The sequence below is a fragment of the Equus caballus genome, chromosome 7 (assembly GCF_041296265.1).
Source record: "Equus caballus isolate H_3958 breed thoroughbred chromosome 7, TB-T2T, whole genome shotgun sequence".
Taxonomy (NCBI): domain Eukaryota; kingdom Metazoa; phylum Chordata; class Mammalia; order Perissodactyla; family Equidae; genus Equus; species Equus caballus.
Window position 1 is genome coordinate 33,768,947 of NC_091690.1, and position 72,089 is coordinate 33,841,035.

The 72,089-nt window shown below is 40.0% G+C and overlaps 3 protein-coding genes across 3 annotated transcripts in view; 2 read left to right on the plus strand and 1 right to left on the minus strand.

Annotated features, from left to right (window-relative positions):
- The window catches only part of TBRG1 (transforming growth factor beta regulator 1), a 10,656-nt gene extending 6,950 nt beyond the window's left edge, over positions 1-3,706 (plus strand). The window contains exons 6-9 of the mRNA XM_001505067.6: positions 1,632-1,729; positions 1,989-2,099; positions 2,530-2,672; positions 3,360-3,706. Of these exons, the coding sequence (XP_001505117.1) occupies positions 1,632-1,729; positions 1,989-2,099; positions 2,530-2,672; positions 3,360-3,505 (498 nt within the window). The 3' untranslated portion in view covers positions 3,506-3,706. The remainder of the gene's footprint in view (positions 1-1,631; positions 1,730-1,988; positions 2,100-2,529; positions 2,673-3,359) is intronic.
- Positions 3,707-6,604: 2,898 nt separating this feature from the next.
- SIAE (sialic acid acetylesterase) lies at positions 6,605-43,676 on the minus strand. Its single transcript, XM_014741201.3, has 10 exons — positions 43,450-43,676; positions 39,334-39,495; positions 31,877-32,052; positions 22,441-22,579; positions 18,918-19,089; positions 17,399-17,508; positions 16,693-16,826; positions 10,478-10,635; positions 9,268-9,460; positions 6,605-7,895 (listed from the first exon to the last, which is right to left on the minus strand). The coding sequence occupies exons 1-10, from the start codon at positions 43,514-43,516 to the stop codon at positions 7,644-7,646; spliced, it is 1,563 nt and encodes a 520-aa protein (XP_014596687.1). The 5' UTR covers positions 43,517-43,676; the 3' UTR covers positions 6,605-7,643.
- SPA17 (sperm autoantigenic protein 17) lies at positions 43,633-54,642 on the plus strand. Its single transcript, XM_001505069.5, has 5 exons — positions 43,633-43,770; positions 44,854-45,034; positions 50,224-50,294; positions 52,073-52,156; positions 54,333-54,642. Exons 2-5 carry the CDS (start codon positions 44,881-44,883, stop codon positions 54,471-54,473), a joined length of 450 nt encoding a protein of 149 aa, XP_001505119.1. The 5' UTR covers positions 43,633-43,770; positions 44,854-44,880; the 3' UTR covers positions 54,474-54,642.
- The last annotated feature ends 17,447 nt before the right edge of the window (positions 54,643-72,089 follow it).

Consider the following 72,089-nt stretch of genomic DNA (forward strand, 5'->3'; position numbering starts at 1 on the left):
ATCCAAATAAAGTGTTCCTATCATCCAAAATAAAAAGCACTCAGATAAAATAGGCATTTCACAGAAATAGCGTAAATGGTTGATAAGAACAGACCTCACTAGTATTTAGGAAAATGCAAATAAAACAAAAAGATCTTATTTTGCTAATAGGCAAATACCAGATTGATAACAGCAAATGTTGGCCAGGGTATAGGGAAAACAAGTATGCATTAGTACAATGAAAATTGTAAAGTCTTTTTGGAAAGCAACTTGGCAATATCAATTTTAGCATGTGTATCCTTTGACCCAGAATACTTCTAGGTATTCTAGTATTTCCCAGAGAAGTGTGCAAATGTAAACAAAAGAATTGAATGTAACAGTGTACTTGCAGCGTGGTTTACAACAGCAAGAAATCAGAAATAGCCTAAATACTCATCAGTAGGAGAATGGTTAAAAATTAAGATAGATCCACTTCCTGTAGTATTACACAGCAGTTAAAAGAATGAAGTAGATTTATACATACTAACAGAGAAAGAACTCCAAGACCAAAATATGACATTTTGTCCTTTTAATTGCTCCTTGCTCAAATAGGATACTGTGCACACAATATAAAAGATTGGAATTGGCATGACCAATACCAAATGGTAGAGCAATCCTGGAATATTTGAAGATAATTGCTCACAGGTTTTTCATGAATTAGCTGAGAAGTAAATATAAACCATCAGTATTTTAAACTTGCACCATATGTCATTGATTGAAGTAATAAAACCACCACTGACTAAAACGTCTCACAAGATAAGTCATTATTGACAAACTGAAAGATCTCTGCAATTTGACACAGTAAAATTTGAATCAAGTGAAATAATAACTGCAGAAGAAAACTAACAATAATAGAAACTGTACTCTGTTTTGGATTCTGTAAAAATGATCAGTAACGCATATACAGAAAATAATCCTGTTTGGAATAATTTGATTAAAGTAAACATTGAAAAAATGGAAACTGTTTAACTGAACTTTACAGAATACTAGTGAAGAAATTTAATTGGCTGAATAGAACTTGTTACAGAAATATTTTCTTTGCAAAAATTCATTAAACTTTAAGGAAAACTGGTCAAGGAATTAAGTTGGTTAGATAGTGCTTGCTACAAAAATACTTTCTTGCCAAAATTCCTCGGTATTAGTATGATTTTGACTTAAAAGTTTCTTTTTATAAATAGTAAAGATATTTTGCAATTCAAAAACTAAAGTGAATTGGGAGTTTGTAGTCAAAATAACCTGTACCCCACCCAGATATTATAAAGTAAACTTAAGATTACATGGAGAATGATGTCATTTGTTTTTAAAATACCATATGTATTTGTACTTGTAGATATAAGTAAGTAGATAGGAAAGGGTCTGGAAAGGTGACAAATTAAGTGTTGACTTCTGGTGAGCAGTCAACCAAAAAATACAGAACTGAAACAAAGGACTTTCTCTGTTTTCTTGGATTTGTTTGAAGTTTTAACAGTACTCTAAGGAAATTGCGCCCACCTCCTAGTATGGTATACATCAGCTTCAAGTGCCAGTGAAGAAATAGTTAAAGGAGTAGTATGACTTTCTCCCTACTACTTCCTCCTTGAAGACTGAGCTAATTGCACCTTTATCTTTCTCAGTTTGAAATTGTTCCTGAAGATGACCCCCAGAATGCCATTATCAGCTCTTCTGCAGATGCCTGTCATGCAGAACTGCTCAAGACCATAAGTGCTACTATGTAAGTTGACCAATAGCTTGAAGACAGGCTAAAAAGATCACTTCTTGCACAGTGAGACCTTTTCTCTTGCTTTTAATGAGTGGAGATCCTTTATTTTATAGATGACTATCCTGCATCCTTCAAATGTCTTAGCAACTAGATTCTCCAGAGTATCTAAGTCAAGAAATCTTACTATGTTTGTTCACACCGCGTTCCATTCCTAAACCCATTCTTATCTCCCTCTAGCTTCTCAAAGTAAAATTCTCCCTCTCATATTTAGGGGGAAACTCAGGCCCAACCTGCTTCCATCTGGAGCTGACTTTTTTGGGTTTTCTCATCCAACCATCCACAACCTGATCCAGAGTTGTCCAGGAGCTCGAAAATGCATCAAGTAAGTAAGGTCAGATCCCTTGAGAGAAGCTCCATGATCTGCAGGCCAGGGACCTAAATTGTTTTGCTTATTCATACATTAAGCTGCTTCTGTATGCAAGGTATGCTTACTCCTTGACCAGTGTGCCTCAGTACTGGTCCTCTTAGCCCTCTGGACAGGTGAGCAGGAGCCAGTATCCCACTGTACCATAATTATCATCCTTTTCCGTGTGTTCCATGACAGCAAAAGGGCTGGGAAGTTCTATAGAATATTGTATCACAGACTAAGATAGTCCTATCTGTCTACTTTTGGGTTTTTTATTAGTTAATATGTTTTTTAGATATATATGGGAGAGATCTACGGAAAATAAATGCATAATCCCTTTGGAGGTAAAAATGGGTTATTATGGCTAACAGACAGCTCTCAATAATGAGTCCCTTTAATCCTGCAGTTACCAGTGGGTGAAATTTGATGTGTGCAAACCTGGAGATGGGCAGCTACCCCAAGGACTGCCAGAGAATGATGCAACTATAAGCTTTGAAGCCTTTCAAAGACAGACCTTTGATGAAGATCATAATGATCCCATTCTACAAGGTATCTTTTAATTTTACCTTTCTGGTTTGAAAATTGACCATTTTAGGCTCTCCTCCCCTTAGGTCATAGCTGAGTACCCTAAATATCTGAGCAGTAAGTGGTATAAGCTTTCAGTGCTCCAACCTTGGAGAGTACTGAGTTGGGAGGATCTGTCACCCTATGTAGCTCTCCAGCTGTCCTCACAGCCACAAGGGGCATCTGTGATCATAGTAAGGCAGGGCCCACCAAGAAACTAGGGTTTCTCATTTTCTACCTAAGTAAGACCTAAGCAGAACTCTAGGGGAAAGTTTACTGTATAGGACTAAAATTTCAAATGAGATAAAAGGGATCAGGTCATGGCCTTGGTCCTGCCTATGTTCCATGGATTCCCTCCCACAAGTGGGTAGAGCCATCAGGGATCCGGCATTGGGGTCACACAGGGAGAGTTCTGGGCTGTAAATAAGAAAAGAGAATTAAAATTCTCACTGTTTACCTAATATACTATATAACCCTGGGCAAGTCACTTAATCTATTTCAGCCACAGTTTTCTTCATTGTAAAAGTAAGTATCTGTCCTGTCTTAGCAAACAAAAGCAAAATTGGGTTGACAGAGGCAAGGATGTTAAAGAGTTCAAAGAACATATATGTGTCTGATCAGTCTCCTGAGATTCCCAGGCAACACTGGAACTCAAGGAATTCTTTCCCCCAGGATCCTTGGACCTCCCGGAGCTTCAGCCTACAGTCTTTGTGTCTTCTTACCAACCCATGTTCCTGACACACGAACCTTTGGTAGATACTCACCTACAGCACTTGAAGTCTCCGTCACCGTGTAGCCCAACTCAGTCTTCAGACTGAACAAGAAGGGATCAGATCCACATCATTTTCATCGTGATGAATTTTTTAACTTAAATTAAAACTTAGAATATATGGAAGAAGGCAGCAATTCAGGAGTGAAGAAGATATTAACACCTTTTGTCTTGGAGGTTCCTGTGGTGACAATTTTCCCTGAGAAAAACTTCAGCTGCTTTATTTTTAGTAATAAATTTCTCTTGACAATCCTGCTTATTTTCATCTTGTTGTAATCAGAACATAATGTTTTGTACTTAGTTCTGCCTGAGGTAAACTTAAGTCCTTTATAAGCCAGAGTGAGAAATGGCTGCTGCTCATGAAGGATGGATGTACTAAGATTCTAACAACCTTCTACCCTTGGTTCTGATTCTAATTCAAGGAATATTAAGTCCTAGCTCCTGCAACCCAAGCTGCTGCTTTATTTTCATGTCAGTATCATCAAAATCAAATCCTGTTTATTCCTAAGCTTGAGTCCAGTCCAAAGCACGCTGTTCATCTTCTTTGCATTTCACACATCCTTCAAGGAAATCAACAAGTCCGCTTTTACCCTTTCTGTATTTGTGGTTCCTTATTGGAGAATGTGCTTTCAGCTAAATAGATTGAAACCACGTGATAACACAGATTTAGATAAGATTGGGGATTGGTTCCCATCCTCCATAACAGGCTCACCCCATCATTTCATTAACCATGTAATAACTCCACATTCAGTGCAGCTAAATTTTTTGGAGCCTGCTTATGGCATTAAGGTGGAATTTTACTGCATCACCTAACCTGACCACTCCACAGCACCTGGTTGGATGGGCAGCAAGGACATGGTACCAGGTACCAGGACTGGCTGGAATGGGAAGGAACAAATGGACCCCAGAGTAGAAGAAAGGGGAAAGAGTGGTGAGAACTGGATTGTTACTGTGCTACAGTTCATAACTGCCAACTGGGGACAACACCAATAGGATTAACATTTTACAGGAATAAATCTGAGCAGCTAAGGGAGGGCATCAGACAATAGCATTTAGAGCACGCCAAAGTGGCCAATACAAAGTATCAGAAACTAAACGGTATTAATTTTATGATTCTTAATTACAGTCTTTTTATAAGTTGGTATAACTTTACATTGCAAAAAAATAATCTATTAAAATTGGATAATAGCAAATCAGGGGTGGAAAGGGGATTACTCAAAGTTGTTAATTTTTTTTTTTTTAAAGATTTTATTTTTTACTTTTTCTCCCCAAAGCCCCCCAGTACATAGTTGTATATTCTTTGTTGTGGGTCGTTCTAGTTGTGGCATATGGGACGCTGCCTCAGCGTGGCTTGATGAGCAGCGCCATGTCCGCACCCAGGATTCGAACCAACGAAACACTGGGCCGCCTGCAGCGGAGCGCGCGAACCCAACCACTCGGCCACGGGGCCAGCCCCCTCAAAGTTGTTAATTTTTTAATGTTTTTCGTTAGTCTTTTTTCTCTGCGTAAGTTGCCTGAACATATTTGCACTTATACAGAAATGATATATGCTGCTTTTCTCATATAGCAAATATCTTTCCATTCTGTTACAGCCTGAGTAAAATACATATTAAAAGAGAGTCTCATTTTAAGAAAGACATTTAACATTTTTTTAGTAAGTTACTGTGCTCTTTAATAAGAGTATTCACTTTGTAGCTTTCCTAGAACAGTGTTTTTCAGACTGCAGATCTCAACCCATTAGTTATTCTTAAACTTAGGGAGTCAAGACCTGCATCTTTTAAAATTAAATAAAGAACATACTGGAATGCATTGCATGTCAAAAGGTTGAAACTTTGGTTTCAACTATAGTGTGTTTATGTATTTATATAAATACTGGGGATACATGGAACAATAAAAATGCTTTTACTATGGATCATCATTTTAAAAAACTTGAAAAACACTGCCGTCATATACCTAAAATATCTTTTCATCTACTGGATTGTAAAAGGTTTTTTTAAATTTGACATCCAACGTCAATGAGAATGAGGGGAAAAAATGGGACTATACCTTGGTGGGAATGTAAACTGTTGAACACTTTGGGAGGGTTAAGCTGTAGGTAATCAAAATTTTAAACATATTTATCGTTAAACATGTCATTCGACATTAATTACCCTAAGGAAATAAGAGTGGTATGATGTTTGCAGGTAACAATTATCATGGTATTAGTTTAATAGAGGAAAAATTAGAAAAAACCTGTATGTCTACTAATGTGAAACTGGTTAAATAAAGCCTGGGGCTCCCACAAACTGAAACACTAAATCTATATTCAATTTACATAGTAAAATTATTTTGCTAGAATAAGTCAGAAACACAAATTACAAGATAATATACCATGTAATATGTAAAATACAACCCAAACAAATCAAGTGACCATTGACCAAAATATTGTGTTTCTCTCCAAATTATGAATTTTGGGGTGAGTTTTACTTAGGCTTTTTCTTAGCATCTAAATGTTCTACAATGATATAACTTTCATTTTTCAAACCATAAAAAGTTATTTTAATTTGAGAAATAAACTGAATTATCACAGAATGCTTTAAATTATTCAACCATTAAAAATAAATTCACATGCCTCCATTAATATATCCACTACCTAAGCCTAATTTTTTACACTGTGTGCACTAGGTTGTTGCGGGTGAAAGGAACCTGAGCTGAGCTATCTCCAGCTGCTTCCAAACTAGAAGAACCCCTGAGTGTACGTGTATTGGGGGTGGGGAGGGGTGGCTGGATAGATTTACTTTTTCTCAGGAGTCTGTTACTACATTCATGGTTCCCATTAGGCCAGATGTATATGGCTGTTAGGAGTTAATGGTACTAGGAAGTCCTCAGGGGAACCAAAGTTCCTTGCAGACTACATAGTTGTTTTGGGTTTTTACTAAAATAAAATCCTGACACTGACAAAGCTATTCCTGATGTTCAGAGCTACACCAGGATGACTTGGGGGACAGGTGTGGGGAGAGATGCTTACTGCTTTAGTTCTCATTTTTCACATTAAGGGAATCGAAGCTACTCATAGGTAACAGTCTTACTCCTTTCTCATGCTTCAAAGGACAATTTACAAGCCCGTTCCTAACCCAGTTTTGACTGGATATAAATGTATACATGCCACTAATGATTATACTTTTATTTCCAACTTTTAGTAGATAACCACAATTATCAAGTGCCATTAGCTGTTTTTAATCAACCAATCAACAGCATTATGATTCCTCAGAGTACACACATAAGCCCTCTTTCATATTTGCCCCACCTGGATTATTTTTCTAAACGCTTATCATGTAGCTTTACTTTCAGCCTGACTTTTTTCTTCCATCTGGATCATCCTTTTTATAGTTAAACCTCTTACCTTTAAAGAGCCTGAGATTCATATTTAACTCTAACGACCTGTTTGCCTCTCAGTGACCTCCACTCCTATTTTTCAAAGCTTGTGATTCCCCCACTCCTGCTCCGGGCAGCCTGAGGGCCATCCTGGGCTCCCACCACCTCACCCTTTCTCTTTGTTCCTTAAAGCAATCCCTCAGCACCTCCCCGAAATGCCTGCACAGGGTCCTGGTTTGTTGGTTTTCAACATTCACATTTTCATTATTTAGATTGAAGGAACAGAATTGTTTGGGGCTTAGAACACAAATAGGGCTATCTTCAGTTATCTGATAGATGGTTGGGTAGTGGAAGAAAGATTTCAGTTCCACATAAGGAAAAACTTGGGAAGTTTAGAATGGAAACTTTATACAGAAATTCAATAACCACTTGTCAAATTTTGTAAAGTACATATAAATACTACCTGGCCTACATGGCCTTGAAATCTCTGCCAATCCTGAGTTTCCACAACTCTGAATGTAAGGGGACAAAAGTGTTAGACACTGCACTCCCAATAATGAAGGAAGTGAATGACAATGAGGTTCAATTTGTAGTTTGGAATTAGTCCAATACAGACACCTAGACCAACCGGGGGAGAAAGTAATCATTTCATTTGCCTATGAGCCCTGGATCATCTCAGAATACAGAAAACAGCCATGTGCTAGCTGGGGCTGTCCAATGAGACCTTGTATTAATTTCCTTTAAAAGCAATGGTTGTCATCATTTAAACTCCTAAATGCCAAAATCTAAAGGATCCACACTTCCATCTAAGATATGATCATATTGCAGCTAAATTATTTCATGTCCTTGCTGTGATATCCAGGAGTCTGGTTTGTAATGAAAGCAATGAAGGGAGGAGCTGGCAGGGTACTGGTGGGGTGGTATAGGGGACACTGTTTATATTCACAGGGCCATGTGGCCCAGGCATAGCGAACAGCAACCACAGTATCATGACAAGAACTGATATTCAGGTCCAGGGTCTGGGTGGAGAAAGTGTTCATAGGAGCTGGAAGCCACTTGCATTGCTGGTCCCTGCAACATGAGATCTAATAAGAGAGCATAAAACAGGAACAGTTAGGTGTGTTAGTAGGTTATTCCAAGAGACTGGGAACTGCTCTTTCAGCCAGACTAGAACCGGGAAGAGGAGCCACCCATTTCCTACAGCAATCAAAGGTCAGCACAGCCACAGGTTGATAAATGTTCATGTGATAAAATAAATAACAAATCAATAAATAAAACATTAAATTACTGAGGAAGACAAGGAAGCATAACCACACAAAGCATAGAGAGAAGGCCTCCCTGAACATTCCTGCTATGACCACTCCCACCAAGCAGCAAAGCAGGCAGGGACTGTGTGAGGAAGCAATCTAGGAGCTGCCACTACTCTTTGGCACTCCCAAAGGAGCTGAGGAATGAAGAAGGAGCACAGAGGAACTTTAGGTAATAAGCCTTTCTCAATTCAGAAAGCAATTCAGGGAGGGGAACATAAATTATCCAGGACTCAAGGGTTAAATTCTGTCTTGACCCCAACTATGATTCCCAGTCCCGATGATGGGAAGACTGCCAGCAACTGACTGAAGAGGAAAACTCAGAATACAGAGACTTCTTGGGAGCTAGAATTCATCTAAAACCCAGTGTCTAAAGAAGCCAAGTAGAGTAAGCACTGACCAAGCACCTGAGGCAAGTGGATATGATAGTCAGGATACCAGAGGAGGAGTAGCCCTAGATGAACTCCTGTGTAACTAAAGTTTGCCTTTCGTAATCTTTCACCTCCTCCAATGACCTCTTTTCGTACAAACCCCCCCACACACACTCATGGCCTTATGATTCCCAAAGACACTCATTTAAATGTTCCATCTAGGAATGCCTCTGTCCCCTCACCCCCAACTACAGAGACTCCTATAACCTCTAATCAATAGCCCAGTTCCACTGTAGCATGATCCTTGCTAGGTTTTAGAACAAAGTAGTTTCATTACATTAATTCACACTAAGTGACAAATCACCAAGATTAAGCCACTGAAAGGAAACATTAAACTCAAAAGAATATCAGAATTTAGGATAGTGTGACAAAAGAGACATCCAAGGATGAGGGAAATGTTCTACAACAAGGATCCTTTCAATAGGTAACCTACAAATAAAGCTGCAGGCCGTTCCCAGAGCCAAGATGGTGGTTCTGGAAGGGAAAATCTAAAAGGAGTATCATTTCAATATGGACTCATTTTGACTGTCCTGTCTATCAAAATTGCCTCTAAGTGAATGAATGAATAGGTGCTTATTGCCCCTCTAAGATAAACTCAGACTCCACCATCCAAGACCTCCCCCACAGTAAAGTGATAATTAAAAAGATGGGCCTCAGTGTGGAGAAAATCTGACTCCCAACACAGGATGAAGCGCTATTGTTCCTGCTCTTCTTCTCACCTCAAATATCTTGTCCTGCCTCTGCACGTGGATTTGCTGAGAATACGTGAGGTTGAGCAGCCCCTTGTCAGTCAAGAGCTCTATCTTCTCAGGCAGTGGTCCTTGAAAGATCAAATTCTTCTCACCATAAGCCACAGCACGGGCCCCCAAATGCAGCCTATATGCCACAGTCTGTTTATCTCGAGGGTGGATGCTACAGGACAAAGAACAAGTAGAGAACTTTGGGTTTGAGCTCAATAATAACCATATTTTTTTAAAAAAGGAAATATTATATAAAGCACGCTTTAAGAAGATGAAAATAAAGTTGACTGACCCTAATAGCCAATGATCGGGGCTAGTTAAAGAGAAATAGTGAATGGCAACCATAGATGGAGCTCTGGGCCTTCTATGGGTTGGAAACCGTGAGAAAAAGATGACTTGGATGGAAGGAACATACGGAGGGAGGGAGGGAGGGAGAAGGTAAGGCATTCTACCTACCTAGGAGAGCTAACTCATAAGACTATTCCAACCTCTAAAAGCCCTGTGTTTCATTCGAATCAGCTGTTCATTATTTGGTCCCCTCCAGCTGTTATTTGTCTCTTCAATAAATATTCATTCATTCAAAAATAAAGAAATATTTGTTTATTCAATAGCCTACTATAATCCAGACACTATGTGTTGGGCTCCATTTCACATTTGAAATCCCCTCATATCCTATAGCTAATATGTGGTAGTCGTCAGGGCTGTTCACAAATATTCCATTACTCCTCCCCTGAGTCCATGGGAGAATTCCATTTCCTGCTCTTGCTGAAGGTGGGCATGGCCATATGACTTGCTTTGGCTAATGCAACGTGAGCAGAAGTGTCTCACGTTGCTTCCAGGTGGAAGCCTTTAACTGCCAGTGTGAGACTTTAAGGTCACCACAGAAGCACAGACCATGGAGCCTCTGTCACTCTGGATCTGTGAATGGCTATGATGAGCAGAGCCTCTCTGTTGACCTTCTTTGGACATGTAGTATGAACAAGAAATAAATTTTTGTTGCATGAAGGCACTGAAATGTTAAGAGGTGTTTTTTGTTACTGCAGCACATCCCAGCATGAATGCTTGATAGATAATGCTTCTAAGGTCCAATCCTTAGACCACCTACTCTCCGTTCCCTCACAAGTGAACATCAGAGTGAAGCCTACAAAGAACAAATATTGTTCAAGCAAAGTACAAGAAGCAACCATACCTGCCAAAAGATGAGTTCCGATCACCGAGATCCATAGCTACAGCCATGAAAGTGTTGGGCATCCTTAGGTTGGGAACATAGCCAAAGTCTGCTGTTTGATGCCAACGGATCTCAGGAAATTCATCATCTGAGGTTGCAGCAGACCAATAAGAAGATAACTGCAAAGTAAAGAGATTGTTATATCAGAATTTTATTGTGTCAGAATCCTACACTGGAGTCCTTTTCACAAGCAGACCCTGCTTCTGCTTCATTCATTTGTTTAAATGTTCATTCAACAAGTATTCACTAAGCTTCTTACTGTTGTGGCTGAATCCCTCTCATCCCACATGGCACAAAGTAACCTTGCGATGCCTAACATCAAGAGGTAGAGTCTACTTCTTCTCCCATTGAATCTGGGCTAAGCCTGGATGTTCTCTGACCAATGGAATGCAGCAGAAGTGATGCTGTGCAGCTTCTGAGTCTTTGCCTCAAAAGCCCTTGCCTTATGATTTCTTTCTCTTGGAAGCCTGAGATGGCCACACACACAAAAAAAACCCAGCTACCCTGCTGGAGAAATTATGTGGAGAGAGGGGCCTTAGAAATTGGAAGATCATGAGGAGACAGAGGTGCCAATGTCCAATTTCAAATTGCAGCCACATGAGCAAGCCCAGCTGATATCACACTGAGCAGAGATAAGCCATCCCAGTTAAGCCCTGCCTGGCCAACCCATGGAATCATAAGCAAATAAAATGGCTGCTGTATTAAGCCACTGAGTTTGATACAAAGCCATAGGTAGCTGATACATCTGTATACAACACAGGGCCAGGTACTGTAAGGAAGCAGAGAGGAATCTGCCCTTGAGCTCGTGGTAAATTGCATCAAAGACCCCAATTCTTCACACCTTCCTATATCCCCACCTTCCAGCCATATAGCCTTGCTTGTTTCTCCCACTAAGAGAAAGAGTATATTTCCCCACCACTTGATTCTGAGTTTCGCTATGTGGTTTGCTTTGGTCAACAGACTGAAACAGAAGTCACAGTCAATTCCTAGCCTAGGTCTCTAGACACCTTGTGTGATTTCACTTGCTCTTTTGCATTTCTGCCATCACCACGAGAACGACATGCCTGGGCTAGCCCACTACTCGCTGAAGAAAAATGAGAGCTGTGGAACAGAGCTGCCTCATCTAATCTACTCCAGCCAAGCCTGGACCAGAACACAGCCCCCCAGCTGACCCACAGAGATTTGGAAGAGCCCAGTGGAGCTCAGCCAAGGTCAACCAACCCAGCTACCCAGACATGTGAGCTATAAAAATAAATATTATTTTAAGTCATGGAGTTTTGAGGTGGTTTGTTACACAGCAGTAGCTAACTGGTACAAGTACTTCACAATTTGTTGAGGGGACAGACTGGCACATAAGAAATGTTAATAAATACAGTATAAAATAGTATGGATTTCATGCTTTACTGGTGGCACAGACAGCAAATGCACTAAGTTTAGAAGATACAAAGTTTATTATAATAAGAAAACATGGCCTTAGAATATGTAAAAAAATTTGGATGGGCACAGAAAATATGAGAAGTCACTACAAATAGGATGCTCATAGTTCACATGTTAGAACCTCGTAAGATGCAAAGATGGGAAGCAGAAAGGCAGCTTGGAGAGACCAATCTAGCTGGACTAGAGGATTTACATAGGAAAGACAAAGGTGGAAAAACAGTGAGGCAAGTGTTTGATAGAGTTTATACTTTATTCTATAAACAATAGGGAACCACTGTGAATGTACTAAATGCCACTGAATTGACTAATAATAAAATGGCTAATTTTACATTATGTGAATTTCACCTCAATTTAAAAATTAGAGAGCCACTGAAATTACTGACATGACTAAAGGACTATTTCAAAAGATTAATCTAGTGATCATGTAAATAGTTCTGTGAAGAAAAAAGACTGAAAGCAGAGAGATTGATTAGTTAAGAAGCTACTATAATATTCTAGACACAAAAGAGAAAGGTCTAACCTAGAAGTTTTGTAGTGGGAATGGGATAGTTAGAAATAAGATAATCTAAAAAACCAACTGACAGAACCAGGCAAGCCACTGGATATGGGACACAAGAGAAAGGATAACATCCAACACTCAAAATCTATAACATCTGAATTATGTGCTTGGTTTTGCAGATGTAAGTAAGATCCTTTATCAGTTGACTTCAAGGTAACCAAAAGGAAGAGTATGATACTGAGCCTGATCCAGTCAGGTAAGTCCTTTAAAAGAGGGCGTAGAAGTCAGAGGCCTCTCACCCGCTGGCCTTCAAGAAGTTAGTGCCATGAGTTCTACAGCTTCGAAGAAATAAATTCTGCCAACAGCCACATGACCTTGGAGAAAACCCAAAGCCTCAGATGAGACCCCAGCTCTGTCCAACACCTTCACCACAGCCCTGAGCCGAGGACTGAGCTAAGCCATGCATGCCCAGACTCCTCACCCATAGAAACTGTGAGGTAAAAAATGTGTGTGGTATTGTTTGAAGCTGCTAAATATGCAGTAACTTGTTATGTAGCAATAGAAAACTAATATACTGGGGAAAGAATTTTCCAGGCAGAAGGAAAAGAAAACGGCAGGCCCTAGGGCAGGAATATGCCTAGTGCGCTTAAAGAAAGTAAGGCAGACAGTGTGGCTGAAATGGGGTAAGCAAGGCAAAGAAAATTAGGAGATGAGGTCAGAGGGGTAATGGAGGCAGGGGGACCATGTATGGCCTTGTTGACCTCAGTCATATGGAGGAAACACTGGAGCCTTCTGATATGACATAGTAATATTAAAAACACTTAATATTACTACAATGCACGTGGTCCCACTAGTTCTTCCTTCCTTACTTCTTCGATGTCTATATCACCCTCTTCTCTGACTTAGCTAGCACCTATTCTTAGCCCTAGTTCCAGCCAATGAGAGGCATCAACCTATTACCTCTCTTTTACAAACTATGATCTTAAAGTAAGTCAAGTCGCAAACTGGGAAACAGCCTGGGCAAGCAACCACATTGTCTTTGAACTCCATTTCAGAATTTCTGCATCAGAGGAGCTGCATTCTCAATAGACTGTTCCTTCTAGTCTTATTACTCTCATAGCCCAGGAAAGACCTGAGATCATCCCTCCAAATGTGGCCAAGTGAAGCTTTGGATAGAAGAAGTTTTCTGCTTCTTGAGTTGTTCCAGAAAGACTAGAAAATCATCAGGAAAACACTGGAGAAGTCGCAATAGTAGCAGAAAGGATAAGGAACAAAGGATATGAGATGGAACTAAGAGGACACTTCCAATTCTCTTATTAAAATCTCTTAAGTAAATCGGTTTTAATGTATGAAATGATAAAAGGTGCTGACACTTCACAATGGAATCTCAAGAAAACTACAAAACAGGACTAGAAAGATCCAGTGATCTTCTTCCCACACTACACCCAGAAGAATGAAAGTGGAACCATGTTCATCAGCCAGTGGCATAATAAGGATCGTAGCAACAAAGTTACCAGAAAGAGTCTAGAGTAAGTTTCAGCTTCAAGCACAACAGGAAGGAATGCTAATAATAGCCACTCAAGCCAAGGAAGTTTTCTCAAAATGGCAGTTTGCTGAAAATTCCTGTAGCAATTCTCCACTTATTTCATTGATTGCACTACTACATACTGGCCACATGGGGACACCAGCATACTCCACAACCAAAAGAAATTCCTGTGTTTTTCCTAATCTGAGATATTAGTAGGGCACTGTGCGGTCTCCCACAGTGTTTGGTAGAAATACTGTTGCTAATGAAGGCATATATTAGGCAAAAAATGTAAAAGTGGCCAAATTTAGAGGATTTTACAAACACACAGTTTGCAGTCTGTTCCACTGGTCCTCCTAACCCCTTTAAAAAAGATACGCCTAGGACTTCAGTCCCTAGCCACATGCTCTTCTTTCCCCCTCATGCTGCAGGACACCTCTCTACTAATCACTCTCGGGTACATGTCTCTAGTCCTGGTCTCTCCACTGAGCTCAGTCCCACATCTCTAACTATGCTCTAGTTACCGCAACCATCATTTCAGACCCAGCACTTCTATAAAGCCAATTCACCTTTCCTTACAGACCAACTGTCCCTCCAGATTTTCTGACTTCTCTCATTAATAATAATAAACATTATTATCTGGCATGTGCCACACTTTACAGGATTAACTCATTTAATACTTAAAATAATAAAGAGGTTTGATATCTTGTTCAAAATCATATACCTAAAGAAGTGTCAGAGCTGGGATTTGAATCCAGGCAGACTAGCTCCAGGATCCATGCCTGATCCATTACATTCTCATAGCTGATACTTCCCTTTGAAGATGTACATTTATACTCCCAGTTTTCCACAAGTAACCAGCATATTTTCATTGACAAAGTTAGAGCCCAAAGGCTAAAGAACTAATAAACTGAAAGACATAAACATAAGTGCAAGGACCAGGCCTCTGACTCATGCTACATTGCCAGCCCTTCACACAGTTCATGGCATCTAATAAGCATTCAACACACACTTTAGGTTTGAAGTGACTGAAGTCACATTCAAATCACCATGTACACAGGCTAAGAGATAAAAAAAATGTACCTCAAAAGTCCAAATGTAGCTTCCACCAAGAGTAGTTCAGAACTGGTGCCAAGAGTTGCTATTTTGAAAATAATGAGCAAAAAAATCTTTTTTCAAAGTCAAAACAAATGTAAGAAAGAAGGAAGAAAATGATTGTAAAGTAATTATAAGTGGAAAGAAGGTCTATAAAAGTCTTCATCCAAAAAAAGGTATAGTGAAATAGGACAAGGTAGAGGAGATAGGGAGGATGGTGAGAAGAAGGTTATGCGTGGGACGTGCAGAGGCAGCTGTCTGGAAGTATGTATGTCCAATTCAAACATTAAAGCCCATTCCATTATTATGTTGACTTGAGCCTTGTTTTTATAATACCTTACTTGTTTGATTTGCTATGTTTGAGAAAAGTCAGAACTACCACTCTGCTAAAAACTCTAGGTCTTGGAGGGGTCATATGAACAGGTAAGGCAAGGCAATTATGAATTTGGTTAAATACGTTTATTCCTTTTAGGCAAGGCTGAAAGCAGAAACTGACTAGTTACTGCTAATTAAAAGTATGGTTTCTCTTGATCTATTTTTTCATTTGTATGTTAGGCCATGTTTAGTAAGTGTCGACCAATTAGGTACTGGGGATATAAATGTGATCCAGGGAAATACAGCCATGTGTGCAACCTCCATGCAGGTAAAAAGGGGAAGCAGAGGGTGCTAAGAATCACCCATCTGGAGAGAGAGGGTGTCTAACCCAGACTTTGGATAGTCACAGAAGGCTTTCTGACTGATATGCAGACTGAGACCTAAAGGAAGATGAAAAGTTAGCTGGGAAAGTATGAGACAGAAAGACCACCCCAGACAAAGAGCATGTGAGATGGGCTAGGAGTGCGAAAGCAAGGTTCATTCTAAGGAGTGCCAGGGATAACACCAAGTTGGGAGGGTGTGGGGAAGTGGACATTCTCACACACAGGTGCTAAGAGAATCATTTTATACAAATTTATAAATTTCTACAGAGAAATTTGTGGACATCTTCAATGCCTTAAAAAGTGTTCAATTTAATCCAGCAATTTCATTTATCTTATGGAAATAACTAAGCACATATGTAATGATTTAGCTACAAAAAAAATAAACATGCCATTGCTTAAAAAAGCAAAATGTTTAAAGCTACCTAAGTGCCCATCTAATGAGGACTAGTTAAATAAATTACAATACAGCCACATTTCTGAACACTCTACAATCATTATAAATTGTGCTAAAGATTAATATTTATTGTCATGAAAATTGTTCAGAATATGAAATTATGAGAAAAAGCAAGATAAGATACAGTATTGTGGTATGGATCCTATTTTAAAAATACATGAGCAGAAAAGGTCTGGTTATGTCTGGATTGTGGAATTATAAATGTTTTTAGCTTCTTTTTTTGCTTATCTTTTTAATATTTCTTTAATGAACATGTAATGCTTTTTTAATAAGAAGAAATATTAGTTACTAATTAACTTTTTCTAAAGATTTAATTGTCCCACCAATGAACTGAGATGAATTGTCTTACATTCAGGTCTTGACCAGCAGGCTACGAGGACATAAAAAGGAACATGGATTCCAGGAAAGAGATCTAGACAGCACATCCGCACCTCAGTGCCCAAAAACCCTCTTCCTCTCAACACATACCTGAACAAATCCAAATGGGAAGAAACGCTCTGTCTGCCCCTGGGAGCCACGGTGGAAGGTTTGGCGCCAGTCTTCAATGAGTGCAGGGAATGTGCAGTTGTACAGGTCTCTGTTAATATTTATATTGGACTCCCCTAAAAACAGTCCAAATTGTGAGAGGAGTTTGGGGTAGATGCAGAAACAGCCACACGTTACTCCCCAACTTCTATCTGCCCTTAGGAAGTGGGCCTTCCTGCAGGATCTTTGGACTGGACTTGTGAGTTGCTCTGGCCAAAGGGGCATCAGTAAACATGAGGCAAGCAGAGGCTTGAAAAGCACTTCAGCTTTGCAGTTTGCTCTCCTTTGATACACTTGAACCCAGAAACTGCTATGTAAATGATAAATAAGTCTGAGCTGGCTTGCTAAAGGATGAGAGGCCACATGAGAACCATGGTACTCCAGCACATGGACAGCTCCCAGTCAACAGACATGAGGGAGAGGCCATCGTGAGTCATCCAGCCACCAAACAACCTGCCAGGTGGCCACAGACACATAAGAGATCCCAGCAGAAATTAGCCAAAGCAGCCCAGACAGAAAAACTACCTGCCGACCCCCAGAACAGAGCTAAATAAAATTATTACTGTTTTAAGTCACTAAGTTCTGGGGTGGTTTGTTATACAGGAAAAGCTAACTGATACAATGGAGAAATAGTAAATGGAACACTCACCCTGATACCATATCACCCCTTTCAGAGTCATATTATGTAGCGGATGGATCATGGCATTCCAGAGAACAGAGTGCTGACTGGGACCGGCTACAAAATCAGATGCAGTGAACCTGAAATCAGTAAGATGCATAGTGTCAGGAGAGAGCTAGTGATCGATCACATGATGATCCCTAAGCTGGGAGTGTATCCACCTTTCATTTGGGTCAAACTTCTGAGATAAGCAATAGAGAATTAAATTGAACCTCTCTGTTTCACATGAAAACAAGTGAACAGTCTCCAAATTTCACCTCCAGGTTCTTCCCAGGATAAGTGTATCAGTCAGCTTTCTGTGAGTTCAAAGTGGGCCATCCCAGTTTGCAGATAAGGTCATCAAAACCAAAGAGGAAGAGTGTTTCATTATGAGTCTCTCATAGAGGCAATAAATGTATTTAACTACTGCTCAATGGATAGACACTTAGATTTTTTTAAGCTTTTTGCTTTTATATAAGCAATGCCAAGATTATCTTCCTTACAGCTAAATCATTTCATACAGGCTTAATTATTTCCTTAAGATAAATTCCCAGAAAGGAAATTGCTGGGTCAAAAGGCACATTTTTGTAATGCTCTAAACATGTTCCTAAATTTCTCTGTGAAATACTTATATATGAATTTATACTCGTGGCAGTCATGTAAGAGAATGCCCACTTCCCTACACCCTTGGTATTGTCCCTTCCATGTCCCCAGAGATCTGGGAGGCCCAGCTTTAGATCCCTCCTATTCTTCCACAGGCCATTCTTTCTGTTCCCAAGTTGAATGTCTTCACTTCCCCACAGACAAGCCTTTACCACACTATTCAAGAGCCCAAGTCCATCCTCTTCCCAGAGGCCTTCCCAGAATTGATGAGACAATGTCTGTGAAAGCAGGTCACAGACTGTTAATCTCTATGTTAATACTAATACCAGGATTTTAGTAACTAGCCCTTTCTCTCCCACCCCAAATATTCTTCCTGGTCTAGCTTTTCCTAAGTGTGCTTTCATAATCAGTAGACTAAGATATTTCTTTGATTACAGGTACATTTTTTCTTCCTATTAGACTATTTATTCTTATATAGCACAGTAGTTAAGAACACAGACATTGAAGCAGCCTTTGTCACTCACAAGTCGTGTCCATGAGCAAGTTACTAAACCTCTCCCAGAATTGGTATCTTTATCCATAGAATATTCATAGGTTCTACACTTCAAGAGGTTGTTGTATTAAGTGAATTAATATATATACAGTTCTGACAGCAATATGTGGCATACAGAAAGCTTTCAGTAAGTATTAGCTATTACTTATTGAGGAAAGGAATCATAATTGCTTCTTGACATATTCTCTGAGGATTGCAATAGTGACTTCTGTGCATGGAATAAGTTACATACATTCAGTACATATTTGGACATTCAACACACACTTGACTCCCCAGAGGAGACCGTGATCCTTCTCTCTTCCATAATTTCCTGGGAAGCTTTCTCCCAGACTGAGGATGCTTTCTTACCCTTACCTAGGGACCCCACAGGCTTTCAGTGACCTTCCAGATGACCAGGCTTCAATGGGTGTCCCACCCCACGAGGAGGCAAGCAGCCCAATGGGATACTGCAGAGTGTCATACAGGTAACGCCCAAAGAGCCAGCACACTGCTGACATGTACTGGAAACTTCCATGGCCCAAGTTTTCTGTTCACAGAAATAGTTAAAGAAAGAGTCAGGGAAAAAGTATATGGATACAAACTGTAGCTACTAGATGAGTCTAGGTGAGAAGAATGGGTATGGGTCATTCCTTGTATTCTTTTCTAAGACTTTCAAAAAGTAGGATAAGATTGAGAGGCAATTGTCTCATTAGCAGAGAGCCAAAGCTCTCTGGCCAGGCAAGACGGCTTCCCCCCACCGCATGCTACCCCATCACTTACAGGTTCCTGAGAACCTAGGAATATTAATATTCCTCTTTAACAGGTGAGGGGCGGAAAGGCCATTGGGCCTCTATACTACTATCATCTACACCTCTCCTCTCACCTCATCATTCATCCCCACTTAGCTCTGTGGAGGGGAATAAGCAAGCAGGGAGCATGTTGAAAAGAAATGTATATTTTTTCTGGGTAGTTTTATACCCAATTTTATAGCTATGGTAATGAAAACATGGACAAGTAAGTCACAGGAAGTTTGGCCAAAAAGGAAAGCAACAGAAACCAAAACCAGTGTTTACATGTTCAGTATAGTCTAGCTCATGTGTCCATACAGCCCAGTAACCAACACAGACCAGAACGGGCAATTTCCATGTCAGAAGAAAGCTGATGAACAAGGGAACATGCACACACATAGAACTGACGGGATCAATTCAACCCAGTATTTATTAAAGAGCTACTATGTATAAGTCACTCGCTCGGCACTATAAAAGATTCAAACTCAATATAGGCCCAGTGCCCAAAAAGCTGATAGTGTAATAATGAGAATTCAACATAATTACAATTGACTGAGCAACTACTAGGCGCCAGGCACTTCTAGATGGTTGAGATACAGTAATTAAAGAAATATGGAGAGACACGGAACCTCTCCGCATAGGTCTTATATTGTACAGAATACAACAAATATTCAGCTGAACAAAATAAAAGAAAAAAACATGGTTAAGAGCCTTAAGAGGTACAAACAAGTGTTAAGGGGTTTTAACAGCAAAAAGGAAGAATATCAAATGAAAGGCAGATCATAAAAAGCCTAACAAAGCCTGACCTCCTCCCCTGTGCTCCATAACACTCTGTGCATAGTGTTTCCCTTTCCCCATCAAACTATTAGGTCCTTGAAGGCAGGAACTTCATCTTATTTACTTCAGTATCCCCAGTGTCTAGTACCTACCAGAGAGTCAGTAAACGTCTGTTGACTGGTGAGGGTGCCTGTGGGTAGCCAGTATCAAGGTGGATTCGTTGACATGTAGACAGGGGGAAAGGTACATAAGAGGGAAGGGGAGAAAGGTAGGGAAGCGTTGAAGGGTAGACAGGAGTTTAACAAGCAGAGCTGGCATTCTAGGCAGATGAAACAATACATAAAAAGGCACAAAGAATAGGAAAATTTTGAAAGTATTTGACTGGAGCACAGATTATAAAAGGAGAATATTAGGAGATAAGACAGGAGGGGAGGTTAGAGTCACATCTTAGAGTCAAGAAAACAGAAAGCCACTTGAAAATGCTTGAGAGTGAGAATGTGTGGTAAGCAAAAGTACCTCCAAAGACATCCACACCCCATGCCCAGAACCTGTGAATATGACCTTCTGTGGCTAAAGGGCCTTTATAGATGTGATTGGGGTTAAGGACCTTGAGACAGGGAGAATGTCCTGATTATCCAGATGGATCCAATCCAATTACATGAGTCCTTAAACTCAGAGAACCTTCCCAGCTGCAGTCAAAGAGACATGACAACAGTCGAAGAGGCAGGCGAGATCTGAAATATGACAGGGACTTGGCCTCCTATGCTCTTCCCCAGACATCTGCATTGCCTCACCTCCTTCAGGTTATTACTGAAATGTCACCTTTTTCAGTTGGGAGTACCACAGCCACTCTCAACGGGGAACCACAACCCCATCCCAGCCCCACTGGTCTGTACTGCCCCCTTCCCTGGTATATTTCATTGATTTATTTTTGTCTCATCAGCATGCATCACCATCTAACCTATCCCTTAATATTCAAAGATTTATTCAGTCTCTGAGTTCAGAGAGTGAAAGGGAGCTGACAGCAAGGTATAATAAATTATCCAAATATAATTGATTCTTGCGTTTTGGATAACATGTAGGAGGAGGTCATAGACCAAAAGATTCATCCAAAAATTTACCCGAATCTATTCAATTCCTAAGTTGTTACAGGGAGAGTTCAGATAGTGTGATACTAAATAGTATCAAACACTTCATATATAATTTACTAGTTTTATTATTCATTTCCGTATCCCACGCACTAGGATATAAACTCCATAAGATTAGACGGTCTTGCCTGTTGTATTCACTGCTACACTCCCTGCACAGAGAACAGTACCTAACACACAGTCGGCACTCAAATTTGCTGAATGAATTAATACTTGAAAATATAGGAGCAATTGAGGTTACCAAGACAAAGCACATACAGACAAGAGAAAAAGGACTAGGAAGAGCAGAAGGGACTACTTTTGGAGGAAGAGATTGAAGAAAGCGAAGAAACAGGGAGGAAGAAGACAGAGGAAGAGACCCAGGGAAAGGAAGCACCATGCAAGCTAAGAGGAATACGTGGTTTCTCAAAGCGGTGGTCAGCAGTGTCAAATGCTACAGAAGTGTCCAGAGTGTATAATTAGAAGAATAGTAACACCCTTGAGGGGAACAAGTTGTTGAGGTAGAAGCAGAAGCCAGATTACAAAGGGTCAGAGTGAAGACATGGAAAGACAATGAAAAGGATGAAAACCAAAGATGTTCTAGAAAAGTTTAACAAAGCAAAGGGGAGAGGTGAGGAGGGTGTTTGTTATATTTAGTTTTGCTTTGCTTTGTTAGAATAAAAGAAAAGCTCTGAGAGTCTGTCTTGCTCACAACTATATCCTTGGGGCATAGCACAGAGTGGGCATGAAATAAAGGTTTCTTGCCAAATGGACAGGGGGTAAAAGAACAGAGCCTGAGGGATAAAAGAAGACCCTGAAGGAGGTACGAGACAAAATCAAAGGTGGCCCTGAAAAGACACCAGTCAGTTGTGTTCAGACACAGAACCAAAGGAAGATAGCGAAGAGGAGAATAGAGCATTGAGGTGTTGAAGAGACATGCTGGCAGAGCTCATGCTGAATGGCCTCAGGGTGTTCAGTGAAGGTGAAGGAAGAGTCATCTGCTCATAGCAAAGGGCAAGATTCATTGTTAGACTCTTGGGAAGAAACATATGAATTGGCCACCAACAGGAATGGGGTGGAGAGTCAATAAATGAATGAAAGGATGGTTGAATAATAATAAATAGATCAGAACAAAATTCAGGATTACAGATTCCATAGGGCACTAGCCCAGTCTAAGAGATGGTGCATGCTCTAGCAATCACTTACCTGCGGTAGGCTTAGACCATTGCAAGTCAACCTCAGGAAGGTCCTCCAGCTCCTGCTCTGCCTCAACAAGAGACACAGAGAGAATGCGGACAGACTGATAGGCAGCAGTGTTAGACAGCTCACTTGTAGCATTAAATATCTAGAAAAGAAATAGGAATGTCATTTCTTAGACCAACCTAGTGGGTGTCAACTATCCTACTCCCTCTTTGTAAACACTACCAACCCTCTGAGCTCTTTCTGAGCCTTCCATATACCAAGATCAACTGAATGACCAAAACCGATGATGGGCTGGTCTGAGTCACCTTGATCCACCTTGACCAACAGAGATCCTGATGAATCATGTCCCCAAAGAAGGCAGGAGTACAATGAAATCTGAGATCTCAAGGAGCAAGTCTGTATTAGAAGAGAGGAGCTATGGAGTAGTTTAGGCTAAAGAAGATCAACTATCAATTAGACCACTGTGATATCTTGAAACTAAAATATTTCTATTCAAAAAAAGTATCTGATAACATAAAGCCACAGTATTAGCTTCTTTCAAAAATGGAGCCAAAAAGGCCATGAGGAGGTAGGTTTGTGTAATCTTTACTACATAGGAGAAGTATATTCAAAGGAAACATACCTGAGAAATGATTGTTGAACTACTAAAACACCTTGAAGTCAGTCTCAAAAATGCTTCTACTCTCATGTCAGTCCCGGCAAATCACCAAAGGAAAGCATTGAAACATGGCAATTTGAAAAGTGGTGTTCAGGGTGACTGCTGAGGACAGTCCCAGGAAACCAGACAAAGAAAAGGGGCCATCCAAAGACACATCCCTTTTTCCAAAATCATTTCATGAAACCTCATCAGTTGCCAAGAGTACGACAGGAATGGCTTACAGTTTTGCTGGACAAAAATGTGTGTGCTACACTGAGTAGTTTCTTTGTTAGTCCTATGAAACATCATTCCTCTCTGAGCTTACACATAAGTGCTATTTCCTTCAATCTTGATTTTTTAGTTATGGTTTTCCTTTATTTTAAAAAGAATGTATCATAAACATATTTTGCTTTCTTATTTGTGTTTGTTTTTTCTTGTCTTCTCTCTATCTCCCTGGACTAGTCCAGTTTTCCCAAAACAAAGGGCTAACAGGAGCATCAGGAAACCCAGTTATCATGGGCCTCAGGGAAAAGAGCTCCAGCTGAGACAGGACGGCCACAGTGAGATGCACAGGAGGCTGGGATACTTTCCATTGGCCGCTAGCCACAGAGTGTGCAGCTGGTTTGCTTTCCCTCCCACTCACCACAGAGAATACAGCTGGCCCTCCAGCCCACAGTGTAAGAGAAATGATGGAGCAGCCAGAGTGCCCCCACAGAGCATTTCACTGAAATATGCAGCCCCTTGAATCGCCTTTTGACTTGCCACTGAGCCTGCTGTGGCCAGTAAGATAGCCAGATGCAAATGACATGGCTCTTTTGGTCACAATGGGAGCCACAGCCTGAAATGCTCCCTGGGTAGCAGAAGCTCTAGCCAGTCAGGGTTACTGGTCTTCCCACTATCGGGACAAAGATTACACATGGCCTCAGGAAAATTCCATGGGAAATCCAGACCTGTTAGTTCAGGATCTTGCCTGGCAAGTTTAATGTAAAATAAACATTAAAGAGTAAGAACAGGCTAATGCACTCACAGTATACTCTGGCAGGGAAATTATTTTTCAGCAGCAAGTACCTGTAAAAAGTCACCTCCCTTGAAATTCAGTTCTGCACTAAGCGCTAAGGATCGTATGTTGCTTCCATGGAAACAGTGGATAAAACTGCTTTCATTCTTTCCACCCACACCAGCTTCCGTGCTGACTTGGGACTCAAGTGCCTCGTCGCAATGAGATGCCAGCTTGGGAGGCAGTATGAGGGAACATGCTACTTGTCTTTCAGACCCACTTCTAACACTGCAGAGTATTCAAGGCCAACAGAGTTGGGCTGGTTGGCATTCTCCTATATTGTTACCAGCACAAAGAACTGGAGCCAAAACATTGGCTGGAGAACTTCCATGTTCAAACTCACATTTGTGTATTATTTCAAGCCAAAACTTGAAAGCCACAGAAAGCGTTAACAAAAATGGTGGTGGGGGAAAATTCTTGCTATACCTGATGACAATTAATTCTGAAATTGGTAGCCTGTCCCAATATCACCAAGCCTTTTTTGATGGAAGCATTTCCTCAGGGATATTGGCAGCAAATTTAGGAATAAAGAGATTTCAGGAAGATTTTCATTTAAATGACACTTGGTTTCCCTGCTGATGAAAGGGGAAGCCTTACTCCATCTGCTGAGATCAAATTTCATCTCATCAAACACCTCAGTGTAATTATTTTGCTACCGAGTATTTAAATGAGGATGTAAATGAATACCAAAGTATTTGAAGTCATTAAGACTGCTGCGGCTGAGAGAGACCACCGCTGCCTCTCCAGGGACCGGCGGTTCACCATCAAAGCAGCTGCTCGCCGGTGTTCATTTTGTAACCTTTATACCACATTCTTGAATTAATGAAGAAACATCAAGAATCTATTTCCTCAGAGAATCCTGGCTTGGGGTCTGCATGGGGGAGCAAGGCATAGGTGTAAGCGTATGTATGTGTGTGTGTGCGTGCATGCACATGCATGGCACGCACACATGCTAAAGGACACAGGGAAACTTTACTTAAAAGAATTTGGACCCTAGAAGTCATTTTACCTTCTACTACATGCAATACAGCAGTTCTAAAGTTGAGGGTAGCAACTATAAATAAGCCAGCCAACATAACTCCTGTGATTCTTTTTTTTTTTTTTTGAGGAAGATTAGCCATGAGGTAACATCTGCCAACCCTCCTCTTTTTTCCAAGGAAGACTGGCCCTGAGCTAACATCCGTGCCCATCCTCCTCCCCTTTACATGTGGGACGCCTGCCACAGCATAACTTGCCATGCGGTGCCATGTCCGCACCTGGGATCCAAACTGGCGAACCCTAGGCCACCCAAGCAGATAGTGTGCACTTAACCGCTGCGCCAGCAGGCTGGCCCCATCCTGTGATTCTTTTATTGTAATGTGATACCAGCCCTTCTCTTCTGGATTTTAATTTTTCTACGTGTAAAGCAGGAATGGGGGGATTGCTAAAACAGTGAAAAATGGGTGTACTGTCTAACATTGGCCATCTTCTTCTGAGCCTAACTAGAAATATCCAATAAGACCAAGCCCTGGGGCCAGCCCCAGTGGTCTAGTGGTTAAGTTTGGCCCACTCTACTTCGGTGGCCTGGGTTCAGTTCCCAGGTGTGGACCTACACCACTCGTCTCTCAGTGGCCATGCTGTGGTGGTGGCTCACATACAAAAAAGAGGAAATCTGGTAGCGGATGTTAGCTCAGGGTGAATCTTCCTCAGGAAAAAGAAAAAAAGACCTACCCTGACTTAGGAGGCAACAGATGAACATTTAGACTTTTCTCCATTTATAAACATCTCACTCCATGTTATAAATAACACTTGATTTTAAAATTCCACTTTACCCTGACAACAAGATGGGCACGCAATCTGCCATTTCATTTAAATGTGAAGAGTGGTAGGTTATAGTGGAAATCTTACCTCCTCAGAAAAATCACATGGGGGGTAGGGAAGGAGAAAGAAAGAGACAAACACTGTGTTTGCCTGTGTGTGTGCGTGTGTGTGTGCACACATATGCCTGCACATGTGTGCTGGGAGTTGTGTAGAACATCCTTTTGATCATGAAATAAAGTTCTACAGAGTGTTAGGAGACTAGAAAGCTCGGCTTTTGATACTGTCAGCACCTAAAATGCTGTGTTGCAAAGCAAGTGCATGAATTAAAACAAAAAAACAAAAAATCAACAAATGGGATGTTTCAAATGGACTCTTTTTTCTATTTCTCTATCTCAGAGTTTGTAGCCTTAGCTTAAGAAGTAAGATGCTTAAATGCTTAAGAGTAAATTCTAGGCAGAAAGAATGTGTTCACTCTTAACAATCAAAATCTGATTTAGCTTGACAGAAGATGGGATGGAATCCCCTGACAGACTGCAACTGAGAACCTGACTGTATGGATACAAACAGATCTGGTCCACGCCTTTCTGTGCAAACACGGAACTGCAATCAAAACATTAAGGAAAGGACTTAACAGCAACCCCACTTCTATACAGAACCACGCTTCTATCAAGAGATAAAACTTCATTTTTGCCTCCCTTCACTTACGCTAAAAAAAAGCCCAGAAAAGCTCAGTTTAATAAACATTTAAATTTAAAAGGATTCTGTATATTTAAGTAGGACAGGAAGCAAGAAAAAACAAAATATTGGTTAGGAAGACATAAATAAGAGAATTTAAACTTTGAATTAGAAAACTAATGATGAAATGAAATGGATATGTCCAGGAGATATTTTTAGTAGCATTATTTAGTAAACAGTGAGAAAAAGAAGAAACTATAAGGGGTAGAAGCCACAGAAGCAAAACAAGAAATCATAAAGCATATTAAAGGGCTGTTTTATAAATCTTTTAAAAAAAGAAATAAACTGAGACCATGCTCTAGTTGGAGAGACTTTTAAATCTCAAATTTAAATATTTCTCGAAGATGAAGAAGTAGATAGATAAATAGTAGATAGATAGAGAGAAGTAGATAGAAAAATAACTTGAGAAGAAACTGAGTTTTAGAGAAAGAGCTAGAGAAGACAATCATCTTTCAAAGTTCTCAACCTATGAAAGGAAACAAATCAAAGTATACAGAACATATTAGTGCTAATCAATAATTCAAATTCAAGAATTTATTCCTAAAATTCTTATTTACATAATCTGCCTCTTTATTGTAAACTGAGCCTTTGATAAATATTTAAGAGGTGAAATCAATATCAATTTCTTGTTTTAGTAACTTTCTTTTAAAAACTATAGTTACTTCATGTTCATTATGGAAAAATCACATGATTCGGATAAGCAGAGAAAACCAATCCCAATTTCAAACGTGCCAAAGAACTTAACTCATTTTAATTTCTCTGGAGTTCTGATACTGAGTAAAAAATATCTATTAATATTTCAGCAATATTTTAAGCCTATATAGTTTAAAAATGTCTCTGAACTTGCTATTACACTGTCTTGCCTTGACCTTAATTTAAATGAAACGACAATGGTCACTCATACCTTTAAGTCAGATAGCTTCCACTAAACAAATAAAATGACAATTCTGAGGCCCAGAGCACTAACTCCTATCATGCTGTACCCAGAAATCCATGCTCTTTATTCTAGATTGTTTTTGTGTTTAATTAGAAAGTAGAGTTGATCCCAAAAATAAATGAATGCTAAAGACATATAGCTCCAAGGCGTTTGTTCTACCACTGCTGCCTTGCTAGAATACCAATCAAACTATCAAGAGACTGGCTTCCCTTGATAACCTTTTCAATGTCCTTTTTATCCAGCTTTACATAAAAGACTCACTCATAGTCTATCAAATGGGCCCTATGCTCTAACACGGGAGACAGGAACACCTCAAGGTGAGTTTCATCGCAGACCAACATGTCAGCAAGTCAGCATTTCCTTGTTCTGTCCCTCTTGATTCTCCATGTATGGCATGTGCCCCATCCCTACTTGGGAGCCTACATAGTGCTCTTCCTCCCGACACTCTAGCAGAGTAAGTAGAGCCCAGTGAAGCCTCTGTATAGTTATAACAAAGGAGAAAAAAATGCTAGGTCTCAAATTTAAGAATAATTAATCTTTGGGGCCAGCCCCATGGCCAACTGGTTAAGTTCACGCGCTCTGTTTTGGCGGCCTGGGGTTTCGCTGGTCCGGATCGTGGGCACAGACACAGCCCCACTTGTCAGGCCATGCTGAGGCGGCATCCCATATAGCACAACCAGAAGGACCTACAGCTAGAATATACAACTAGGTACTGGGGGTCTTTAAGGAGATGAAGAAGAAGAAGAAAAAGACTGGCAACAGATGTTAGCTCAGGTGCCAATCTTTAAAAAAAAAAGTCACTTCCTCCCCGACAGGTCCTACTCTCCCCACCTACCCTAAAAAAAATTTTTTTAATAAAAAAAAAGAATAATTAATCTTCAAAGGTCATGACTGAAATAGAGAAGAAAAGTGACACTAACAAAAGAAATTCCAGGCTATGAAAAAGTTGAGCCAAAAAATTAATCACTGGTCTATTATTATTTCTTCTTCCCATGAAAAGAAAAAAGAAATATATATATACACGTCAATTTGATATACATATTAATATATATCAATATAATATAAGACAGCTAACTGAAGTATCAAGATGTCTGAAGCTTACCTTGAAATGGTTCACACACACAGAAAAAAAAGATAAGCTAAATATGGCAAAATGTTAACGTGTCAATCTAGGTGATGAGTGTATAGGTGTTTATAAGTCTCTTACCTTTTGTGTGTGTTTGAAATTTTTTATGATAAAAAGTTGAAAAAATAATGACATCTTATATTTAGACAGCAGTTTTCAATTTATAAGGGCCTTTAGAGACAAACAAAATAATTTAATCTTCATAATGGCCCTGTAAATTAGTTGGGTCAGATATAATGACAGGTATAGTATAGTCATAAAAACTAAGCCTCAGACATTTAACAAAACTCAATACTTTTCCGGGATAAAAACTCTCAAGCAACTAGGAATAGAGGGAAAATTCCTCAACATGATGAAAGGTATTTACGGAAACCCCACAGGTAACATCAAATTCAGTGGTGAAAGACTGAAAGCTTTCCCCCTAAGACCAGGAGCAAGACAAGGATGTCTACTTTTCACTACTGCTATTCAACACTGTACTGAAAGTTCTAGCCAGAACTATTAGACAAGAAAAAAAATAATAAAAGGCATCCAAATTGGAAAGAAAGAGGTAAAACTATCTCGGTCTGCAGATGGTACGCTCCTATACATAGAAAATCCCAAAGAATCTACAAGAAAGCTACTAAAGCTAATTCAGCAATGTTCCAGGGGGCAAGATCAATATGAAAAATCATATGTTTCTATACATCAGCAATCAACAATCCTAAGAGAAAATTAAGAAAGAAATTCCATTTACAATAGCATCTAAAAGAATTAAATACTTAGGAATAAATCTAGTCAAGGAGATAAAAGACTTGTACATTGAAAACTATAAAACATTGCTGAAAAAGATTAAAGACCTAAATTAATGGAAAGACATCCCATGCTCATGAATAAGAAGACTTAAGATTGTTAAAATGTCAACACACCCAAAGCAATCTACAGATTTAATGTAATATCTATCAAAAGTTCAACACCTTTTTTTGCAGAAATGGAAAAGCAATTCTTCATATTCATATGGAATTGTAAGGGACCCTGAATAGTCAACACAATCTAGAAAATGAAGAATAAAGTTGGAAGACACACTTCCCAACTTTGAAACTTACTACAAAGCTACAATAATTAAAACAATACTGGCATAAGGAGAGACATATAGACCAATGGAATAGAACAGAAAGCCCAGAAATGAGCCCTCATAAATATGGTCAATGGATTTTTGACAAGAACATCAAGATCATTCAGTGGGGAAAAGACAGTCTTTTCAACAAATGGTGCTGGATAAACTGGATATCTACTTGGAACAGAATGAAGTTTAGACCCTCACCTCACAATGCATAAAGAATACACTATACACTTCAAAAAGAATCAAAGGCCTAAACTTAAGAGCTAAAACTATAAAATTCTTAGAAGAGAACATTGGGGAAAATCTTTATGACACTGATTTGGCAGCAATTTCATGACTATGAAACCAAAAGCACAGATAAAAGAAAAAATAGATAAACTGTACTTCATCAAAATTAAGAACTTTTGTGTATCAAAGTATACTATCAAGAAAGTGAAAAAACAGCCTAGAGAATAGGAGAAAATATTTGCAAATCATATATCTGACAAGCAATTAATATCTAGAATATATAAAGAATTCCTACAATTCAACAACAAACAATTCAATTCAAAAATGGGCAAAGAACTTGGACAGACATTTCCCCAAAGAAGATATACAAATGGCCAATAAGCACACAAAATAATACCTAACATCATTAGTCATTAGGGAAATGCAAATCAAGACCACAATGAGATACCACTTCACACCTACTAGGATGGCTTTAACAAAAAGAAAAAAATAAGTAACACACGTTAGTGAGTATGTAGAGAAACTGGAACCTTTGCACATTACTGGGAGAAATATAAATTGGTACAGCCACTGTGGAAAATGGTTTGGTGGTTACTCAAAAGTTAAAAATAGAATTCACAGATGACCCAGAAAGTCTACTCATAGGTATATACCCAAAAGAATTGAAAGCAAGGACTAGAACAGTTATCTGTACACCAATGTCCATAGAAGCATTATTCATAATAGCTAAAAGTTAGAAACAACCCAGGTGTCCACCAACAGATAAATGGATAAACAAAATGTGGTATATGCAATAGAATACAATTCAGCCATTAAAAGGAATACAATTTTGATATATGCTACAATAGAAAGCAGAACAGGGGTTACCAGAGGCTGGAAGAAGGGGAAAAGGGGGAGTTACTGTCTAATGCGTACAATTTATGTTGGGGATGATGAAAAACTTCTGAGTATAGTTAGTGGTGATGAGTACACAGGGCATTGCAAATATATTTAATGCCACTGAACTGCACACTTACCAATGGATAAAATGATAAATATTTTGTTATATTCATTTTAACCATAATTTTTTTAAAGCATGTTTTAATAACAAAGTCTCAGGAATACCAAGTGATTTGCTAGAAGTCATACTAGTTGGATGACTAACACTCAGTCTCAATTTTTTAATCTCCATGACAACAAAAGACACATAGTATATTAGCTGCTCAGCATTAAAACAAAAGTAAGAAAAAAAGTGAGAAAACAGTGCCTGGCACACTTAAGTACACTAGCCGTGATCGGGAAAGCAGGCTCTGGAGTCACATTAGCTCCACTATTAACTGCATAACCTTAGGTGGGTAATCTAACGTCATGGGCCAGTTTCCTCATCTGTGAGATGTGAGTAACAGTTCTTACCTCATAAAGCTGTTAAATCAAATTAATACATGCAAAGTACTTAGAAGAGATCTTGGCACATGGTAAAAAAGAAGATTTCTACCTCCTTCTCCTCTTTACCCGGCTTCTTCTTCCTGTTTGTTTTTTTTTTTTTTTTTGAGGAAGATTAGCCCTGAGATAACATCTGCTGCCAATCCTCCTCTTTTTGCCAAGGAAGACTGGCCCTGAGCTAACATCCATGCCCATCTTTCTCTACTTTATATGTGGGACGCCTACCACAGCACGGCTTGCCAAGCAGTGCCATGTCCACACCCAGGATCCGCACCGGTGAACCCCAGGCTGCCGAAGCAGAACGTGCACACTTAACCACTGCGCCACCAGGCTGGCCCCCTTTTTCCTCTTTATCATCATCATCATTACGTATTGGCTGACACTCTCCAAATTACCTGGGAAACCGTCATCTGCATGTTACTTTGCCCACTGCAAAGCCAGACATCTCCAAATAAGACATCATGAACTCTCAGGGTGAAGTTCATTGTCCCAAAAGTCTGCTGTGCCATCATTTTATAAGGTCCACCAGGCTTCATCGGATCCAGTACCACCATCCAGCTATTAGAGTGTGCTGAAATAACAACAAGGCTCCATGGAATTAATCAATCAATTAATTAAAATGAAATTAAAGCCCAATCCTGTCATGTATCATACTCACTTGTGGCTATTCCAAGCCTCTGTGATAAACTGAATTCAAAGCTATAAAGATTGGCCAAATCTCAGACAAGTGAATAGAAATAATAAAAGCAGCACCATTTCTATCCTTAATCTGTACCAATCCCTCCTTACTTTTAACTGAAGCATTTACAGGAATAATAAGTTACCAGTTATAATCCTAAAAGAGGACAGACAAAAATACATGGAGATTAAAATTCAGGAGAGTTTAATAAAAAACATAAAATAGAAATTCTTATTATACTCTCGAACAGTCACTGTTAACATAATCATAATCTAATAGATTTACATAGTGCCCCAAACTAACTTGTGATTATCTGATCAAATGTGAGCACAGGTTAGAGATAATCATCCACGATCTGAAACTTCGCCTCACTGATGGTATCATCCTTGTTATCAATCCCCCCACCTCCTCCCCATAGTGCTACCAAGATTAATACTACTAGTGGTTCTGGGTTCTATCAACAGTTAACCAGGTGAGTGGAAAGGGACACATAAAGAAGGAGTGGGAGGTATATAAATTAACCTCTACAAAGAAGACATTTAGGCTTGCCCAATTAATTATTTTCACAGAGTTATTCACCAGACTTAAGGTTTTCGAACTCAATTAGGGAGATGAAAAGTTATCCAAGACCCTATTTCAGAAATTCATAGCATATTCCTTAGGAACCACCTCCCTACCACCTTCCTACCTCTCACCCACTCACCCCACCACCGCTGCCAACATCACACTTGGAAACTTAAGAAAGATATCTTGAAAATGGCAAAATTATGCATAGGAAAACCAAACAACATGAACAAAGTTGAAGAAACAAGAGTGAGAAAAGAGACTAAACAGATAAACGATCACTTTAAAATAAATATTCTTGGTATAATGCTGAAGAATACGAACTGATTTATAATTTGTGCCCACCAGATCAATGTAAGTTCAAAGGGAAAGAGTGGTAAGAACTGGAAATGGAGCATCCTAAAGTTATTATACCAACCTGTAAAGAATAATTATAAAAATACTGTCCAAGTGCCTACTATGTGGCAGACACTGTGCTAAGTTCTTTCTACTCAGCAAGAGCTAAGCAAAAGCATGAAAAGTCTCAATGCACGATTGGAGATTAGTAAAAGCTCAAACCATAAAGGACTGCTCAGAGTCTTGGGGGAAATGTCCAAAACCCTCCAGGCATCAGTGAAAGGGTGCATGTTTGCTCCTCTCAAAAGCACAACTGACTAAGCTTGCTACTCCCATGCCTAAGAGGTCAATTAAGCCCAGGACCAAATGCTCACTAGTGTTTTTATACCACTAATAGCCAGACATCGACATATTAAATGTATAATTCACCTAAAGCAGAAAAACCACTGTTTTGGAAACAGTGGGCAGCTAGTACAGATTGTGTCGGACAGGTGTGATGTGCTCCGTATGGCTCACTTCTGAGCAGGCAGACACTCCAATCTGTCCCCACTACACTCTTGCCAAGGTCTTTCCAGGCTTCTTGCACTGACATATCTTACTGGAGCTCTGTCCTCCTGCCACCAACATTACTCATTATTAGTGATGAGGTCAACCTACAGAAAACCTAGGACAGAACCATTTTTTAACCTTCGACTACTGTACAATCTATTCCTGGTGACTGCTATTAATTAGATATTTACACTTAGTCTCAATCCAGGCAACAAGGCTGGTGAAGAAACCTACCTTCACCAGAGCTTCAAAAAATTTTGCTGCCCAGCAATAGAAAGACAACAAGGGAAGGGGGAGACATTTGGGCAAACCATGGCAAAACCATCCTACTGTAGCCAGACAATGAGCAACCTCTAGGGCCTAAAGCATCTGAAGATAACCAGGCATCAAACCTGAGCCTTATTTCGAAGAACTGGTCTCACAAGGAAATCTCTCAACTTCCACAAAGACCTTGGAGAACTTCCTTCTGTGATAGTCCTCAAGCTGTTTCAGTTTCTAGCTTTTTTCCTCTCCCACTTGATAAAAGAAGAATAAACTCCAACACAATAATGGTTACTAAGTGAAGTGAACTGCCAGGCAAGGCAGGGGAAACAAGATCCACTACAGAGAAGTCACTAATGGTCAAACTAACTCGGAAACAACTCATTTAAAAGAATGAGGATTTACTCCCTTGTAAATACATACAAAGTAGAGCAGCCCCTGTGAAGACTGTTTCTTAGACTAAAGGCAAGGACAGGATTATAAAGGCAATGGCCACCACATCTCACAAGTCCTTGGCCTGTCAGATTAGGATTAACTGGTTAAAGTGGAGCTCACCACAGGCCAGTGAAGACCATTATAGTTTTTAGAAACTGTGTTGACTCACCAAATAATAAAATTGAGTCACCAACCACAAAGAGTTGAAGTTCACCATCCAGCTGGCTTTCTACTGATGATGGGCTTTCCAAGCAACAGTTGCTCTGGTTCCTCCTTCTAGGCCCTAGTCACTTGCTATTTTGTAACCTCTCTTACCAATCCAGGCCCAGGTTTCTGTAAATTCTCATTTTTCTTGCATTCAAATCTCTGCTTCCTCACATTCCTTCTCCTCCCATCTAGGAAGATTCATTTCTCTCCTTCATTATACAGCTACTTAGAGTGCCTACTGTGTGCCAAGCACTCCATCAAGCAGACAGAAGCCCTGGGTTACACTGACAAGAAAGCCATGCAAACTGACTGGGGCTCTGTGTTTTCGTGTCTAATGCTTAGCATATCTGGTGGCCTATTTCTTACTGTCTCTCTTCTCTTCATATTCCAGCCAAGGGCATAAATAAAGAACTCTCACCATTTTCTCTCCACCTCCCTGACCAACCTCCATCTCAAAATGGGAAGAACAATCAAAGGGAAAAAATTAAGATAATTTGTCTAGAGACAGGATTGGTCGTAAAGAGCTTTCTTGCTTTTTTCCTATTGCTATTCACATCAGATGTTAACTATTTTTCAGGTTATTGTGCCAAATCTCAGATGCCAAGAAGAGAAAAAGGAAAATTATCCATGACCTTTCCCTTCCCAAGAGGAAAAACCTAAAACTAAAAGAAGCAGCCCTGTTCACTTCTTCCCCTGCAGAACCCTGGCACTTCACAGCTGCGAACTGGTTCAGTAATTTGTGGAAGTGACTTGGAGGTAAAGAAGTTCTTACTGCCTAAACTGCCCCTCCCCAATGTGCATTTATTCTGTATAAAGTTCATCTCTACCACCACCAAATATGAAGGTAAAACCAAGAAAACCTAAAATACTTTTCTATCAATAAAACTGTTTGTGCAAGTTTCTTAAACTATAGCATTCTGTGGCAGACATACGCCAAGGGGACCCCCAATAAGTCACACCCTTGTGTAATGCCCACCCCTCAAGTGCAGGCAGAATCTGTGATTTGCTTCCAACCAAGAGAAACTGACAAAGAGGATGAGACCTCATTCTTGTCATTGGGTTACATTATACAAAAAAGATGAAGGGGTTTTGCAGATGGAATTAAAGTCCCTAATCAGTTATCTTTAAGTTCATAAAAAGGGAGATTATCCTGGGTGGGCCTGACCTAACAAGGTAAGCCGTTTAAAAGAAGGTCTAGAGCTCAGAGATTTGAAGCAGCAGAGACGCTGCCATGAATTCTACAGGCACAAGGAAACGAATCTGCCAGCAACCGAAGGGACCTTGGAAGTAGATCATCCCTAGCTGAGCTGCCCTGGCCAATACCTCGACTGAGAGAGACCCCAGAGACATTTAGCAGAGACCTCAGCTAAATGACGGCCAGGCTTCAGACCTACACAAATTGTGAGATAGTAAAAGTGCGTTGTTTTAGGCACCTAAGTTTGTGGTAATTTATTATGTAGCATAGAAAACTAGTATGCATGCTAACACTGCAACCAGGAGCTTTTTATTTTTCTAAGAGCTTTAGGCTTTTTGTGTTTTTCTAAGTTAGAGAAAATATATCTATTTACCTCAATCATGATAAATTCAGGCAGACCCACACTCATTTTATCACCTATATATGTATCCACCATGTGAGAAGATATACCCTATTCTCCCCAATTTTATTCCTGGTGTCTGAAAGAATCATGACGACTCATTTGACAACATGGCTCGAACGGGCCCAGTCCCTGACCGTATTCCCAAGCATCCCTCAGGCTTTAATTTTCCCAATGCTTAAGCGTCAGTCTGCTGGACAAAACTTTTTTGTTGTTTAATTCCACTTTGCTGTGGGCACCTAAGGGATTCTAGGTAATAACTTAGATATTAATAGAGATAGACAGAGTGGCAAATTGAGGTAGTCTGGCTGAAAATCCCAGAGTCCTCATCAAAATTTAAACAGAAGTCAACCTTTCAACGTACCCTGTAGTGTCTCCCTTGAGGAACATTTTCTTTTCTGCCTTATGAAATTTCCTATATGTCTACCTCCTTCATTCCAAGTAACACTTTATCCATTGTACTTTACGGGCAGGACAGAACAAGATGCCCATTGAAGTAGGCTTGCAGCTTTATATAAACTGAAATACCTTTCTTCTCTACCAAGCAAATGTGAAGAGCCTACTAAATAGATCTACACCCCCCCACCACCAATAACAACAACCCCTTTTCCTGTGAAACTGCCATCAATAGTCCATGAATCACTTGGTTCCCTTAAGTTGCTGCTGGATATTTTAACTCCAAATGACGCATCACTTTGCAGTGAAGCAACTGAGGCACGACTTGACCCTAAACTACAAAATGTGAAAGGACAGCATGAGACAGTGAGCTCCTGGAGGACGGGCACTGTTTGTATTCTTCTTTGTATTCTCTAGGGTTCCTAGCTTGGTGTTTTATACATAGACAGCCCTCAATCGACATTTATAGAATTGAACTCTAAGTGAGCAAGTTCACTATCACTGTAAAGGAAAAGAGAGGCCCATTCTCTAATTCATACTTTTTATTCCTTCTTGTCACCACCTACCTCCCTGCCTCATCTCTGGCCACTCCAAATATTGGTCCTGAAATAGCCATGATAGGGAGCAAAACTAAAAGTAATGAATAAGATTATGTTTTCAAACTGAAATGCTATATATTAGGTGCTTTCTATTCTATCTCTACAGTACTATGTAGTCTCTGTTTTCTAAATTTTTATTGGTAATGTTAACTATTAGCACCAAGGAAATCCTATTTCTTATTTTTACACTATGCACTTCCTTGGATTTCTAAATTATCACCGTTACTGAGAGCACCACTACTTGTACTCTGTGCTGCTAATTTCTAAAATGGACAGGACACAAAAGGAAAGCACTGCTAGTCTCCTGAATTCTTCATCTTCCGTACATTCTACAAGTCACTAACAGCATTTAAATCTAAAAGAGAACAACTTCTCAATCAGCTTAAGCTTCCCTTTCGAGTCTCTTAGTTTCACCAAGTAACACTCTTACCTGAAAAAGTCTTAAAATCCAAGAACTAGAAACACTTACCTTGCATTTATGCCGGGTACATAGTATTTTAAAATGCCTGTTGAATGGAAATGAATTATGAAGAGCCTGCAGCAAGGTCTGGATCACTCTGGATTGGATATCAGTACCGTATATTGACAAGACTAATTAGGCCACCCTGGTTTTCAGGGGCCAATAAAATTTCCACAAGCTTCTCCGTCACATATGTATTCAAGTCACTGCTCAAACCACCAACTCCCACATTAACTCCACCACCCTTCAGAGCAGCCTCCTCACCTGCCTGCCTCTCACTTCAATATCCCACAGCTGCGTAGCTACCTCCAACTAAGATATAATCAGGTCTCCATTTGACCCAGCCCTGAGTATGCCTTCCTGCATCCCATAACTTCTAGCTTTGCTCCTCCACACACTCTCTTATACACCTTTATCTCTTCTAGACAGACCTCTCTGCTCATGAAGACTGCTAATTCTCACCTTCTTGAACATCATCACAGCCACTATCTTGGGTCAACTCTTCACTGTCTATTGCCTGAATATCAATAATAGCCTGCTAACAGGTCCTACCACCTCTAGTCTTATTGATCTCCAACCCATCTTCCACAGTGCTGCCAGAGTAATCTCTAGAAAATACAAATCTGATTGTGTTATTTTGCTGCTTAAAATCCATTGATCCAAAACAGAGTATACACTCCTTAGCAAAGACAAACAAGCCCCCCTACATCTCCAACCTTATCTCAGATCATCCACCACCAGTCACATACCCCAGTGTTCCAGAAAAACCAACCTGCTTGCCATTTCTCCAATGATCATGCTAACTCATGTCCCCTGCCTTTGCCAGGCTCTTCCCTCTACCGGGTTTGCCATACTCATCTTTCAATATAAAACTCAGACTAAGTTAATTATCCCTCCCAAGTACTCCCATAGCACCCCATACTTCCCCATTATGGCATTTACCACAGTTAACTGTAATTGCTTATTAATATTCTGTCTCCTCCTCTAACCTATAAGCTTCAATAGGGGAGAGACCACATAATGTTTTGCTCATCACTGTATCACCAGTACTAGCACATTATCTGGCACATAGTTGGCACTCAATAAATATTTGAATGACTGACTAAATATTATAATAATAATAACAATAACAATGACAGCTGACACTTATTTAGTACTTACTGTGTGCCAGGTACTGTTCTAAGTATTTTACATATGTTAAATATGTTACATATATTTAATCCTCACAATAATCCTAAATATTATTATCTCCACTTTACGAATAAAGAAATTGTGACACAGAGATGTTAAATAACGTGTCCAAGGTTATATACCCATTAGTTGACAGAGTCAAGACCTAAACCCAGACAGTGAATTTCAGAGCCCACGTTCTTAATCTCTCCTCCATACTGCCTCTCCTTTAAATATGATTCAGTTCAAACATAACCTTCTGTGGAAACCTTCCCTTACCATCCAATCGGAGTTAGCTGTTTCTCTTCTGTATCCCATGACACCCCATATACACCTTCATCATAGCATTTATCACAGTGCACTGTACGACTTGGTGTCTATTTCCATCATTCCATGAGCTCCTTAAGGACAGGGACTTTGACTCAGTCTTATTTTGTGTGTGTGTCCTCAGTGCCTAGCACATAGTAAATACTCAAATAACTTTTATGGATGGATGGATGGATGGATGGATGACCTGAGCTGGAGCATGAGCATTCATTTTCAGATAATCCAGCAGGTGGCAGAAGACGACAAAAGCTGAACAGAGGATGGGCTGCCTTACCTTTCACACTGGTCACTTTCTTCATGATGGTTTCCTGATCTTGCCACAGAGTCACTGTCACTGTGGCTCCAGATACGCCATAGCCCCAGATCACTGCCCCTGCAGGCTCCTTCTGCAGCACCATGTAATCATGGATGTACGAAGCAAAGCGAAAACCAACACCTAAAAAATTTAGAAGAACATCATTGGAGAGATTCGTCACCAATTGAATCTGGTTAAACTGCAAGGAACAGACAGTCTTTATACAAGAGAATTTGAATAACCAGTCCTTTTAATCTTCTAAAACTAGATCTTGTTTCTCCTAATTAGGTAAGCAACATAACAAGAACAGTTTCCAACAATATGCATCATGGTACAAGATGACGAATAAGGAAAACTCAAAGAGCCTGGGGTAACCAATGTGCCATAAGCCTCCTCCCATTCAGAGCTCTTAACCTTCCTTTGCTTTCAGGGTTGGCCTAAGGTTTAACTCTTTCCCCCAAATCACTAAAATGCTCCTTTTTTGCACACCACAGATGGTATTTATGAGAAAAATAAGCCATTTCCTTCCCCTAACTTCCATTACCACACCTACTTCTCGTAGCTGGGAATAAAGAAGCCTGCCTCTCTCCAATACAGCCTTCTCTAATCTTTTCCCCATTCTTCATCTCCCCCTCTCTTTCCTACCAGTGTCAATTCCCCTCAAATAATTCCCCTTATTGTGGTTTTTTGAGAACCCATCGAAAATTCTAAATGAGCATTTATGAATATCTGTGACAAGTCTGCTTCTTTCTAAGGTAAATTCAGATAAACTAAGACACAAAAACTGAGGTCAGTGAGTGACAGAAGTCAAAATATCTGAACAAAGGTCTTTCGTTGCAATGTTACCCATTTCACAAGCGAAATTATTCAAAAAGAACAAGAGGAAGAACACTTGAAACTGTGGATTCTATTCTAGAGAGTCACTAACAAGACTGAATAAGAACTCACCTTAATGAGATCATTCCTATTTTTAACATCCAGCCTATCTGAAGTATTTTATTAATAACAAGCATCTATCCAAATTATCTCAGTGAGTTCCTCATCAAAACTCAACAAAGAAAAAAAAACTTAAGTTACATCCCAATTTGTCTGAACAAAACAGACAAAAATCCTTAGAAGAAAATAATTAGCAAAATTAAGATTTTTTTAAGGGTTTTAAACAAAAATTACAGGCAGGAAAGAGAATTAGAACTAACAAGGTTGACATTTTCCTCCCTGCAAGATACAAGTGATGACAGCCCCTTAGGCTATACTTAACAGGGCAGCATAGCTAATGGGGTCTCCTACACAGACCCCGGGACTTATCTGTCCTACTGCTTCAAATAACAGCCCAGTCCCTAAACATCCTCAGCTCTCTCTTATGAGTTAGTTCCATCATAAAACCTACGTGACAATCAAAGATCATCCAGAAGGCCCCCAGGGCTTGAGAGGCACAGCTACCATGAGCAAAATGCTCTAAGAAGAGACTATAACACCCCAGGATTGCATAAGCACATTGGCAGCCTGCTAGAGGGAAAAGAAGAGGCACATGTGTGGGAGGGCCTAGTCTTGGGTAGGTGCTTCATATGGAACAAAAACCAAAAACCAAAGGCCTAAGAGCTAAGCAGAGAGAGGGAGGGGGTAGGGCAATGGAGTGAAGAAAACTGCCTGCCGCTTGCATACAAGCCAGTGCAAGTGAGGGGCTCAAAGAGACCTGTACAGCCAGTTTCATAGGCTGGGGGAAATACCTTTCCAAGTCAGTCTGTTTTCAGCAACACACATTTACCAAACCTCTTTGTGCGTGGCTGTATTCTGAATTAGAGAATTTTAGCGGTGGAAAAGATCTTTTTCACACCCTGAGGTATAATCATGTTATTTGCTGATCAATAGACTGAGACCCAAGTAGATTAGGTAATTTTATTAAATAGCTTGCATATTAATTAATTAATTCAACAAATATTTATTGGCGCCTACTATGTGCCAGGTACCATTTTAAGCACTGAGGAAATAACAGTGAAAGAAAAACAAAAAGAAAAGAGACAAAAATCCTTGCCAACAGGGAGCTTACATTCTACTGGGAGGCTTACTTGTGGCAGGCACAGTGTTAAACACGTTGCAGACATTAAACTTCTTTGACTGGTCTCAAATCACACAGATAGGTTTATGACACGCCTAGAAACCACACCACCTGATTCCAAAATTATTGCAATTTCCAGTCTGTCACAGTTAGATACTGGTGGTAAATCAAAGAAAAGTCATATTCCCTGTCCTTATAAAGCTCACAGTCCAAGGTGATAAGAGTAGACAGTGGAACATTACCAAGGAATTGAGCAATGGACAACAGGAGAACAAGAAAGGAGGCGGGACTGCTCACTGTTTTTGTCAAATACAAGACTCTTAACATTTGAATATTTTTTAGGTCTTCAATTTTCCCTTCATTTGGGTGTTGGAGTAGGAAAACAGGAATTAGTGTTCTGGGGAAGTTAAAAGTAGTCATTAAAAGTAGACTGACAAAATTAGGACAGTGGTTACCTCTGATGAGGAAATGGCGGGTGCACTGGGGAGGAACATCCAGTAAAACAGGCAATGTTCTAGTTAAGTTGGGTGAAGTGCCCATGGGGTGTTTATTTGATTGTTTCATTGCTACATTTTTTTTTTTTTTTTTTGAGGAAGATCAGCCCTGAGCTAACGTCTGCTGCCAATCATCCTCTTTTTACTGAGGAAGACTGGCCCTGAGCTAACATCCGTGCCCATCTTCCTCTACTTTATATGTGGGACGCCTGCCACAGCATGGCTTGCCAAGCAGTACCATGTCGGCACCTGGGATCCAAACCGCTGAACCCCAGGCGCCGAAGCAGAACGTCCAAACTTAACTGCTGCGCCACCGGGCTGGCTCCCATAGCTACACATATTTTAGTACTTTTCAAACATTACATGATAAACATGAGCACAGGGGGGATGATCTGAAGGAAAGATCTCAGGATATGCAACAAAATAAGAAGGAAGGAAAATTTAGAGCACTAATGAATGAAAAATATAGTCAATGTCCATGAAAGCTAAGTAAGAATATGACCAAAAGTCAAAGATAAAATATTGATATTAAAGTTAGCCTTTAACAGAGAAACTAGTAAAACTATGGCCCTACTCTCTACCTTCTCCCAACCTCATATGCTTGACTCAAAGGTCACTGAGTGGGGATGAGAGTCAGGAAACGACAAGCGCTGCTAGTTTACACTTTTGTTAAACCCTGAAAAACCACTTATGGGCCGCAGCTTGTCTGAATCTGGGTACTTTTTGGGTTCACAGGTAGTGCAGCATTTTTCTGCATTTTGTCCGTTCTCCACCTCAACTTTCACTTCTTAACAGGGATGCTGGGGTCCACTACTTGAGTGGTGTGAAGGAAAAAAACAGGTCCAGCATTATCACTTTACTTTGCATTAGCAGAGAGGTTTCATGTTCCGGTTTCTCCATGGTTGTAACCCAGTGTCCAGCCTAGGGTCAAAAGAGAGGATCTGACCTGCACAATCGTCAAAATGAGTCACTCTCCTCCCCAGGGCTATCTATGCCTTTTTCCCCACCACCAGTATCTCTAAGCCACACCAGAAATCAAAGCTGAGCCTTCAATATTCTGAGCTAGTGAGGGGGTTGTATTTCTTAGCCCTAATCACCACTTAAACTAGTAAAATTTAATTCCCCCAAGGAACCCAGCCTGAAGCAAACCCTCCCCAAGGGTACCCCTGAGGGGGCAGAACTGAAATGTTTCCGATGACTCAGCCATCTGTTTCCAAATATTACCCAACTAGCTTCGCCCCTCCCCGCCGAGCTCCCCTGCAGTTATTCAGAGACCCTGGGGGCCTCGGTCTGGGCACATTTGGGCCTCGCCATGCAGGAAACCGAACTCTCCCGCTGCCCCACACGCTGCACCCTAACGGAGGAGGAAGAGAGTGAAGGAAGCGGACGACCGGAGCTCCCGCCCGGCAGACACCTGCAGCCCAGGCCCCCTCGGAGAGCCTGGCTCCGGGCCGGGGTTCCTTCCTCGACCTTGAGAGGGGGGCGCGGGAGCTCGGAGCCCGCGCAGGCCGACTGACAGGCAGGGCTCGGGCCAGGCCGCCTCACCTGCACTTATGTCGGCCCACAGGATTAACGGCAGCACCAACTCAAATACAAGCCCCAGGGGGACCATGCTGGCGAGGATCCACCGCCCCAGCGCCGAATTCCGGGCCGCGACCCAGGCGGGGGCGGGGCCTGCGCGGGGCCGGCGCGGCCGGACTCCGCCCTCCCAGGCGGCTCAGTCCGCGAAGCGGCCCGCGGCCGCCGGACGAGGCCGTTCCTCCTCGCTTCTCGGCCGCCGTAGTTGAATTTTGAAAAAAAAAACGGTTACCCAGCAACGAGAAAAACAACTGGAACCATCGGCACCAGCTCTGAGAGAACCAAGAGGTGAGGCGGCTTACCCCACTTCTTCTCCACAACCGAGGCCTCGCTTTTTCCCGTCGCCTCTCGTACTCTCTCAGGATCCCGGACACACTCCGGGAACCCTAGGGCCGACTGGGAGCCCAGGCAGCCCGTCTGCGAGCGCCTGAAAGCCCAGATCCTCGACGTCCCGCCCCGCGCCAGACCTGAGTCCCCCCTCTGACCGCCCCCCACGCCCCAGGTTGGTTCAGGGTCTCACCAGGCCTTTCACAGCCCTGGTCTGATTCGGTACCTCATCTCCTGTTCCCTCGAAAAAGAAAACCTCCAAGGATTGGGCCGCATCAAACCGTCTAGCCCCTCACCTCGACCCCTACCACGGCTCCCGGCCCTATTTGGCAGTGACCATCCTCTCGGACAACCAGGCCAGGTCCCTGAGCGTTGTTTGCATACTCAGTGGCCCAACCCCTGCTTGAGAGCTGTATTTAATCGAGCCCTTGTATTCCAAGACGGGAAACGAAGACCTGGTCAGGGCAAAACCAGAAAGTACAAGAATCCTAAAGCTTTGGAGACGGATTGCGAAATCCTGACCTTGCCCTCCCCATCCCCGCCCCTTCCAGAGCGTATGGTGCTTTGAGGAAAGACTAAGAGTGAAACTTCTTCATTCAACAAATTAGAGTAATTTCTAGAACAAGGAGTAATTTTTTTTTTAATTTTAGACCCTACACAGTGTCTTCTTGGCAATTTATCATGAATTTTTAACAATTATTCTCACTCAATTCCTGTGGGATATCAAAAATTACCCTCACCTTTTAAAGACAGAAAGAAGAGGGACAGAGAGAAAAAGTACTATTGTTGTAGTGAAAAATCTGTGATTTTTGTAAGTTTTTAAAAATGATTTGTCCTATTAAATGGGTCTGTATTTATAATATTCTAACTAATAATGGAGAATTCAGAATTCTTGGGAAGAAATGGATGGACGTGGGTTGTGTTGGGGAACAAAGAATTGACAATCAGAAAATTTGGGTCTCAGAAATAATTTGCTGTCATAGTTGTGATTATATAAGTGAAATCAGACAAATTTAAACACCGTACTCTTTAATGAATCTCTAGGTGCAATAGGCAGTTCCTTCCAAGGAGATGTCGATTCCATTCTCCAACACCCACTACCGAATTCCTCAAGGATTTGGAAATCTCCTTGAAGGGCTGACATGCGAGATTCTGAGGGAGCAACCGGACAATATACCAGCTTTTGCAGCAGCGTATTTTGAGAATCTTCTAGAGAAAAGAGAGAGTAAGCTTTTTTAAAATAGACATTTTTAAAAGAGTAAGAGACTAAGCATTTGGTTATGGTGAAACTTGCTTAAGACTACTCCTATTCCACGGAAAGCCTTTATGAGGCAGCTAGCTTCAAATGATACTTAGTGCTATTTGAAACAACATGTGCCTTTTTGACAGGTTCTCTTAAATCACATTATGTCACATTATTGAAAATTACCAGTTTATTACCCAGACCTTCTTTGTTGTATTCCTCATGGACACACTGGTGGAAGAGGACCTCATGAGATCATCCAGCCGAGCTCTTCATTTTCCAGCAGGCCATTCCTGTGTATCTCAGGCAGTTGACTGTCCGTTCTTCCTAGGAGGAGAGTTCGTGGTTTTCTTTACATTTTGATTCTTCTTACTTGAAAGCATTCTAAGTGTGTAAAAAATAATTCTGCACTCCTTAGATTAAATACATTGGTATTCGCTGGGGAACATGAAACTGTTCTGCAATAAAGGCACAGAGAAAAACTGCTTTGAAAAGTGAACTTCCACCTTGGGAAGGTAGTTTATATTCTTTCTCTGTACTCCCAAGGTGCCATCCTGCCCAGAGACTAAGATTCAAGCTAACAGTTAGTCTTTGGTTAAGAGCCAAAGCAGAGTTTCTTCACTTTCCTAAGTAAAATTTCCAAATCTCCAAGGACTATCAAGACCTGACCCAATGGCCAAAATTGGAATTATTACAGCTATAAGTATCTACTAAAATCCCATTCTTGACTAGAACAACCATTTTTTATAAGCCGTTGTCATCATTACGTTTGATTACGATATTCTAACAGAGCGGTAAAGGTGGCTAGAAATAGCCACATTCCATTTTAAATCAATTTACAAAGGGAAGAAACCTACCCCAAGGCTTGAATTGAAAGAACTCCCATATACACTGCACAGCTCCACCCCCTTGCCTTCTTTGTCCTACCCTGGTAAAGCTCAAAATCTCTGCCAATTTCCAGAATGTTGCTGGTCTTTTCTATATTCAGTCAGTGGAATATTTATTGTACAATCTGAGACTTAAGTGCCACAAAAAACCTGTTAAGAGAAATCCTTTAGGGTAAGAGATGAATTGTAATTAACATTAATTTAATTTTGTTACTATAACATTAATTTTACAAATTCATGCAATAAAAAAATCTGTAGTCATTTACTTAATTTTAGACCTCAGAAACATCCCATTACAAAAACATTTGAGTCATTGTTACTGGATCATGATAATTAAAGCAATTGGTGATTCAGATTAATGGTCTCAAAATACTAGCTCTGTAACTAAAAAAAAAATGGGTAAAACTGTTTCAAAAAGTTTTGAGCACCACACCCATTTCCGCTCATGTAAACCAAAGGTGAATTATCCAACTGATATGAGTAATACAATTTAGTCTCTCCAAAAGGGAAGAAAAAAGTCCTCTAGGACAGTCTCTCACGCAATGTGAGAATTTCCTTGCTGGCATTCTTCGTAGGTAATTACTAGTATTAATTTTGGTTTTTGTGATAGGAAATGTGTTGGTATATAATGAAAGTGGCATCTCAAATCAGTAGGGAAAAGGTGGGTTTTTTATTAAATGGTGGTGTGATAAAGATGGAAAAAGATAAAATAGGGTCTATTCCTTATATCATACACTAGGATAAGTTCCATATTGATTGGAGATTTAAATGTTTTTTAATTGAAATTACACAAATAGTAGAAAAAAACATGGATGAGTTTCTCTATAACATGAAAGAGAAAAAGAATTTGGTTAAGTTGCTATAATTATTTTAAAAGTCCAAAAAGCAATTAGGGAAAAGATTGATAAAATTGACAATATAAAAGTAAACTTCTACATGGCAAAAATCAACACGGGGAAAATAAAATGACAAATAACAAACTGAAAAAAGTATTTGCAATTTATATCACAACAGGTTAATAAATCTAATAAATAAAGAGCTTGTAAAAACAGTGAAGGAAAAACCAAATGCGGCCGGCCCCATGGCGTGGTGGTTAAGTTCTGCACATTCTGCTTCAGCGGCCGGGTTCACAGGTTCAGATCTTGGTCAGGCACAGACCTACACCACTCATCAGCCATACTGTGGCAGTGACCCACATACAAAGTAGGGAAAGAGTGACACAGATGTTAGCTCATGGCTAATCTTCCTCAGGAAAAAGACGAAGATTGGCAACAGATGTTAGCTTAGGGCTAATCTTCATCAGCAAAATAAAAAATAAAAATAACAAAACCAACAACCCTGTATAAAAAACGGGCAACAGATACCACCACCACCCTCCCCCATCAGATTGGCAAGAAGCCAAAACTTTGCCAATTTATTCTAGGCAAGGCTAGAGAGGAAATAAGCACTCGTATGTTGCTGGAGTGAGAAGAAGGGGAATTTGGCAATATCTACCAAAATTATGTATGTATTTAACCTTTCACCAGAAATTCCACTTCTTCTCTTTTCATTGCATCATTATTTGAGGAAACAAACCAAATATCCCTAAATAAACTAGAGTACATCCACATAATGGAATAATATGCAGCTGTAAAAAAAAAAAAGAATGAGGAAGATCTCTATATGATGCTATGGAGCGATCTTCAGGATGAAGTGAAAAAAGTAAGGTGGAAAAAAGTGTGTTTAGTATGCTACCAACTATCTAACAAGGGGGTGTTGATGTGAATATGTAGCTGTTCATTTATATTTTTTAAATGGAAGAGTAAATCTTTACAAAATTTACATTTACCTCTAGCGGGAGAAGGAGCAGAGTGGAGGAAACAGGGTAGAAGCTAGACTTCTCTGAATATATCCTGAATTCAAAATCATAAATGTTTAACATAGTTATAAAATGGAATTAAATTTAAAAATTGTTAAGCAATTTTTAAAATTTAGAAGGAAAGTGAAGCAAAAGAACCAGCTAGTATTGGGTGGGTAGCATAACCACACAGAAAGGAGTTATTTCAAGTGACTTTCTAACACAGTAATTTGACTGTCTATCCCTGATGGATATAGCCTAAAAGCAAAATGAAGTAAAAAAAATTCTTAAATTGTTTTCAGTAGTCATTGTTAATAATAGTATAGTATAGTTATTTTGAAATTGTTTTTTATATATTGTAGGACATAGCAAATAAGTAACTATCCTACTGTCATTAGGAATAAGATTTTTAGTGTAAGAAAAATGATATACAAGTACAAAAACGAAAGAAGTAAATAAAATCCTGTAATCCTAAATTCGAATTGAAAAATATCAGTGTGACCTCATGATATATTTTCTCTTGAAAAAATGAAAAAAATATTTTCTAGCTCTGTACATTTTTTAAAATGCCTCAAAATAATGACCAACCCAGAACCAGTGAGCACCTAAGCCCTAACCTGTGGCCTTCTGACCACCATTTCCCAGGAACCAGGGCTTCTTGGAGAACTAGCTAATTCCATGAACTGGGCAAGAAATATACAAGAGGAGCCTGAACATCTTGCCATGCCAGAAAATAAAGAAACTATCGAAGATTACTAGAGTTATTTCCAAAGGACTCAGGAGCATCTAAGTACCCGAGAAAGCTCCTCCTGGACAATTTTGGACAATTAGAGCATCAATAAGAATAATAAATGCAATGAATGAAATTCATCCAATTTGTTAAATACTCATGAGTTCAAAATGATTTTTTTAAAATAAAAACAGGGCCAGCCCTGGTGGCCTAGTGATTAAGTTCAGCACACTCCACTTTGGCTGTCCAGGTTCAGTTCCCAGGTGCAGACTTACACCGCTCCTCTATCAGTGGCCACGTTGTACCAGTGGCTCACATACAGAATAGAGGAAGACTGGCAACAGATGTTAGCTCAGGGTGAATCTTCCTAAGCAAAAAAATAAAGGAAAACTCCTTGAGAGGATCCTAAGGAACCAAGTGATTATTCTGAAAACTGGTAAGTTATGGGAAAGAGTCAAATCTTTAACCTGTCTTTTCTGTAAGAACTGTATTTCAGGGTAACCAAGTAGTTGATGAAGGAAAATTTTTCTTTATTGAGTACTCCAGAAATTAAGAAGCAATGATCAAATTAAAACATAAAGTATTCTTGCCAAAAAAAAAACCCTGAATCAGATGGAACATATACATCTAACTAGCACAGGAGATTCAAAGGCAAAGATACTTGTTGAAAATCATCATGGGAATGCAGTCAGAAATATCTAAACTGTGGAAAACTCTAAAGGAAAAATGACTCAATTTCCTCAACAAATAAATTGCAAGGAAAAATTCGGGGTGGGAGGTAGGAAGCTTTCAATTAAAAGAGATTTAAAAGATGTAACAAAAGGCTGTATGTCCCCATTGTTTGGGTCCTGATTTAAACGAACCAACAATAAATAAATAAATAATGTATTAGACAGTGGGGGAAATCTGGATGGCTGATCATATTAAGCAATTGTTAGTATTTTTAGGTGTGATAATGGTATTGTAGCTTTGTATCTTAGAGATGCATACTGAAATAAATATTTGTAGATAAAGTAAGAGGATGCCTGGGATTGGCTTGAAAATAATCAGAAGTGAGGGCAGGAAAGTTGGAATTAGAACTAAAATAAGATAAATCATAATTTATAATAATTTAAGATAAATATAAATTTAACAATTTATAATTGTTGAATCTGAGTAATGTGCACATGGAAATTTGTCGTATTAGTCTCTCTGCTTTTCTAGATTTAAAATTCTTCATAATGAAAAGTTAGAGAAAAATTCTGTTTAAATATAGGTAGTTCTTCCTGTCTATGTCAACTGGCTATATAATATGTCTCATTTTTTTAAAACCTCTCCCATCCTTCTCTTTTCCAAACTTCCTTACTATTTAGCATTTATTTTTATACATTTTCCTGTGTTTACTAATACATGTTTATATGTTGCTATACTTATATTTTAAGTATTGACATTTGTTTCACTCTCTCCCATTGTATTATAAATTCTATGAAGGCAGCAATTGTATTTCTTTACTGCCTTTCTAAATATCCTCAAAGGCTCATCTGATGTGTAATTTGTCATCATACATTTATTGGTCACTGGTTATCTCTGCAGTGCTAGGCTGTGTACAACATCAATATCATTTTCAGCTGGCAGTAAAGAACCTGTGATTCGAAAAAGAAAACTTTTGTGTTACTATTCTAGATTTACTTTAATGAATTCAAAATGACTCTGCAATTATTATATTTTTATTATTTAGAAACCAACTTTGATCCAGCAGAATGGGGAGCTAAGGTAGATGACCGCTTCTATAACAACCATGCATTCCAGGTATGGTCCTGTGAAGCTACTGGATTTGGTTATTTCTTCTCTCTGTTGCTAAAACAAAGATTATTGGGATCTCCCCAGAATCATGAAAATTGTGAGAGGCATCACAAATACCTTATTAAACTTTTTCAGTTGTACTGTTCTTTCTGACAAAAAATTCTTTTCTAAAATATCTGAATCGTGTACAGATACTTAGCTCAAATTTAAAGATGATCAACAGGAAGAATGTACTTGAAAGCTATAGAATAATCACTCTCATTTGTTCTTCAAATTTTATTGACTATCACAGTGCTTAGCAATAGCAGATAATATTTGTCGAATTAATAAATGATATTTTGTAAAATAAAACACTATTTGTCCAATTATTTCATTATCATTGACTTCTTACAAAAGACTGATTAGAATTAAAGATGGTAATGGTATAGAGTTTTCTCTGTAAAACTAATCTGTTTAGAGACTGAACCTATCTTCTCCTTAGCAGCATTCTCAAAACCAGCCTTTCTCAACCAAGTTTCCTCAAAATATAAACCCTAAGCCAAAGGCACCCATTGCATGAAAGAAATCAATGTCTCTCCTTTGTATCTAGAATGATTCTAGTTATGTACCATCCTTGAGACAATTGAGAAAATAGTCACTCAAAACATTCTGTACTGTATGGTTGAGATGAGGAACACTAGTTGAGAAAGGCTGTGTGGGATCTAGTGTCATTGGTGTCAACTAGAAGCTTGGTGAAAATTCAGTCACAGGCCCTACCCCAGCTCTACAAATCAAGTTGAATTTTAACAAGATCCTCAAAGTAATTTGTAGATATGATAAAGTCTGAGAAGCACTACTGCAGGCAACTGAGATAATACATTAGCCACAAAACAACAGCAGATATTACAATTAAAAGGACTTAACAAGTTCAAGTTTTGATGGTGTTCCACAGCAGATTTGGAGAATTTCCTGGAAAAATATCTGTCACTTATTCCATGAGTTTAAAAGTGAAGTTCCATCCATTTGTGTCTGCCAGATATGGGGGTATTTTATTTCCATTTAACTGGATTCTCTGTGTTCATGTTTAATTGAAATCAAAAAAATAATTTTTAAATCCTTGTGTCACATAGCAATTTCAGGATTTTTTTTTCTTCTCTTTTGAATTCAAAAGACTTTGTCTGATTAGCTTACATGTCCTTAAATTTCTCTTTTATGGATAAAAGAAGCTCTTTCCCTAGGTTGTGAATTAGCAATGCCTCTATTTTGAAGGAAGATTTTAATAACCATGTAAAAATGGGCAGAGGTAGTTTTCCTTTTTCTATTTAAATCATTGCCCACAGTAAAACTTGAAGTAAGTTTGACTCAGTTTTTAATCTACAAACTTCATTAAAAAATCAACTTGACTTCATACTATGGAACACAACAATATTTATTTTGTTTCCATTTTAGAAACTACTGGCACTTCTTTTTTATACTTTTTTCAGGTTTTTTACAGCATCTTATCAACTTTTAGTATAAGACACTGGTTTGTTTTTAATATCAAATAATGTCACACACATTCCAAAAGCAAAAGATCATTTTTTACCAGGTCTTTCATCTTTAAATTTGTTCATGCGTATTTCCTTAAGAGTTTTCATTTGTTTCCTCTTTTTCCAACCTGCTTTCCTTGTTGAAAAATCAGTGTATATTTAATTCCCACTATTTCTCAATAACTTAAAGTAATATTTAATTACCTTTAAGCAGTTTGATCCAAGACTTTACTATTTTGGAAACATTGCCTATCTGGCCCTCTCCCCTCTCCCCAGGAGCAAGAATCACCTGAGAAATGTGAGCCTGGCAAAGAAAAGTCGCAGACATCTGTGAAAGAGGAGACTCCAGTCACAGCCTTGGTAAGTTATAGTTTCCACGTACTACTGGATTCCTACAAAGAATGATATCACTCAATTTAAAATTGTACTCCAAATGTGGATCTAGTCTGTTATCCATATTGCTAAAATTATGATTTTGCTTTCTAGATAACTAGCATCAATGATAAACTAACTGGTGGATCATTTTTAGTGATGCCTCTTATAAAGGAAAACTCATTCTTCCCCTTAAAAATAAAATCTTATTTTCCAAGATTGTCAGTGGTTGGAAAAATCTCACCGAGGGGAAGAACAGGCAGAGCTCACAGCGCCAGTCTTGATCCTTCAGGTTCACCTTCCACATTGGAAATTTTTCACTAATTGATGCTGTCACCACCACACAGTGTCAAAGGTTCAGAGATAACAAAAGGAAACTCACAGGGAATTACATACAATCAAATAAAATGGGTTTACACGATGTGTCTTACTCACCTTCCATGCATTGCCCGCTACAAAAATGGCTTCCTGCCTGACAGTCTGCATTTAAACAATAAAGACTTAGGAAGGGTCCACCCTCAAAGATAGCTGTATTTAGTGGTGTGCTACAGCCAGCTCTCAAGAGACAATTGGGCACATCTCTGCACGGCCCCATGTTCAGTAATGTCACTTTGGTAACTTGAAATGAGTCACAGTAAAAGTATTAAGACCATAGCAAATACTACAAATCAGGACTTTCTTTTCTGGAGAGCCGGTTTTTAAACATTTACCAGCATATCACTGTTTATATTCTTCGTAGTCCAGACTCAAGAGGACCAAGCCTAGTGAGAAAGAACACACTCTTTACAATGTTCAAGGCCAAACTTCTGAGTTCCTTTCCATGTCTTAATGTCCCAGTTAGTTACCCAATAATTGACACCCAAAATGGACCACCCCCTCAAAGAATACCTTACCTCCTATCCAGTGGGACATAACTTTTCCCTATAATCTCTATAAATTATCCCAGAATTATATCAGTACAGCTCAGTCAGCCTAACATTGGCATAACATGCAATGGGAGATCAGGGAAGAAGAAAGGGAGTGTCATTTTCTTACATCTTTAATAGGTGCCCGTACACAGGTTTTCGTGACTTTGAATTGAGATCCCATTGATTTCCAACTTCAGCATAATTCATTTGCCTATAGTGGAGCAACATCTCGGAGGATTTTATACCATTCTGTTTGCATTTAAAGGTTTTAAGAGCTAGGTTTGCCTCATTGTTTGTAATGAAGGGGTGGGGGTGAACAACCTAAAGATCCATCAATAGGACTCAGTAAATAAAATACATCAGTACAATGTAATGCAATGGTATTATAAAAAAAAAAAGAATGGGCATAGTTATATACTGAATAATAAGATAGAAAAAGAGAACCAAGATATATTCTTACCTGGAAAAAGTAGTTGCAGAACATTGTGATTAGCATGATTTCATTTTTTAAAGAGGCATACATATACCCACATGAATACTTTGTATATGGAAAAATTTTGGAAGGATACATATACTCAACCCGTAGTAATGGTTACCTCTTAGGAGTAGGATTCGGGAAGTGGGAGAAAACTTCACTAACAGCGATATTTAAGTTTTCAAATGTGTGTGTCTCACTTTTATGATTTAAAAAGATATATTAAAAGCTATATATCTATTGAATTATACACTTAAAATCTGTGCATTTCACTGTCTTAAATTATACCTAAATTTAAAAAAAAAGAAGCTATATACAAAAATTCAACCAACCATATTAAAACTGACACTATCAAACTAAATGGATTTCTCTTTGGCTAATCTTTGAGAAATTAAGAAGTTAACACTTTAATCTATTTTATGTAATCATGATTGTTTGAAACAGCACATTTACTATTCTTCTTGACATTTTTACCATGCTTCAAGAATTCTTAACTATTTTCCCTCCCCAAAATGTTATTGCTCAGGAAACTGTTAAACAGGAGTTATTTTGGGGGGTGAAAAGTTGGCAATGATCTTTTATTGAAGAGATGTATAAAAGTGTGACAACATAAAATGCCTGCTATTTTGGCATTAACCATTTGGTACATATACAACACGGCAATATATAAAATTCCCTCAGGAAGCAACAGATCTCAATTGTTGCACCCCTAAATTGATTAAACTTTTGCACTTATTTTTGTGGCATCAAGAAGTCTCTTACTTTTCTCCTTTCCTTGAAGGAAGCTTCTGAAGAAGATAAGGATAAAGAGGAGAATGCTGCTGTCAAGATCCAAGCAGCTTTCCGGGGACACTTAGTCAGAGAAGAGGTGAAGAAGATGAAATCGGATGACCATGAAGAACAGCAAATAGAGGAAAACTGAGGAGACTGGTTTTGCCCCCCAGGAAACATGAAAAAAACAATCCAAATCCATCAACCTTGTTGTGATTGTCGTTTTTTTCTTAGTGAGATTTAATGTAGTGAAATAACATTTGCTGCTGTTATGAAAATCTGTCGTGAGCATTTGTTTAATAAACATGCCATTGAACACATGCCTCTTGAAGATTTCTCTGAGATCATGAATTTTATTTATACTTCTCCCGAGTCTATGTATAGAGACCCTTGGATTTAGAACCGGAGAATCTTGAGTTTTCAGAGATCTCAGAGGTTATGTGGTCTAACCATTATCTAATGAATAAATCCTGTCACATCCCTGAAAAATGGTCCTTTAACTCCTATTTTACTCCTAGTGATAGAGAATTTCACTGCCTTTCAAGGATAGTCCATTTAATTTTTGGGTAACTCAAATTATTAGAAAGATAAGCTGAGTCAAAAATCTGCCTCCCTATAAGTTTCACCCATTGATTTTCATTTATCATGCATGCATTCAATCATTTATTGAAAAGTGTATGGTGCATAATTCATGTGCTTAATAGTTTAGTAGTAAATATCTGTTCTTATACTCATGCAGCCAACAGTTTTTTTGTTGTCTTGCTCTCCAGAACCACACAGAATAAGACTGATACATTATATTTGAAAAAAACAAAAGCTATCATAACATCGTAAATACTATCTTCTTCAGCTAAAACTTCTCAAGTTTAATGTATAAATGATAATACCTGTTGCACAAACTCAGAGGCCTTATTTATTTTATTTTTTTCAAGGAAACATTCAAGCCCTCAGTGCCTTATTTTCAGAAAGTTCAGTTTCTCCTTTTTGAGGCTTCCCTACCCTTAAATATCCAAGAAACAGGGGGTTCATGTCTTAGACCAAAAGATGCAGTTCACTTCCCAAAGCGAAATGTGGAGAAAGAGTCTTATTTAATTAATGCTGTTGCCTGCTACCACAATAATGTAGCATAGTCCAGCAAACTGAAGTAATGTCCTGAGTGGTTCAGATTTCTGTCTGCACCACAGTGGATGCCCCATGCTTTGGTGCTAGGGTTACACTTCTCTTAGTTCCCCACACAGCCATTGTTCCCCAAAGCTCAACAACATGCCTTGGTGTTTCGGTCTTGAGCTTCTAAAACTAGCCATGTGTTATGCATAACAAGTGCTCTCCTGCAAACACTTAGATCCTTGTCTTAAGCTCAGACATTCTCTTTCTGCAAAGCAGTTTTATTTCAGGTGCCCCGTTGCCCTTCCCTTTCACTGAGCCTTTATCAGGCTGTACAGGTTCACCCAGGTGATCTTCTCCAGTCAAATGCAGATGACTTATGCCAATGATTTCAAGGTTGCGGCATAGGTTCTCTAATCTCCTCCAGGCAGCCATCCCCTTTCCAGTGTCTTACTGCCACTAGAGAGCTGCATACCAGCTAAACACAAGTCTCTAATATCCACTGGGTCCCTTCCTCCCCTCCTTTGGCCCCCTCCTTTCCCAGGCTTAGAGAGAAAAAAGTAATCAACTCTCCTCTAGGATTCCAGCTTCTTGTTCCCTTAGTCCATTCAAAGCACCAGCCTCCAATTCCTTTTCTCCTCAAACAAAGTCATTTTGCTTGGGGGATTGTCAAGGGGACCTACAATTAATGCAAAGACTTAGCTTCCCTGTCCTTGGAGAGGAGATGAAAAGAGAAAAAGATTTTTTTTCCTTGGTGAGTATATAGCAGGAAAGAAAAAAAAGTTAACTTTTTAAATAATTCTGTTATACGAGTAATGTGATTAATACTGTGCTTTCCATATAATCCCCCCCCACACACACACACAAACAAGTCTCGTGGCAATATTTTTGGTAAAGGAGGAAAAAGAAGAGAGAGTATGGAGGAATGGATGTGGTATTATAACAACACATATGAATAAAACTTTATTAGCAGTTACCTGGTTTTCCTCTTATCTCTCTGGCTGCTCCTTCTTAATCTTCTTTGCTGGTAACTCTTCAGCTCCCCAATCACTAAACTCTAAAGTGCCCACAGGCTCAGTCCTCAGACCCCTTTTCAAGTGATCACATTTACTTGTTGATCTCATGGCTTTAAAAGCCATCTACATACTGATTACTCCCAGATGTATACCTGTATACAATGGACCCTTTTCTATTCCAATTCCAAACCTGTATATTCAACTGCCTACCTAACATCCCTATTTGGATGTCTATAGGCAATTCAAACTTAACATGTACAGTAACATGTTATTGCTCACGATAACAGCTCCTGCTATTACCCCTCATTCTTCAATTTCCTCAATTTTTACCATCTCAGAAACGGACCGTTCCACTCTTCTATTTGCTCAAGCCAAAAACCTAGAATTCATCCTCAACTCTCTTTCTTTCACACTCCATTTGGAATCTATCAGCAAAACTTACGGGCTCTAATTATAAAATATACCTAGAATCTGACCACGTCTGTTGTTACCACCCTGGTCCTGGTTCCCATCATCTCTCTCATGAATTAGTGCAATTAGTCTCCATGTCACTTAACCTCTGTCAATGCTGCACAACCCATCCCAAAGTAAGTAATTTAAAACAATTACTTTTTCTCATGGGTCTGTGGATCAGTAGCACTTTAGCTGAGCTAGGCTGGACTCCTGGCTTGAGATTAGGTTCAGGTCTGCTCTAAACTGAGGATTTGTGGGTTGGCTGGGGAAGGTCTGCTTCAGGCTGTGAGCCCAACGGTCAACTGTAGTGCCTCCGTTTCCTATACCCTATTCAGAGCCCATGTGGAAAATCCTACCCAAGGCATGGTTTTCTCGTGGTGTTCACAGAAGCACATGTGGGAAAGCCAATATGGAAGAATACTTCAAGCTTTTACTCATACCACTTCCACTGACATCTAATCGACCAAAGAAAATCATTTGACCAGCCCCAAAATCAAGAGGTGAGGAAATACACTGCTCCCCATGCAACCATCGCAAAGGCCTCATGTATGCATAATACTACAACAGGATAGTGAAGATTTGTGAAGAACCAATAATTCAATCTACCACAGTCTACTCTCTTGGTTACAACTATTCACATCCTTTTCACATGTAACTTTCTCATGTACTTCCATCCCAAGACCCCTAAAAGATCCATCAAGTCCTTGAAATCCAGGATCTACATTGGATCCAGATACAGCTCTTCTTGATGTAGAGACCTATGAATTAAAAGAGCAAGTATCTTCTTCTCATATACCCAACATACAATAAATGATGGACAGGGACAATATAACCACAAAAAAAATTATTCTCATTCGAAAAGGGGAATAATGGAAGCAAATGGCAGCCACTGGTCCATAACAATTATGAAATCCGACTGAGCAAAGGTTGTCAGGTTCCTCTATTTGGGAAGGGGGGATAATGTTCCATGATTAGGCACTGGTTCTGCTGCCTAAGAATGACTCTCCAGTCTGTTTTCCATGGTTCTTGGTTCTACAGTCTAAATCATTCTTTTTCCATCATCTTCCTTAGTCACTTGGAAAGGGCATTGGAAAATATGTCCTTTTTGGTGAGTAAGTGGGTTTCTCAACCTGATTCCTACCTGTAAAAAACTGAGAGCCCAGGGGATGTCTCCATGGCCGAGTGGTTAAGTTCGTGCGCTCCGCTGCGGCGGCCCAGGGTTCGGATCCTGGGCACGGACATGGCAGCACTCATCAGGCCACGTTGAGGCGGCATCCCACATCCCACAACTAGAAGGACCTGCAACTAAGAAATACAACTATGTATGGGGGGGGGGGGGGGCGAGATAAAGCAGGAAAAAAAAAAAAAGATTGGCAACAGTTGTTAGCCCAGGTGCCAATCTTTAAAAAAAAAAAAACTGAGAGCCCAAAGTTCTGTTTATATCTTGCACATTCACAGTCTCTTTTGGTAGTTGGTAGTGCTTTTGCCAATAAACTTTTCTCAAAAAGTTTGTGAGTATCTACATGTTTGACTCCAGTCAACCCCTGGGTGTGCCAAAAGCCGCACTCACAATTTCTTTCAAGATCTGCCTCCCTCTCTCTCTCTAGATTTCATTCTGTTAAGAGGAGTGACTAATTGGAACCAATATTTAAAGATTTTATTTTTCCTTTTTCTCCCTAAAACCCCCCGGTACATAGTTGTATATATTTTTTTAGTTGTGTGTCCTCCTAGTTGTGGCATGTGGGACCCTGCCTCAGCATGGCTTGATGAGGGGTGCTATGTCTATGCCCAGGATCCGAACTGGTGAAACCCTGGGGCGCCAAATCGGAGCGTGAGAACTTAACCAGTCGGCCACGGGGCTAGCCCCAAGGAACCAATATTTAAATATACTAAAGCCTCATAACTGTCATAACTAGTCTCCCTGCTTCCACCCTTTTCCCCTTCCGACACAGCAGCCAGAGGATTCTATTATAGTTTAGTTCATATCACGTCACTCCTCTGCTTAAAACCTCCGCTGGCTTCTTATCTCACTCAGAATAAAAGCTCAAGTCTTCATAATGGTCTACAAAGTTCTATGCAGATTTTACCTCCTGTTACCTCTCTAACCCCTTGCCCTTATCTTTTATTTTTCTCTTTGGTTCTGATCACCATCTAATATATCTTGTTCACTACCCTCTTCCTCCTACTAGGATGTATGCTCCCTGAGGACAGAGATTTGCTATTTTGTTCACTGCCTAGTGCCTTTCGTACATGCAGCGGGAAAGAGTGAATCATCTCTAACGGCTCATATAGAAGTGAGAGGAGCTCCAACAGATATCTCCCTCCATCAAATTAGCTTTGGCTGTGTTATACATCCATCCCCGAATGAATCACTAAAGCCAGGGAAAAGAATATGCAAATTGGCTTATACCTATCACCATCAGAACCCACCCCTGGAGTAGGGGTCAGGTCTGCCTGAAAACCCTGGCTGAAAGTCAAGGAAGTTTGAAATCCCTTATAGAAAATAGGGTAATGTTGTCAGGAGGAAGGAATACTGGATGCTGGGCAGGCAACCAACAAATACCCACCATAATACTTTAATCACCACATGGCTTCTCACTACACTGCACTGTTTATTAAATTATTTGTCAAACCAAAGCCCAGGGAAGTATCAAGAATGAAAGGAAAAACTTAAAACAGCAAATGAGGGGTTGACAAACATGGGAGTGTTTGGATAGCCTGCCCCATAAACTGCAATGTTAATGGTGTTCCTGGAGTTGTGCAATGCAAACAGGGGAAACTCCCCAAAGAAAGAGCTATGGAGTCTAGGAGAATATGAAAAATCATGCGAGAGAGAAAGAACTTAAACTGTTTTTAAAATATATGCAAAACTTTGCTCTGTGGGAGGCTAAGTTAGAGTTTGTGAACATGAATTTTTCATAAAATATTCTTATAAACACTGTACCTAGAAATTAGAAAATTCTGGAGTCTGCTGTCAAGATCATCAATCAGCCTTTTTAATAAATCTAAGTCCAACATAATCTGGAGGGACCTGCTCTCTGCCGCACTACGCTGTGGAGCTCAAACAGTGTCTCTCTGAGGAAGAGATGAGCCCAGGAAAAGAACCCGAATCTCTGCTCTTATTCTGTCTCTAAACATATGATATTCACTTTTGTTGTTGTTCTAACTCAAACTAAACTCTGACTCCCCTAATTTTCTCAATAAAATCAGCCCAGTAGTTCTTCTCAAAACAACTTGAGTTTTCTAACATTTGGAAACCTCAAAACAACTTGAGTTTTCTGACATTTGGGCACATTTCAACAAGCACCAAATTTTCTTCAAATGGTGGGTTTTCCCCTATGAAATTATATCCATGTTTTTGTTTTATGGGAGGGAAGAGAGGCTATACAGGAGCCAGGTACTAATTTCCTACCTGAAGCTCTCTTGGCTTAAGGATATTACTAAAAAGCAGATTACAGACGAAAGACTAGGACTTTTGTCTCTTCATTTTTAGTCCTATTTTCCCTCTTCCAAATGCGTGTAACGAACATATAATGGTGACCCATTTATATCAATTTATAATGTTGATAAACTCATTTCCCATCTGAAGTGCTTTTTACAAATATAGCTACTGGGATTGGCAATTATTTATGCCTGTGAGGTTCTCAGAGGAGACTGAACATGGAAAATACAATACTTCAGAACATGAAGTTATTTTTGTGAAAGAAATGTGCTTGGGAGTAACCAGTCTCTGTTGTGTAGAGCCAAAAAATAAAAGCCCACTGGACGATGATGTTATTGTAACTAAAATCTCTAGAGCCACCACACTCATTACCAAACACCTTGACAAAGGATTGTCAACATTCCAAGACCAAGGGATCACCACAGGAAGTGTACAAACATACTATCCCAAGGGGGTCAGATATAATGGAGAAAGGGTGAAAGTCTGCCATCAATCCATCCCTGAAGACACCTGTCTCAGAGGCTTCTGATAAAGAACTACAGCGTCTTATTTCATTGAAATGATTAAGAAGTAGGGCCCCATTTGATAAACCAGGCTTTAAACTGATTTGGGAAACTACCAGGAAAACTTGTTTTTGAAATCTTTGAAGCAAAAGAAAATAAGCTTACCTGGAGACTTAACAAGCAATTAGTAGGGAAATATGATCACTGCAATGCTGTCCCAATAATGAATTTAGAGGCACTTGCTTTTAGGTTGCTTGGGTAATGTAGTGAAGGCTGTGGCATGCTGCCCAGATCTGTCCTCAGCCCCACTCGACTTTTTCAGGCCTGAAGGCTGCTTCTTTTCTAAGAATTGCCTTCAGCATTAAGGAGCTGCTTCACCCTAGGTGTACCCTCCCTGGAGGCGGCTTACCTGTAATGACTAGTCAATGCAGTGGTAATACCACTTGACCCCTTGCCTCAAATTGAAACAACTCTCCAGGGCCATCCCAGCTCTCAGCCTTGGAGTTGGCTGAGCCTCTGTTGCAACTTCATCACAGTTCAAATTCATCCTCCATCCAGTCTTGCTTCCCTACCATCCTTACAGGTGTTGTTCCTGAATGTACTCTCCAATAAACCACCTCTACTCAAACCCTGTCTCGAAAACCGTTCCCAGGAAACATGACCTATGATGGGTAAATTGAAAATCTCTGAAATACCTGCACATTTAAAAACTCTTTGCTTCCTCTAATGTCATCTGCATAAAAATTCAATGATATAACAGAAAAATATAAATTTCTATTTCTTCTCTAAATGAATTATAATTACCAAAATTCCAAATAGTAATATTATGTACAGAACTGTGTCCCCTCCAAAATTCATATGAAGCCCTAATCCTCAATGTAGTGATATTTGGAGGTGGGGCCTTTGGGAGATAATTAGGTTTAGATGAAGTACTGAGGGAGGGGTCCTCATGATGGGATTGGTGCCCTTATAAGAAGAGACACCAGAGATACTTCTCTCTCTCTCTGCTTCCATTAGAATGGAAGAGCTAATGGTGAGGGCTTAGGACTGATTGATTATCGGATATTAAAATGGGAGAAGAGTGGCAATGGCCACTTAACTGCCACTTTGGGCCTCATATCAAGTTTTTCTGGGAGTGGCTATTTCTTGACTATACAGTATCACTTCCAGCTTCGCCCTTTCTACTAGTACCTAGCTTTTCTTTTTGGTTTCTACGCTTCATCAAGACAGACCAAAAGTTGAACCAGCTCTAAAGATAAATCCAGATTGGCTTAAGCCACTTAGTACCTTCCATCCATCAGCAGGCTCTCATTGTTTCAGGACCAGATATGTGATTTAGGCCCATCTAATTAGGATAGAGGCTCTCGGCCAAGGGTGAGCTCACCCCCTAGGAGACATTTGGCAATGTCTACAGACATTTTGGGTTGTCACAACTCAGGGCAGGGTGAAGGAGTGCTCTTGGTATCTAACGAGTAGAGGCCAGGAATGCTTCTTAACATCCTTCAAAGTTCAGGACACCCCACCCCCACAATAAAGAAATATCCAGTCCAAATGTCACTAGTGTCAAGGTTGAGGAACCCTGAATTGGCATAAAAATGTCATATAGTTGCAAGGAAGAACAAGCTTTAGAATAAAGCTGACCCAGTAGGAAGAGGGGAAAAAAACAGAAAGACATGGTATCTGTTCCTTTAGCGATCATATCAATGACCTCCTGGATCAAAGCTGAAGTCCAAAGACTCTCCACTTGTATGAGCCAACTAATCCCCTTCATTTTTAATAGTGTTCAGTTGTAACCGATATTCTTCTAAACTCATGAGTCCCGGGTAAAAGAATGAAAAGGAGAAATTTAGATGAGAAGAAAAAGGGAAAGAGAGGAAAAGACATAAGATAGTGACTAAACAGAGCAGCAGCCAGAGCCTGCTACGCAGAGAAAGACAATGAGTGGCTGTCCACCAGTTAGGTTTTTTTGACCTACCAGTTGGGAGTTATTGGAATTAACATTGCAGAGAACGACAGAAACACATAAGTCATGATCCTTTCCTCAAAGGAACACAGACATTGATCAAGGAGATAAAACATACATTCACAAAAAGAGTACAGAAAAGATAGAAAAAGGATTTTTAAAATACAACACAAAAAGCACACACCATAAAAGAAGCATCTGATAAATAGGATCACATTAAAATTTAAAACTTTCATATATCAAAAAACACCATAAGCAAAGTGAAAAACATAGCACAGAATGAGAGGAGATATTTGCAATTCAAAAATGCATAAAATTAACAAAGGATTAGTATCCAGAATATAACACCTACTCAGTATAAAAACTTTGCATAGCAGTGATAAACACTAAATTCATGATAGTGATTACTTTGGGAGGAATGGAAGAAAATAGAGGATTGGAGAAGAGGGTAAAAAGATCTCAAGGATATTTACATTTTATTTTATTTTTTTAATATGAAGCAAATGAAATAATGAATGAAGACAAACAAGACAATTTAATGAAGCTGAATGGCAGGAACATGGATACCTTTTATATCATCTTTTATTCTTACCTTTATGTTTTAAATATTTTTACCAAAAAAATTTGTGAATTCCTGAATATCACTAAGAAAAAAAAATGGGCCAAAAATATGAGCAGAAGAAGAAACCAAAGTCCAATAAACATGGGAAAAAAAGATGTTCAGCCTCCCCAATAAGGAATTGTAAATTAAACAATAGTGAGAACAATTTCTCATTTGTAGAATGGCAAAACGTAAAAGTCCTACAACACTAATTAGAAGAAGTTGAACAACTGGAACTCACTGATACTGCTCTTGGGAATGAATGTAAATTGGCACAATAGCTAATAAACTTGCTGATGATAAGCATACCTGTTAGTGTTTAAGAAGGTCAATATATAATATCCCTCTCTTCCCAGCCCAAATTCTGAACCAATTGAGGGAAACTAAGGAGGAAAATTAAGATCGAAAGATAGTGTTTAGAAACAGAATATTCAGATGGGACTATGACTGAATTTAATCAGCAATTGATATAGTTCAGAAATAGTGAGACCATCTCCCATATATGGATACAATTGCTGTTTGGACTTTGTGTCTCCTCATTTGGGGAAGAGAGTGAGAATGATTTTGTAAGAAGGTGGAAACATAGAATTGATCACATTGTCGATGGAAGTTTAGCTATGCTAACCAGGGTGTGTGCGAATCCAAGTAGCCAAAAGGTAGGCTATATCAGTTATTGAGCTATGGCCCCTCAGTTTCAAGCCCGCCTTCCAGTTGACTCCATGATGCTGGGATTGGGCTCTGCACATCGCTCTTCTTTGCCAGCTGGCTCTCTTTTCAGCTCTGACAACAAGGCCTTCAGGGAAAGACTTGAAGGCGGGAGGAGGAGGATGGCACATGCTCCTTTCTGTTATTCCTGTTGGCTTCCTATGCTTGTCAGTGTCACACAATACTGCTTCTTCCTCACCCCAGAGGAGCAGTTCAGGCCAGGAGCAGTTGAAGGCATCTTTCCAACACTCATAGCCAGCCTCATCATGTCCCCTCCGAGACACCAGCCCCAGCCATGCAGTGTCCCTCCTCAGAGGTCTGAGTTTCATCCCTGTGAGCCCCTTTTACTAAGTTTCTAAGTTTGAGTAATTCTTCTCTTTGTTCCTCCAGCCCTAGGAGTGGTAGCTGCTGCCTGCAATTTCTGTCTTCATAACAGCTGAGTTCTCTCTTTTGGCTTTTTCAGCCACCATGTAACAGTTCTTTATACCTAATTAACAATTCTTTGTATGAAATTCTATCTATTAAAATAAGTATAATGGGAGCTGGCCAGGTGGCGCAGCAGTTAAGCTCACACATTCCTCTTCGGCAGCCCAGGGTTCGCCAGTTGGGATCCTGGGTGCGGACCTACACACTGCTTATCAAGCCATGCTGTGGCAGGCATCCCACATATAAAGTAGAGGAAGATGGGCACAGATGTTAGCTCAGGGCCAGTCTTCCTCAGCAACAAGAGGAGGATTAGTGGCAGATGTTAGTTCAGGACTAATCTTGCTCCAAAAAAAAAAGTATAATAGTTTCTGTCCAGTAATTAGACAGTGACTAAATCAGATAGGAATCAAAATATCAGATTTCTTTTACTTAGAAGGGTGGATTGGAGACTTCTGGATTAAGATAGAAAACCGAACACATGCATCTAATTCTGTATCCTATGGAAACTCCATTAAAAAAACAGCACGTGAATTTTTTAAATTAAAACATCGTTAGTACAACAGGAAATGAGACAAAATCAACAAATTTTGGAAGCTGGGAACCAGATTCAGCAGAATCGAGAGAGCCAAATCCCAGGCCCAAAGTGAGAACAGCTGAGAATCAACACAATTTGTACCACAAAATTCACGAGAGGCACAGGAATAGGCAGTGTCAGCTAGCATTGGAACTAGAGGTAAAAGCGGGAAGGCTAAATAGAAGAAAACTGGGTAAAAAGCTGTTTGAGAAGCAGTTGGATCCTTAGATTCCCTTTGCCACTCCATGCTGCTGGGAACCTGCCCACCACCCCTATCCTTGCAGAAATCCAGAGGCCTTCAGTCCAGAGGGAAGAGAACAGCCTGCAGACTGGAAGATGCCAGGCCCATGTGAGGACAGTGTGAAGTGACCATGTGCATACCAAATCATGAGTCCAGAGACTTCCAGTTCTCTTTCCCAATCATCTCCCAGAGCAAGAGTAGAAAGATCCTAACCTTCCAGATGAGAGATTGGAAGGTCCTTCTCTGAAGAACCCAACCTAAATAACTGACATCAGGGGTTCTCAACGAATAGCCCATCAAATCACTTTGAAACTCAGTCAATAAGACCACCCACATGACAAAGAAAATGGTCTAATCCATTTTCTTGTTCCTCATTCTTGAATAGAATCACTCTGGATCAGCCAAGGAATACAAGACATAGACATTTGGGCAAAGCCTCTAACGTAGAAAATAAAGATTTTTTAAAAGTTAAATTAAATTAACTTTGTGAGACAGACTGTGCAGGGAGAAGAAATCTAAAAAAAAAAAAGAAAAAATATCATTGATATCATCAGAGAGAAGAGATATTACAGTTAATTTTTCAAAAGGAGAAACATTCAGAACATGGAAAAAAAAGAGCTCTTAGAAATATCAAACTTGGTAGCAGAATTTTAAAACTCAATCAAGTTTGGCAGTTCCTCAAAAAGTTAAACATAGAATTGCCATATGACCCAACAATTCCATTTTTAGGTGTATACCCAAGAGAACTAAAACACATGTTTACACAAAAACTTGTACATGAATGTTCATAGCACGAAAATTCATAATAGTCAAAAAGTGGAAACAACCCAAATGTTCATTGACTGCTTAATGAATAAACAAGATGTAGTATATCCATGCAGTGGAATATTATTCTGCCATAAAAAGGAATGGAGTATTGTTACTTGCTAGAACATGGATAAACCTTAAACACACTATGTTAAGTGAAAGAAGTCAGACACAAAAGGCCACATTTTGTATGATTTCATTTATATGAAATGTCCAAAATAGGTGAACACAGAGAGACAGAAAATAGATTAGTGATTTCCAGGGGATGAGAGTAGGAGGGAATTGGGGTTAACTGCTAAAAAGTGCAGGGTTTCTTTTGGGGATGTCGGAAAGGTTCTGGAATTTGATAGCGGCGCTAGTTGCACAACATAGTGAATATACCAAAAACCACTCAAGCATACACTTTAATGTGGTGAGCTGTCTGCTATGTGAGGCATATCTCAATTTTAAAATGCTATTAAAATAAAACTTAATAGAAGGATTGAAAGAAAAAGTTGAGGAAATCTCCTAGAAAGAGAGGTAAAAAGACAAAAGATGGAAAGTAGGAAAAAGAAAATTAGAAATTTAGGGAAATAAAGAGAAGGAAAACAGAATAGGGTAAATAATCAATGAAATGATTCTAGAAACATTTCCAGAACTGAAGACAGGTTTCCAGATTGAAAGGACCCTCTGAGGGTTTAGAACAATGGATGAAAGTAAATCCACTGCAAGGCTCTCTCTAATTTTGGGAGAGAAAGAAACAACAGGTCACACATAAAGGGTAAGAGATCAGAAGAATTTCACATCTCTCAACAGCTACACTGCACTGGAAATTTCTTCAAACTTCTGAAGGAAATTATTTCAAACTTAGAATTCCATACTCCACAAACTATCATACAAGCATGAGGGTAAAACAAGGCATTTTCAGATACACAAAATGTGTTCTATATTTTCCATTTTCCCTTCCAGACCTTCACCCTGTTTTGTGCACTAGGAGAATTTTTTAAATGGCCTCCATCAATCGGCTGCCTTGCCTTCTAGTTTTGATAATAAGAAACACCAGCAGGAGGTTAGACGGCAGAAGCAGAGCAAGGGGATGATATTAATTCCCCTTGCCTCCCTCCTCGGTTTCTATGGATTGTCTATATCCCTCTACTAAAGGTCACAGGTCTTGTCCAACATCCTCTCCTATAGCTACTCTCTCCACATTCTAGTAACTTCTTTCTCTCCTTGATCATTTAAGCCTACCATCAACATCTCTGAGGTTCTGTCCCATCTCTTATTGGTTTTTATTTATTCTAGTGTATCAGCTAGCTATTGCTATGCTAATCTGCATATCCACCACTCCAAAGTCCAATGTCTTAAAACAACCATTTGTTCTCATAGATCTGCAGGTCAGCTAGAATTTAGCTGATTTAGGCTACGTGCAGTTGGACATCTTTACTTCATGCTTTGGTAGCTAGAGCAGCTATGCTTCTCACTGTAGGTCTATGGGGTAGGTGGAGAAATTCTGTTCCACATGTCTCTCATCCTCCTTGGACCAGGAGGTATTCTCTTTTGTGATGGCTCGTAAGAGGCTCATAAGAACAAACAAAAACATGTGATTCCTCTTAAGGCCTAAGCTTGGAACCGGTATGCTCTCACTTCTACCCATGTGCTTTTGGCCAAAAAGTCACATGACCAAGCCCACAGAGTCAAGGAAGTACACTCCATCCACAATGAGGACATGAAAGTGTATGGATAAATATAGGAACGAAGAATAATCGAACTCAATTATTCAATCTACCAGCCCTGCCTTCATCTTTATAAACAGTCCCTTTATTAAATCCACCTCAATTACATTATTTGAGTGTGCCATGTGTTGTCTTCCAGGCTCTAGACTGATGTAAGAATGGATATCAGGAAGAGCCCAAGAAAACAACCCCTCAAAATGAGATTCTGATATTCTATTGCTCTCATATTTAAGAAGCACATAACTAACCTCCTTGCCAGAATAAAATGGGATACTGGTAATCCATGGCATTCAGTGGCATCACCGTGACCCAACTTATCACTGGTGGTGGCAAGGAATGAAGTTCAGGTAGAGGACAACAGCAATAAAGTGGCTGTGACACTTAGTCACCATGGTGACAATAGAGATTATAAAGATTGTAGAATCAGCTGGCCACTTTTGATGGCTCCAAAGAGAGTTAACAGGAAAAAGGACATATCGAAAGCCTTGAATACCCAACTCAGGTGGAAAATCAGAAAGTCTCTATGGTAGCTCCAAAAGACTCCTTCCCCTGTATTCTCTGGACTAACATGGTTGAGGACCCAGTCTAAAAACTGATTTTAATGGTTGCAGAGTTGCAAACCCAGTTAAATACTCAAATCCTTCAGTTTCAGTCCCTTACAATAAGCTGAAGGTACGGATGGGAAAGAAGTGGGACCCCAAGATATGGGCTGGAGACATTTGTGCAGACATGGGTGAGACTGAGAACTTAAATGCTCAAATCCTCCTAAACCTCCCTGAATATCCTGCAACCCAATTTCCATTGAACTAAAATCTTTCAATGACTGCACCAAGGATATTCGATTTTCCTCAGAACCCGCCTCCAGTACCCTTATTGCTTCTAGATCTCAAGGAAAGTTAAATGACAGCATAGTTCAGACTGTAAAGTGTGAGACGTGGGTCTAGAAAAGATAGACTGTACGCCAAAATAGCTGCAGGACTTCACTAAACTTGTATCAACACGAGTCTGCGGAGCATGCGTTTAAGTGGATTCTAAGGTTGTTAGGCCAAGAAGAGCTTGACTTAAGACTCAATTAGCTAAAAATTATTTGAAATTTACAACTGGGTACTGTACAACTGGAAATTAGGATTTAATGTCATGGTTTGAGCACTTGAGAAGTGGCATTAATAGTCAACTAGGTTAGCCAGTCTCAACAGTAAGCTACAGCCAGTAAGAGAGAAAGGCCAGAACTTCCCTGGCATCCTATAGACAGAGGAAGAAGTCTAAATGCTAAAGAACATGAGAATGCTAAAATGGATTATATGCAACCTGTTCAACCACCCCCTAGCTATATTCCCTCATGAGGTTCCAGAGGCTACTCTATTCTTCAAGGCTTTAAGAAATGAATTGAACTGGCTCTACTCCTAAAAGCTGAAATGCCACCTTCATTCACTAGTCAGAGTGTGCTTATGAAAGTCAGGTAAAAGATGGAGTTTTCATCCAAGTCCAGTGGGACCATGCATCGTTTCACCATTCCCAGTCTCAGAAAGCATATTTAGAATAGATACACTTAGTAACTGAAAGAACCTTCATATTGGTTCCCTGACCCACAAAGTGAAGTCGTCTATGGCCAGAAGGGAGGGCCAGGTAGAAGGCACTAGAACTGCCCTACCCCAGTGCACTCCCCCCTGCCACTTTAGTAACCCAAAAGCAAGCCCACCATCCTGGAAGAATTACAGAGTTAGTGCCACCATTAAGGACTTGAAAGAGGCAGAGGTGTGATTCCAACCATATCCCCCTTTAACTTCCCTCCTGGCTCTTGCAAAAGTCAAATGGTCCTGAAGAATGGCTGTAGATTATCACGCACTTAATCAGTGGTGCCATTTGCAGCTGTTTCTGGATGTGGTAACTCCACTCTGCATTCCTATCACCAAAGATAATCAGAAGCAATTTGACTTCACGTGCCAGGAACAACAGTATACTGTTAATGCTCTTGCTCTTTGTCATAACAGAGTCTGGAGAAAACTTGATTGTCTTGATACCCTGTAGAACATCATACTGGTCCATTACATTGGGACTATGATAGAAAGCTCAAGCTTGCCACCTCAGGGAAGTTCTTAAGGATCTAGTGGTCTAGTTCATGTCAAGATATACTCTCTAAAGTGAAAGACAATTGGTTGCATCTACCCACAAAAAAGAGGCACGATGCTTGGCAGGACTCTCCGGATTTTAGAAGCAACCATACCACATATGAATGTGTTGCTCCTATCCATTTATCAGGAAACTCAGAACAAGGATCTTGGTTTTAAGTGAGGTCTAAACAAGAAAAGACTTTGCAACAGGATGCAGAGCAATCTATCCTGCCGCTTTTAATTGTACAGGACAACCAATCAGTAGTAAGTGAATAGGTCAGGTTGTGCATTCTCCAAGAGGATTATTTTGCACAGCTACGGTCAAGGAAAGATTCTTGGGGGAAGAAGAGGTTGGAATCATATGATGGAAAGGAAAGGTGAGTCCATTCTAGTCAGGGAAAACAGGTAAAAGGCTCATGTGTTTCCATTTAGCTTTGTTTCAAAAGCCCCAGTTGCAGGAAGAAGCGTCATTCTTAGAGAAGTCACGTGAAGTTCAGAGTTTCCTGTCCTCTGGGGACACAACCAGGATTAGAGGTCATGGGCTTGCTTTCTACCCAAGTTATTCCAAATCCCTGTGAAATAGTCCGAGTGTTTTAAAGTAAGTCTTTCCCACCAACGCCATGTCTGGCTCAGATGGTTCAGAAGGTGACCCAAAATTGGGAAAAAGAATGTAATATCCCTGGTAAATCTGCAGTGTAGTGGCTATGGCCACTCTTAGCTGATACATCCAAGGGTGATTTTTGAAAACTGTTTTCCATTCTATAACAACCACAGTCCCTTGAAGGACAGACTCCTTCCTAGGAGCAGACTATGGGCGTCCTAGAAGTGGTTTCTCTCCGAGGCTCCCCTCTGTCGGTCCCCAAATCGGCACTCAGAGGCCAGACGAAGTGGAAGAGTGGGAAAGCGTGCCCTGTCTAGTTTTGCCTTCCTTCTGGTTTTGGCGAGGTTGGAAATCAGCGGCACCACGCACCCATCTCCCTAGCAGCAGGGAAAAGGCGGCAGCCAGGGGAGTCGGGCGAACCATCAGTGAATCACGGGTCTCATTCGTGAGACCAGCAGAAAGGAATCTTGAGACGCAGCGGAAGTCCATCCCCCACACTGCGGCTGTCCCTGCTGCATCTCTCCAGGAGACAAATTCTATCAGAAGCAAGGTCTGCCTGTCAGAGTCCTCTGATGGTTGAGGAGGCGGGGCCAAGAGCGTAGTAAATATTTGGCAAAGTTAGCAGCCTTCGGAACCGGAATGGAGAAGGGAATGATTCAGAGAGCAACATGGAGGCCCAGGCAGCCTGAGCATTATTTTTGCTCCTACTCTGAGGGAAAAGAACAGGTTTCAAATAGTATCTGCCTGCTGAAAGTGCAGCTATCCCGCTTCCCTTACGAGGCTTCCAGCACCTCGCAGTGGGGCCGCCGCGCTTGAGGAGAAAAAGAGCCCAGGCGTGGGGACAGCCGGGGGCGGGAGTGGCTGCAGCGTGTCAGCCGTCAGGCTCCAGGCGCCCACTCGTGCGGCGGTGCCCTTTGTGCGGAGAGCTGTTCTGGGGCCGAGATGATCCAGGGGGAGTTTTAGGCAGCATAATGATTTGTTTCTCCTCAACCACACAGTTGTTAGTGGTGGTGGTTTTATTGTCGGGGTTTAGCACTTGGCAGCGCCTCACCTCCCTCCACTCTGCTCACTGGCTCTCTTCCCCTGGGGCAGCTCTCCCGCCAGCTCCGCCTAAAGCCGGCTGGGACCCAGACCCCCTGGGCAGGCCTCCTGCCTTGTCTTCCCTTCCCCCTCCCCATTTAGGGAGCGTGCATTAGGGAGGGAGCAGGCGCGATGCTAAGGTACTAATTGTATTAATGAAAATGGCAAACACACATCCTTTCCATCTGGCAGCACAAAAGGAGAGGCTGTTGGGGATGCAATTACCCACTACAGGAGAGAGTAAAATATTTGTCAGGTTTAGCAATAAAATTAATATCCCCAATTACTAGAACCTCACTAATGAGATGAATACAAATTGCCTTTTCTGGTTGCTAAAGGAAGAACCTCTCGCATAAAACTCAAAGTGCCATTTTTCACAGGAATCTCTGCCATTGAGACAGGCTTTTTCCATGTTTGAGGATTCAGGG

Bases quoted from the DNA above. Each gene is read 5' to 3' on its own strand.
- SIAE (XM_014741201.3), bottom strand. From the start codon at position 43,516: ATGGTCCCCCTGGGGCTTGTATTTGAGTTGGTGCTGCCGTTAATCCTG. The intron at 22,580-31,876 runs GTAATTTGGAGA...TTTCTTTTCTAG, and splicing joins TGCAGATGACGGTTTCCCAG to ATATTTAATGCTACAAGTGA. The intron at 10,636-16,692 runs GTATGTGTTGAG...TTTACTTTGCAG, and splicing joins TCCCATTTGGATTTGTTCAG to TTATCTTCTTATTGGTCTGC.
- SPA17 (XM_001505069.5), top strand. From the start codon at position 44,881: ATGTCGATTCCATTCTCCAACACCCACTACCGAATTCCTCAAGGATTT. The intron at 45,035-50,223 runs GTAAGCTTTTTT...TTTATTATTTAG, and splicing joins TCTTCTAGAGAAAAGAGAGA to AAACCAACTTTGATCCAGCA. The intron at 50,295-52,072 runs GTATGGTCCTGT...CCCTCTCCCCAG, and splicing joins ATAACAACCATGCATTCCAG to GAGCAAGAATCACCTGAGAA.